The sequence below is a fragment of the Cucurbita pepo genome, chromosome 10 (assembly GCF_057944985.1).
Source record: "Cucurbita pepo subsp. pepo isolate OVF chromosome 10, ASM5794498v1, whole genome shotgun sequence".
In the NCBI taxonomy this organism is placed as follows: domain Eukaryota; kingdom Viridiplantae; phylum Streptophyta; class Magnoliopsida; order Cucurbitales; family Cucurbitaceae; genus Cucurbita; species Cucurbita pepo.
The window spans coordinates 10,954,912-11,027,000 of record NC_141807.1 but is presented as its reverse complement, the minus strand read 5'-3'; the positions used below and the strand labels follow the sequence as shown (position 1 = coordinate 11,027,000).

Genomic DNA, 72,089 nt, shown 5'->3' with positions numbered 1-72,089 from the left:
GTGTTCCAGAATGAGTTGTGGAGAAGCGTTTCCTTCAATTCTAATTTCAATTAAGGATGTCAATGACAAAAAAGTGCAAGAGGCTAGAAGGTTTGTAGTGGAAGAAAATAACAAGAGTCATGGACATCGTTTTGTTTACAAGCTGTATCATGTGTCTTATTCATGGTTACTTAAATCTCGTTGAATTGGTGCGCCTTTCACATCAGAGACATTTGTGCCTTAAACAGAGCTCTTTGCAATAGCAAACTTATTAAAAACTCTTTGCTTGCTACAACATTTGCTTGACATAATTGGACCAAAGGACGTTATGGACGACCATAGCTCACTGTATTGGTCTCCAATCATGAAGTGTGACATCGGATCTTTGTGCATACCATATTCATTAACTATAACATGACAAGAAATTTTTTATGTTTTGACTGGGCATGCCATATTCTGTTGTTCTTATATATATTTAGTTACGTGTGATTAAAGCAAAGAAGTATAGACATGGTTTCCAACCAACCCTTCCTTTATAGTTAGTTCGACGAATGGGTTTTTGTTATCATTTTATCGTTAACCCTTCCGCTCGATTTTGTGTTATGATATCATACAGGGAATGAGAAGCGACCTTACTTGGACAAAATTATATACCGTTTGATAATTATTGTTGATAACAAAGATATATTGAATTATAAGCATTTTAAGTTCAAAAGTAACAAATTACTTGTACATCTTTTACTTATAATCTTCATATTCTTTATATAGCGATAAGGAAGGGAGGGATAGAAAAGATACTCATAATATCATTATGACTATGTCATATTTCATTAATAAAAGAGAGTAATACATCCACAAACACACACATATATATTTCGAGAGAGAGAGGGCTTTATTATAAGTAGAGATAGCATTCTAGTAGTTGTATGCTACTTGGGAACAAGGAACTCGAGAACTTCTTTAAAAGTTCTGCACGTTTGTAATAAAAGACCAAGGAATATCATCGTTATTTATAACTTCTATCACAATAATATAAATTCTGCGAGGACGACGTTCTCTAGTCATACCAACCAGACCGTTCACCACACGCTTGTAAATGAAACGATGTCCACTATTCTCGTTATTCTTTTCAACTACGAACCTTCCTGCATTCTGCACTACTAGGATATTGACATCCTTAATTGGTACTAAAGCATCTAAAGGCAACCCTTCCACACGACTCATTCTAACACCTTTGGTAAATAGTTCCAAGAGACATTGTTAGGCCGATTTTGTTCATGAATACTTAAGAATTTGATATTTATAGTTGTAGTTGAACGCTACTTAAATTGATGAAGTGAAATCTTACAATAGAGTCTAATAAAGCGTTTGTCCATTAGAATAGGTTGGAATTAAATTCTTTATAGTTCGAGATAATAGTTGTATTCTTTAAGTCATTGAGACTAGTGTTACTAGTACTTGTTAGTATCTTTGAGTATAAATATTAAAATGATTAGTTATTAAATATTGTATAAATTAAAGCGTTTATAATTCAAATGATCTTCATAACCTAATTCATAAAAAAAAATAAATAAAATAATTAGGAAGCATTTATGTGCTAGATCAAAATAAGATGCATAAAAAGAACTTGCCGTAATTACTTTATTCATGGACCTTTAATCTTAAAAGTAACTTAAAATATTGCAATATTGTGATTCAATAGGGAAATTAGGCAGGAACTAAAAAAATAATATTTTTAAAAGATGGAAAAATTCATGAGCCAACCAAAATTTGTATTTAAAGATGAAGAATTCACAACAACAATCACAAACAATATTAATTAGCATCTTGTCTTTTGGTTTGTCACATTTTCAAACATGAACAAACCTCAATTTCGAGTCGGTGAGTATTATGGATCATAATCAACAGTACTTTGCAAGTAGCTTTGAGCATTCACAAAAGGTCGAAAGTTGAATTTCTTTAGAATGGTAACCAAATAACCGATGATTATTGTTGAATTTCCAAAAAATACACCACAAATTTCATTTATAGATATAAATGGAATCATTGATATAAAACCCTGATTATATAATTGCATCATCACTAACAAACCCACCTCGGAGTGATCATCTTCACCAGAGGCTACAAATTAAGAAGCCTTCCAGGATTACTCAAAAGTGAACTTTTAAGAGAAATGAAGCTATATTTGAGCAAGAAAAATCATGTTACATGTGTCTGGGATACCACGGAGACACCAATGCAAGCAATCGCTACCACCCGAAGTTTCTTTGATATTGTAGTTGGATCTTTGAGACTCATCCCTCCGATGTGAAAGAGTAGTTATATCCAACATTCTTAATTGTGTGCCTCTTACAGTACTCTCAACAAATGGATCGCTTGATCTATTCTACTCTACTTTACTTCCTCTTGATAACGGTGTGGTATTGACACAACTCATATTGCTGATAATCATCACTTACATCCAAAACAAGAGTATAGCGCTCGACTATCGTCAAGGACCCATTCACCATTTCCATTCCTACCGACGGAAAAGTTTTATTACATTCATTTCTTTCTCCTTTCTAACTTCTTCATTCTCACATTAAACTTTTTTTTATTTAAAAAAGATAAAAATAAACGTAAAAAGGGAGAAAGAAGGAAGAAGAAAAGAGAAAACTCTTCATTTTGAAAGCTTATCAAATACTCTTTGACCGATGTAAAGAAAGCTCGAGAATAATTTATTCTCACGTCCCTCTTAGACACGTGTTGGATATATATCCGTCCTTCACATGTCGTATCATAATCATATCATGTCCTAAAAACATTGTGATTATATCCTTCCCTAATTTATCATAGCCTTAACGTCCTTAGACATATCATAGTTGTGTCGTTACCTGAACGTACCTTAGTCTTAACGTTACAGGAACGTATCCTAACGCTATCATTCTATCAATCTATCATAATCCTATCCCTTTCTACCCATAACCTAATCGTATTGTTTTATGAATCTATCGTGACCATATCATTGTTATCAATCTGTCATACACATACCACTTCGATACGTAACCAAACCATAACGTTTCATGAACATGTCTTACTCCTATCGTTACATTACGTTTAGTGCATCCTTCTCGTATCCTATCTCAAATATACCATTGAACACATGGTACCGTAAGTATTATCATACAATTCACATATTATAACATATCATAAAGCATATCGATTCACAAACATTTCACACATATCAATATATATGACACTTGCAGAACCACGAGCACAGTCAACATCAAATATAACCATATGGATGGTAAGGTCACCTACCTGATTAGCTTAGGCTGGTGTCCCCAATTTATCCTTAACAAAGTTCGATTTGTCTTTTGTATTAAAGTCAACCTATATGAACATGACATAAATTTCAATCATTTCTCTAAATTTTATGATGCTCTAGTGTTAGATTTTATGGGAAAATTGCACGAGTAAGGTCTTGAAATGTCTATATATCAAAACTGTTTAACACTTTCCAAATCTTGATTTTTTGGCTGTATGAGTTTTTTTTTTTTTTTTTTTTTTTTACTTGTGTTCCTAATCTTATTTCTGTGTGTTTGTTACATTTTTTTTTTTTAATTATGTTAGCAATTAGCCAATTTAATCAATTCATCCTTTATGTTTTTTTTTTTTTTTTAATTATGTTAGTGGCTAATTTAATCTATTCTATTTATTTTATTTTTCTTTGCTATGGATGGATCTATCTTTCTAAAACATACTAAATAAAACTAAATAATTGGTTAAGAGAGGATATGAGATATAACTTAAGGTTAAATCTGTTTCCATATGAGAATAACTCATTCTCATGTCCATCTTTGCTACCATGTACTAAATTAAGGATTTTATTTCTCTTGGGTCAAAACCATACTTAAAGCACAAAATTGAAGTTGTAGTTAGTCAATTATAATATTTGACGTGCTAGTTTTCAAACTACTTTAAATGGGTGTAAAGAGAGCATGAGAATAACTTAGTTTCACTAATCTGACACGTGTTGGGCATGTACTGAACACTTGTTAATACAATGGATACATTACAAATTTATAATCCATCGTATCAGACACTTGACTTTGAATATATTTTGAGAGTGAAACATACATTAAGCTTTTTTTTAAGTATACAAATATATAAACTTATTTATATGAATTTATTTCTAATATAAAATTGATAAATTTTTTGAAATAATTCTTTTTAATTAATGTATCATTGTCACATCGGTATCCTAGTTTTTTAAGAATGACATGTTACTGTTAGTAACAGAAAAATAAAACGGTAACATCAGAAGAATTGGGAGAAATCTCTCATCCAATTGAAGAATGACTAAATCAAATCTAATTCAAATAACTAGATCAAATCTAATCCAAATAACTCAATAAAATCTAATCCTAACAATCCCTCCCTTAAACTGAACACGAATAGTAATCAGTTTATATCTACGACCTCAAACCAAACTTCCACCAGGTAACTTCATCAACTCCCATGTGTCATTTCTGTTTATTGCTCCAGATCCCTGGCTTGCCTCCATTTCTCACTCTTCAATATTTCTCTAAAGTTTACAAAGTTTGGAGGTTCAGTAGGGGTAAACATGGCTGAGCTTAATCATCTTCTTTACAAAAAAAAAAAAACTTCTCCTATTGCATAGTCTCTCATCCAGACTGGTGGTCTCTTATTCCTTGCCTTATTCGAGCTAGGAGAGCTTGCTTCAACCAAAGAGCCAGATGAAATATTTTCCTCTGCAGTATTTTCATCTGCCGCTTCTATATCCTTATTTTCATCTGCCGTTTCTATATCATAGAGTCTGTAAGCTTTTGACTCTTCACTAACTCCCAGCAAAACATAACTCAAACTCTTATCATCTAGCTTAGTTCTCTAAGCTGCCTCCTCTTTTTATCTCTGAATCAACTAAAGCTCACAATATTGTTCTTCTTTCTTCTGCTGCAGCTCCAGAACTAATCGTCGCTGTGCTTTTTCTACCCTTCTTCTATTCTCTTCCAGCATTTTATCTAGCTCTTCTCTCTCTTTTCGTGCTTGTTCTTCTTTTTGTCTTGTAGCAGTAAGAGCGGCTTCTTTCTCTTTCTCAAGCTGCACATCAACATCATCAAACAACTTCGTGCGACCTTCCTTTATTCGCCTCTGTATTTCTAATTTAGTCTCTTTAGAGTTTAGCCTTTCTTCAACATTCTTCTGAATTAGTTCTTCCATCCTCCTAGTTGCATCTTCTTCTAACTTCTTCAACTCTGTTTCACGCCTTTTCTTCTCTTCTTCCTCTTTCTTAAGCTTCTCTATGGAATGATTCCGATCAGTGGATGCACGACTAGGACTGGAACTGGACGATTTGGGGAAAGGAGATAACGAGGAAGACCTACTTCTGCGTTGGCGGCTGAGGGAACTTGAACGGCTGCTTCTCCTGGAATTGGTAGTGGAATGATAGGGGGAAGAACTTGGGTCCCTTATGCTTCTCTCACTATGGCGATAGGAATTGGAGCGGTGAGTGTACGATAGAGACCTTGAACCACTTTTCCCCATAAGTTTCAATTGAGTTTGAACAGCTACTACAGGCTGAGATATAGCATGCAATACGAACATTCGATTCAAAGACATCTTTGTCTCCATGATTAAGCCTCTCTCAGGATGAAACACCTTGCATGTTCCATTTTGAAACAAAAAGGTAACCCCTTTGCTTGCAATTTACCAATACTCAACAAATTGTTCCTCAGGTTTGGCACATAGAACACTCCTGTGATTATCATTATGATTCCATTCACTTCTAGCAGTACATTACCCTTTCCAGTTACAACCATGCTTGAGTTGTTGCCCAGCTTCACTGAATCTCTGAAACTTCCATCAAAATCTGAAAAATATTCATTTTTCCCACACTTATGATTGCTACATCCCGAGTCAAGGAACCACATATCTTCTCTATTGGCCTTATTCATATTCACGTAAGCCTCAGCGACATCTCTTCTTGACTCTCTGCATAGTTTGTCTCCTTCTCACTGCTTTGACATTCTCATTGAAAATGTCCTAGCTTGTGACAGTTATAGCACTCCACTGTGGCCTTGTTGAAGGTTTGTCTGCCTCGTCTGGTATTGCTTTGACATTCCCATTGAAAATGTCCTAGCTTGTGATAGTTATAGCACTCCACTATGGCCTTGTTAAAGGTTTGTCTGCCTCGTCCCCTTCCTATGCCTCTAAAGCTTCCACGACCTTGACTCCTTCCTCCAGCAGACTGCACAAGTGAACTCTCCATCGACATACTTTTATTATGACACACGTAGAAGACTGCTGCTTCTAGTTTTAACTAGTTTAGGGCATGACTCTGGTACCAAAATGTTAGGAACAAAAAAAGAAAACTGGAAAGATCAGAAGAATCGGGAGAAATCTCTCATCCAATTGAGGAATGACTAAATCAAATCTAATTCAAATAACTAGATAAAATCTAATCCAAATAACTCTATCAAATCTAATCCTTACAGTTATCATATCTATTTGGTATAATATTTATGTCTCGTATCTATATCTCATTTTTATTTTTGTGACTCTGAGATATTTTGCTTTTATAAATAGATATCTTCACGAAAATAAGTTTATGTTGAGATGGAGAATAAAAATTGACACTTAAGGACGTTGATACTTGGGACTTTGATTCCTCTTGGTGTGAAGCTTGCATCTTGCAATTACTTGTGTAGACAATGTGTTTCACTTAAAATTCACTCAAGAGAAAATAATCAAATAACGAATCATATTTGAGAGAGGATAACTTTTTTTTTTAATCTTCGAGAAATAAGAAAGAATAAAAATTAAAACATGGCAGGAATGACCTCTTCTTGAATCTTTGTTTTGTTCTCCTAAATGTATATAAAAAAAATAAAAAATAAAAATCTTATATATTTTTATATATAATTTAAGTACCTATTTAATAAAACTCCATCCAAACTTCTACTCATAAATTTAATTATTATTTGTATACAATTGTTAATATGTAAGAAAATACACGTACAAAATGTCTATACTATTGGTAATACACTAGTCTCGGTTGTTTGACTAAAACAATGCAACCATTGCCCAAACTAAAGAATTTGATTCGAGGCTATCTCCTAATAGAGTGAGGCTCAATTAGACTTTGTTGTAAGATTCGACCATATCAATTAGAATAGCGTTCTCCAACTATAAATATTGAACTCCAAAGTATTCACGAGCAAAGTAAGTTTGTTGAAACTATCTATAAAAGTGTTCAAAAGTGAGTCGTGGAGAAGATTTGCCTTAAAATCTAGTTCCAATTAAGGATTTCAATGATGAAGAAGTGCAAGCTATTGGAAGGTTTGCCGTGTTATAGGCCTTGACCCCAAATTTTATAGTATTGTGATAGAAGCTATAAATGACAATAATATTCATTGGTCAGATATTGCAATTGTGAAGAAGTTCCGTCATATGCCTCTACCGCCATCCTATAAGCTCTTATCTTTTGAGGAATTCATCAAATTCCCTCTTCACAAGTAGCAGTATAACTACTAGATTGCTTTCTTTACTTACAATAAGTCCTCTCTCTATATGTCCTTGTGGGACATTACTCTCTTTTATCTATAAAAATGGCATAGCCACCTCTCTCTATATGTCCTTGTGGGACATTACTCTGCAGTATAACTACTAGATTGCTTTCTTTACTTACAATAAGTCCTCTCTCTATATGTCCTTGTGGGACATTACTCTCTTTTATCTATAAAAATGGCATAGCCACCTCTCTATATGTCCTTGTGGGACATTACTCTGTATAACTACTAGATTGCTTTCTTTACTTACAATAAGTCCTCTTTCTATATGTCCTTGTGGGACATTACTTACAATAAGTCCTCTCTCTATATGTCCTTGTGGGACATTATTCTCTTTTATCTAAAAAAATGGCTTCCTTGTGACATTACTTACAATAAGTCCTCTCTCTATATGTCCTTGTGGGACATTATTCTCTTTTATCTATAAAAATGGATCTTTTCTTTTTCTCTCGTACCCACGGATACATAACATGTTAAATTAACTCATACTTAAGAAAATAATTTCTCTCTTTTGGAGATGCAGGGTATCGATCCCCGTACCTCTCGCATGCTAAGCGAGCGCTCTACCATCTGAGCTACATCCCCACAATTTTTGCATCACAAAACTCTGAATTTCCCGTCATCAATAATAGTGAAAATGAAGAAATATTGCTACCCAACATGTCATGAATAAGGAAAAATTGAAAAGAAATAATATATTTAATAATAGATAGTCCTATTTTTGGAGGTGCAGGGTATCATCGATCCCCGTACCTCTCGGGTATTAATCGAGCGCTCTACCATCTAAGCTACATCCCCATGATTTTTACATCATAAACTCTAAATGTCACATCATCAATAATAGTGAAAATAAAAAAAATATCAAAATATTAATAACAAATAGTTTGGATTGGTGATGCGGGGGATCGATAATTGTGAAAATGAAAAAATATAATAACAAATTAAATACTTTCTTCTGGAGATGCGGGTTATCAATCCCCGTACGACTCGCATGCAAAGCGAGCACTCTACCATCTAAGCTACATCTCCATAATTTTTACGTCACAAAACCCTAAACGTCTCGTCATGAATAATAGTGAAAATGAAAAATATCGCTACTCATTATGTCATAAATAAGGAAATATTGAATAGAAATAAAATAGTAATAACGAATAGTTTCTTTTGGAGATGCTAGGTATCGATCCCCGTATCTCTCGCATGCTACAATCCCACGATTTTACATTTTACATAAAAAAACTCTAAACTTCCCGTCATCAATGATATTGAAAATGAAAACTATCCCCGCTCATTATGTCATTAATATGGAAAATTTAAATTGAACTAATATATTTAGTAATCGTTTCCTTTGTTGATGCATGGTATCGATCCCAGTAATTCTCACATGGGATGCAAACGCTCTACCATCTAAGCTATATCCTCAAGATTCTTACGTCACAAAATCCTAAACATCTCGTCATCAATAATAGTGAAAATAAAAAAATAACGCTATTCATTATGTCATAAATAAGGAAAAATTGAATAGAAATAAAATAGTAATAACAAATAGTTTCTTTTGGAGATATGGGGTATCGATCCGATCCCCGTACCTCTTGCATGCTAAGCAAGCAATCTACCATCTGAGCTACATTCCCACAATACTTATATCAAAAAACCCTAAATGTCCCGTCATCAATTCCAGTGAAAATGAAAAAATATCTCCGTTAATTATTTCATAAATAAGGAAAGGTTGAATAGAAGTAAAATATTAATAACGTATTTCCCATCATAAGCTACATCCCCACAATTGTTGCATCATAAAACCCTCAAATTCCCATCATCAATAATAGTGAAAATGAAGAAAATCTAGAGATGCAGGGTATCAATCCCCATACCTCTCGCATGCAAAGCGAGTGCTCTACCATCTAAGCTATATCCCCACAATTCTTATGTCACAAAGTCCTAAACATCTCGTCATCAGTAATAGTGAAAATGAAAAATTATCCGAGCTCATTATGTCCTAAATAAGAAAAAATTGAAAAGAAATAATATATTTAGTAATCGATTCAACTGGAGATGCAAGGTATTGATCCCCGTACTTTCCACATGGGAAATGAACGCTTTACCATTTGAACTACATCCCTATGATTCTTACATCAGAAAACCCAAAACGTCCCTTCATCAATAATTGTGAAAATGAAAAAGTATCTCTGCATATTATGTCATAAATAAGGAAATATTGAATAGAAATAAAATATTAATAATAAATAGTTTCTTTTGGAGATGCGAGGTATCGATCCTCGTACCTCTCGTATGCTAAGTCGTACCTCTCTTATGCTAAGCGCAGCTACATCCCCACAATTCTTGCATCACAAAACCTTAAATTTTTCATCATCAATAATAGTGAAAATGAAGAAATATCGCTACTCAACCTGTCATGAATAAGGAAAATTTGAAAAGAAATAATTTTCAATAATATATTTAATAATAGATAGTTTTATTTCGGAGATGCGTGGTATCTATCCCCGTACCTCTCGCATGCAAAGCAAGCGGTCTACCAGAGATGTTGAAAAGAAAAGGCGAGTATGAAAAGACGTATCGCATAACCGTCCCTGTAAGCAGCTTCATTCTTTCTTGATCTATGAACCGACTTTATGAAAAAAATCATTCTTTCGGCTGAAAGTGTGACTGTTGGGTATAGATAAGCAGGACCTCTTGGTTCGAGGGAAACCAGAGATGTTGGTTAAGAAAGCTAAGCAAGCAAGTACAGGACGGACAAAATGCACATACAAATTGATTGACATGATCCCTCTCCCTCTCTCTTTGGCTAGTTGGCTAGTTGCACGATAAGCGGAAAAGCATACCAGGTAGGGAAAGAAAGGCTGCTCGATCTCTTGTAAGGCACACCCTCAACGACGAGCTCACCAGGCAATGCTATAAGTCCGATAGAAGTCCAAGATTTCATCTACTATGGACAAGGAAGCTCTTGGGGGAGCTAACATGAAATGAGAAATACATTCGATTACGGCAACTAATAGATAGCGAACTTTTTGGTAGAAACTGAATGATCCCTTGGCTCGAGCAAGAAAAGGAAAAGGTAGTCGTACTCCTACCTTTTCCGTCGGATGATAGGAAAGTTTGAGCTGAATGATTGAATCACACCTGGTAAGAAAGGCGCGCTTAGTAGGTTTCTCCAAACGTATAAACAAAAAGAGGAAGCAATCGGTCCTAAAGAGGTCAACGCATACGTGCTTTTTCCTTTCGTTTAGCGAGATAGCTTACCAACTCTTTCGGCTCATAGCAGCAGTATGAAAAGCGAAATCCTCATCCTGAGTCGAGTCCGCATTGCCATACGAATCAACATCGGCCAAACCAAGAGCTACTATTTTTTCATTAACGAAAGCGGATCTAACAGTTTCGATAAAACCAACCTCTTTTAAAGAAGGAGTCGCTCTGCCTTGATCACCATGGATAGATGCAGCTCCCACTTTACCTTTGCCTATCGTGAAAAGGAAAGTTCCCTCACGATAGGCCCTCCCAGCTCCCGAACGTCTTTCTATCAATCGAGAGAGGTATAGAATAGTACAACAAACCAACAAGACAAGAATGGACTCATAAGATGGGCGGTCAGGGAAACGATTTCATTTGTGTTATCCGCCAAGGAAATGATCAAGGAATTCTCTATACACGGCTGAGAGATGACCGTATTGTTGCACATCCTGAGTAAAGTACCATAGGCAAGCGAATCTTTTGAAAATGAAAGCGTGTAGAACTCAGATCCACTTTCTCTTCGATTCGTAAACTTCGGATCTGATCATCATTTCGTCTCCGGGTGACTAAGAGAAAATTTAGGCCTGGCGTGCATCCGATTCGGTCAACAATAAGGTACAAAGCGGATTGATAAAATGGGCTTGAAATTCCATTGTCGTTAGGTCGAAGATCTCTACTTGGTTTAGTGCACTTTGGTAGTTGCGAATGTTGCCGTAATCGAATGTCTTTCTCATTCGACATTCTTTGTTACCAAGCACTCATACTCGCCAGGGTTGAAGAGACAGTCCGTGAGCTAATTGGGTTTCGAGATTGCGTATACGCGAAAAGAGCTCGCTTTCGACTTTCTCCTCGGTGTTTTATGCTCGGTTCTGGTTCAGGAAAGGGTCTAATCTCTTTCATTGGAGCACATTGATGCCAAAGGAGTCTTTGGAACTGGTGGAGAGGCTATGATGACTTCAGGCTATTCAAATAGTATGGCTGATACCACAAAGAAAGTGTATCTAAGTCATACTAGTGGAATAGATTTTTCATAATAATTATCTCGATATATGATACCAAAAACCTGCCTGATGACTGATAAGGTAAGGGTTTCAAAAGACAAAAGAATGACAATTCTACGTGTGATAGAAAAGGAGATCTTTTTTTTTTTAGTGTGCGTGGTTCGCCTGCCTTCCTGACCGCGGATAGGCTTTGGGGATTTGCACTTCGGCCCCTTAGAATACCACATCAAGGTGACAGGATTCGAACCTATGGCTCTATGAAACTTCTTTATCAGTTATTTGGGCGCATCTTCCTTAAAAGGATTGTGACAACAGATGATCTATTTGACGACAGCGGACAACATAATGAAAGCGCATCTTCCTTAAAAGGATTGTGACAACAGATGATCTATTTGACGACAGCGGACAACATAGAACAATTTCTGGGATTTGCACTTCGGCCCCTTAGAATACCACATCAAGGTGACAGGATTCGAACCTATGGCTCTATGAAACTTCTTTATCAGTTATTTGGGCGCATCTTCCTTAAAAGGATTGTGACAACAGATGATCTATTTGACGACAGCGGACAACATAATGAAAGCGCATCTTCCTTAAAAGGATTGTGACAACAGATGATCTATTTGACGACAGCGGACAACATAGAACAATTTCTGTAATGCTCTTTTTGAAGTCCGGCCCTTCCAAGAATATGTTTCATTCAGTATTCTCATCTTCTTGATTCAATGTTTAAAAACCACATTTTAAATCATATTATCTTACATAATTCATTTTGATATAATTTTGTTGGGGGCATTTTGAGAATCGAACTTGAGACCTCTCACACCCAAAACGATAATCATACCACTTAGACCAAATGCCTTTATAGTAGATTTATAATTCTTTGTTGCTAGTCTATATATTTTCCGTGCCTCAATATATGAAAACTTTATAGAAGTTTAAGATGCATTGCCACGCATTCGTTTGGGTCAGGCCCCATTGATAAAAGGGGCATTTCAAGAATCGAACTCGAGACCTCTTGCACCCAAAGCAAGAATCATACCACTAGACCAAATGCCCTTATTAATGACTATATATTAAGTTTTTTATGGAATGTATTATCATTATTTCATCTATTTTCTTTGTTAATGAAATCCATGAGCAATTATTATTATATCTTTTAGATCTTTTAGATCTAGACCGCTGTTAAATTATTTACATAGGGTTTGCGATAATTACGGTAGAGAGAAGAAAAAAGAATAGAAGTTAATTACTGTAGAGAAAAGAAAAAATAATAGAATTACTATAGATAGAAGAAAAAATAATAGAATTACTATAGAGAGAAGAAAAAAGAATAGAAGTTATTTTTATTTTCTAGAAGTTAATTACGGCAGGGATAGAAGAAAAAATAATAGAATTACGATAGAGAGAAAAAAAAAATAATAGAATTACTATAGAGAGAAGAAAAAATAATAGAATTACTGTAGAGAGAAGAAAAAATAATAGAATTAGTATAGAGATAAGAAAAAAGAATAGAATTACTATAGAGAGAAGAAAAAAGAATAGAATTACTATAGAGAGAAAAAAAAGAATAGAATTACTATAGAGAGAAGAAAAAATAATAGAATTACTACAGAGATAAGAAAAAAGAATAAAATTACTACAGAGAGAAGAAAAAATAATAGAATTACTATAGAGAGAAGAAAAAATAATAGAATTACTATAGAGAGAAGAAAAAAAAATAGAATTACTATAGAGAGAAAAAAAAAAGAATAGAATTACTATAGAGAGAAGAAAAAAGAATAGAAGTTATTTTTATTTTCTAGAAGTTAATTACGAAGTTATGAATTACTATAGAGAGAAAAAAAAAGAATAGAATTACTATATAGAGAAGAAAAAAGAATAGAATTACTATAGAGAGAAGAAAAATAGAATTACTATAGAGAGAAGAAAAAAGAATAGAATTACTATAGAAAGAAGAAAAAAGAATAGAAGTTATTTTTATTTTCTAGAAGTTAATTACGAAGTTATGAATTACTATAGAGAGAAGAAAAAAGAATAGAATTACATAGAGAATAGAAGTTATTTTGGAGTTATTTTCTAGAAGTTAATTACGAAGTTATTTTTTTATTTTCACAGTTATTTTGGAGTTATTTTCTAGAAGTTAATTACGAAGTTATTTTGGAGTTCTTATTTTTTATTTTCACAAGTAAATGATATTAAGAGCATTATCATTAAATGATAATATTACGAAGTTATTTTTTTATTTTCACAGTTATTTTGGAGTTATTTTCTAGAAGTTAATTACGAAGTTATTTTGGAGTTCTTATTTTTTATTTTCACAAGTAAATGATATTAAGAGCATTATCATTAAATGATAATATACTTGGTTGAGACATATATGGTGGAGTACACAAGTAAATGATATTAAAAGAGTTATTTTCTAGAAGTTAATTACGAAGTTATTTTGGAGTTCTTATTTTTTATTTTCACAAGTAAATGATATTAAGAGCATTATCATTAAATGATTAATGATAATATACTTGGTTGAGACATATATGGTGGAGTAGACAAGTAAATGATATTAAAAGAGTTATTTTCTAGAAGTTAATTACGAAGTTATTTTGGAGTTCTTATTTTTTATTTTCACAAGTAAATGATATTAAGAGCATTATCATTAAATGATTAATGATAATATACTTGGTTGAGACATATATGGTGGAGTACACAAGTAAATGATATTAAAAGAGCATTATCATTAAATGATAATACACTAGGTTGAGACATATACATAGGGGCATTTTGAGAATTGAACTCGGGACCTCTCGCACCCTAAACGAGAATCATACCACTAGACCAAATGCCCTTTCTAAAAAAAAATGCAACATTTTTAGCTCCTACTCAATATATTTTTTTCCCTCAAGTTTGAAATCTATTTTCTTAAGCACTATAAAACAAAAAGTTGATGGTCTAGTATTTTACTTGTAAGTAAGACCCAAGTTCATCTTTAGAAATTTTCTTTACAATAATAAATAGACCCAAGTTCATCTTTGTTGTTGTCTAATTGTGATTTTGCAAAAAGCTTAACTAATATGAAATATCGAGGTAAATCAAGAATATATCCTACACGTCATTCAAGATGACAATAAAATTGAGTTAAATTGAACGCAGTTTCAGTTTCATGTTTAGTAGGTTCAAGATGAAGCATAATTGTATTAATGATATTAAAGAGAAATTCGTGTTTTATTAGAAGAGACCAACTTCATTTAAGGTACTAGAAGTTTAAACTACTTCCATTGTAATTTCAATCACTCCACAATGATTACAAATTTAGGGTTGGCTAATTGGACATCAATTATCAACTTTAGGTTATAATTTAGGTAGTAGCCATTATAATATTGATAACTCTCTAAAAGTAGAGTTCTATCAAGTCATTTTATAGTTAATATTGCACCCTTATTCACAATTTTCTCATTTATTACCCATTTATTCTACTTAGTGAGCATGAAATCGTTTATTGCGGTCTAACATGAAAAAAAATGATTTGGCATAAATCGATCTTAATTGTATATTTAGTTGAGTTATATGGTAAAATTTCAGACATCTATGCTAAACCATGTGGGAGTAGCAAATTTGGAAACAAATGGGGGATGACATGAAAATTTTAAATCCACATCATCAGTCCAAGTGGGTCATTGACTACCCAATGACTACTTATTTCTTTTCAGCCTTAAAGGGGAACCCATGCTCAATATAAAAGGAAAAGGAAGACCAAGAGGAGAGGAGCCACATTTTGGGGGAGAAAATCGAATTACACAGCAGCCTCTGCTGTGAAACCAGAGAAGAAGAAGAAAACACTAATCTAGAAGCTGTTGACAGCAGAAAGAAAAGGAGACCAACAAGGATTGATTAGGGCAAAGAGGTGGACGTGAGAGCTCAAGAGAAGGGAACTTCCATTGACAAACGGCAACAAACCGGGATAACTCTCTATTTCCTTATTCTCTTTGCTTATTCCATCAATTTTACACGATGAAGATGCGGATTCCTCTGTTTAATTCAGTTTGTATGGAGAGTTAAACTTAATAGGGGAGGCGAGAGAGTTTTATATAGTTTAAGTATGTTGACGGTATGATTTTAGTTTATTAAAGAGTTGTTGTTAATAGCCCTAAGCAATGCTCCTAACGTTCTATTAACCACCTTAGTTTGCTCGTTAATCTGAAGATGACTTGTAGTTGAAAACAATAATTTGTTACCCAATTTATGACTTAATATTCCAAAAGTGACTTAAAAATTTAACATCCCTATCTTTTTTTGTGCAGCAAACATTGGCAACATTGACTACAAAACTTATAAACATCGTGCTTCATGGCAAAGGTCATATGGATCGTGATGAGCATTTTCTCCCATATCTTTGTTTCCCTAACTAAAGTTTTCCAATAACTCCCAAACTTCATTACCTTATATAACCTCTTGGGATAAGGATTCATATAACATTTTATAAAATAAGATCTACCGATGAATTTCATAGCATTTGAAGGTCATCTAGATCATGAACCGAAGGTAAATTACCTTAGGGGCACTATGGTCATTTTACACCATTTCTTCGTTTACCTACTTATCCTTATCCAATGACCACCAAATTTGACTTTGACCTCAACATACTATAATATGCTCTGTATTAAAATTTGATAGGCAGCGGAGCTCATATAGTGGGTTATTTTAATGTTACTTAAATCTCGAGTTATTTGATCGGTTCAGGGTCTTAACTCACGGTTCTTTGGATTTTTCTTTCATATATCCTTAATTCATACTTGGTTTAGGGTTCATATGAAAATCCAAGCGATTTCTACAAGTATTTCTTAACAAAAAATCCAAGGTGGCTACTTGCCTCGTCGTCGACGTTTGGGACGTCCATTCTTGAGCTTCCAGTATCTAAATTACTTCAAAATTTCCTTCCACGTACTCCTTATTGTGTCTAGTTTCTAAAACCATAAGATTTTCTATGAGAATCGGTCTGGAATGGGGTTAAAATCGAGAAAACCCGAGAAAAGGTCAAATTTTGAGTTGACTTGGACAGTTCAGTTGAACTGGCCATATCATCGTTTTCTTCCTCTGAATAGGAAGAAGATGCGCATTTTTCGCGTCGCCGCCATCTGAAACTCGGCCTGTACAGCCACATTTACAGCGTTTCTCTCCTCGATTTCTTCGTGAAACTTAAAGATGGGTATTACAAGGAAGGGCTAGTGATTGATTTGATACCTTATCGTGGATCGTAGCCTAAGATATTCGCTTCCAAAGTTCATCCAAAATCTGATTTATCGCCGGAGATAAAACAAAGGATTTCTTATTGGGTAGCCGATTCTAGGGGTTTCAAGGCCCTATTTCTTCATCGAACCTCTTCCATATCCTTTCTTCAGGCTAAAGGAATTGGTTTGGAGGAACGTCTTTGAATGTAAGACTTTAATTTTCAAAAATCGTTCTCGGTATGCAACTCACTCGAAACGCCAGATTTTTCTATCTCTTGGGTAGCTTGTTTTACGATGTTTCCTCTCTCGATTCCTTCATCAAGTGTACTCAACTTCTTCCTCTGAAGCTAGAGGATCCTTAATTTGAAGGAAAAGAGATCGTAGATAGGAATTCGACTCTTATCCCCAATTTAATTTTGAAACATATTTCCTTCAATTTGACACGCTCTCGAGGTTACTTTTCTTTGTGGTCTTCTTTGGAAGCATTCCTTGGAGGTGTAGAAACTGATTGGAATCATTCTTGCTCGACGAATCATCATGTATCCTCGGATTGGATTTTCAAGTTTTTCTTGAAGTTCTTCAATGGTTGATTGAATTGGGGGAATGGTTTCTAGGGTCTTTCAGCACTATATTCCTTCATAGAACTTGTGGGTAATCTTGTTGAGAAACGGTAGGAATAAGTTTGAAGAGAAATGGTGGAGGATTGCTCTCAAATTTCGAAGAAATCTGAAAGTAGGAGACCCATAATCTAAACGCTTATTGCCCTCGATTGGGGGATCGTCCTTTCTCGATTCTTATTCCGTATTGTTTCTCCTACTTCAGATTTATAAGAGGAGCTTAAACCGACATTGAGAACTCCAGATTCTTCGTTATTTAGAAGTTTGAAGAGAAATGGTGGAGGATTACTCTCGAATTTGGAAGAAATCTGAGAGTAGGAGACCTACAATCTAAACATTTATTGCCTTCGATTGGGGGATCGACCTTTCTCGATTCTTATTCCGTATTGTTGCTCCTACTTCAGACTTTATAGGAGGAGCTTAAACCAACATTGAGAGCTCAAGATTATTCGTTATTTAGATATCGAACTTTGTAAATAATTTTTCGGAGATATCAACTCCGATCATAGCCTTACCGACCTTGGCTTTGCATACTAATCATTGGATGTGATGATCCGTGCGTGTTCGTTCTAGATCATATCAAATTTTGGAGGAGATCCAACGGTTGAAATTTGTGTTCGAAGGATTTTGCTCGGATGGTCACGGTAGATGCTCTGATTCTAATTAGAGTGGCATTTCTATAATTATCCATTCTTCTAGGGGTATTTTGGTAATTTGCCACTTTTCGAATATTTTATTATTATTTTTCTCGAAAAATCCATAATTTTTCTACAAATTCCTGATCGCTTTTTTATGATTTTTGGCTTATTTTGAATGTAGAGAAGAACAAAAAATACTAGATTAAAAATAGAGGTTAGTCCATGGCCCACACTCCAAAGTCCACTCTCATCCACGACCAACTCTTAGTTACTTGATAAAAAATGATAAACATGGAGTGAGTAAAACTTAGTAAGTAGCCTACTCGTAGGTTCTTAATGGCGACCTTAAGCTAGGATATTACTTCTTGTTATGTTTTCAGGATCTTAGAACTTAGAGGTCATCGTGTCATGTATCATATACTGATCCTGAAAACCTTCCGCTAAAATAACCTTCAATTTTCTCCCCATGAACACATGAGTGGTGTCATCATAATCATGTAATCCTACTGGTAAATCGTGGTGCAGGACATCTCGTTTAGCTTATGGGAAAGGTAGGCCTATCATAACATCCAGCTCATGATACATATTCCAGGACATCCTACCTAAAGAGGAATAGGGGCCTTTTAGTACACATCGTAATGCAGATAATGGTTACTTATGGGTATGGATCCTAGCAACTTATTTAGCATGTTATTCACATAGTTCTAGGTACTTGGTACATGGATTATTGATGAACCTAGGTTTATACATAATGTCATGGGTTAGGCTTTAGGAGTTGAGGTTTGAGCTTAGGAAAACATTAGAGGGTAACCTAACGTGGACTAATTCGTGTGAAAACCTACTAGCACTTTGAGGACCTCTTTCCTTCACCAAACTTATGGGTAAACTTATATAGAAGGTGCAAGAACAAGTTTGGAAATGAATAGTGGACTATAGTTCTCGAATTCTAGGTAAACCCATGAACACGATGCCCCAAAACAAAAAACTTGTATCTCTCGATTGGGTACTCGATTAAGCTTGCTTCTTGCCCCTAATAGTCTACCCTTATTCATAATTTATAGACGGATTTTCCACTACCATTGAAGCGTCTAGAATTTCTATAATTTCATTCTTGATTTTTCTGAATCTTCTGCCAGAAAAGTCTTCTCCGATCGGAGCCTTCCTTTTTTAAGCAACTTGTAATTCTTATTCTATAAAAAATTTAATGATTCGGGAAGTTTATACAAATTAGAAAAAGTACCATTTTCTCAATGTTTTTTCAATTTTACTTGTTCTTTACTTCTAGATACAACCTAGTAGGGATTATACACTGTCTCTTATTGGAGACCTTGAGTGTTGCAAATTCTCCTCTCTTTTGAAAACTTTCAGTCATCGAAAGTGTTTATTCTAAAATAGGTCAAGGTATAAGGTTCTTATTTTTCTTCTGTTTCCCAAGTGGCTTCTTTTACTCTATGATTCTTCCATAGGACCTTAACAAGAGAGATTTCCTTGTTTCTCAATCATTTGACTTTCTTGTCTATTATTTGAATCGGGTCTTCTTTATACGTTAGGTCATCTCTCAAGAAGAGAGTTTCATGAGCCAGTACGTGCGAACGATCTAGGGTATACTTCCGTAGTTTGGATACATGAAAGATATTATGTACTGCAGACAAGTTTGGGCATTGCCCGATTCTATAGGCCACAGATCCAATCCTTTCTAATATCTCAGTTTAAGAGTAGCTCAGTTGGGAGATTGTTAGACTGAAGATTTGAAGGTCACACGTGTTTTATCCACGTTCAACGCACCTAATACAAGTTTATTACCTGACTATACAATCTAAAAACATAACTTGCTTATTCAATCTAAAATTAGTGATTATTTCTTTTTTAAAAATAATGAATTAGCGGAAATACCTTTACTTATGAATTTTCATTGTGAATATTAGCAGGGATAACTCTGTTGGGAGAGCGTCAGACTGAAGATTTGAAGGTCACGTGTTTGATCTCCACGTTCACCGCACCTGATTCTAGTTGCATAATCCGACTATTCAATCTAAAATTAGTCATTATTCCTTTCTGAAATCTCAATAAATTATCGGAAATACCTAACGTGTTCTAGTTCACCGCACCTTAAACAAGTTGGATAACTTGAATATCTTATTAAAAATTAGTGATTATTTCTATTTAAAATTTCAATGAATTAGCGAACCTTTACTGATGAATTTTCATTTTTAATGTTAGTGTGGATAGCTTAGTTGAGATAGCGTTAGATTGAAGATCTGAACGTCTCGTGTTCGATTCATGTTCACCACACATGGTTCACGGTGCATAATTTGACTATTCAATATAAAATTAGTGATTATTTCTTTCTAACATTTCAATTAATTAGTGGAAATACCTTTACTTAAAACTTAAAAACTTTCATTTTTAATGTTAGCGGGAATAGCGCAGTTTGGAGAGCGTCAGATTTAAGATTTGAAGGTCATGTGTTCGATCTCCACGTTCACCGCACCTGTTTCTTTTTGCATAACCTGACTATTCAATAAAAAATTAGTCATTATTTCTTTTTAAAATCTCAATGAATCAGCGAAAATACCTTTACTGATGAATTTTCATTTCCAATGATTGTGGGGATAGCTCAGTTGGGAGAGCGTCAGATTGAAGATTTGAAGGTCACGTGTTCGATCCACGTTCACTGCACTCACTTTGTTCAGGTTGTATAATTTGAATATTCTTTCTAAAATTAGTGATTATATATGTTTAAAATATAAAATTAGTGATTATACATAACCTGACTATTCAATAAAAAATTAGTCATTATTTCTTTTTAAAATCTCAATGAATCAGCAAAAATACCTTTACTGATGAATTTTCATTTCCAATGATTGTGGGGATAGCTCAGTTGGGAGAGCGTCATATTGAAGATTTAAAGGTAACGTTTGATCCACGTTCACTACATTAGCAGAAGATCTGTCACGTTTTGTATCCAACTGGCATAAGTTGACTAAGTTGCATAACTTTACTATTCAATCTAAAACATGTGATTATTTATATTTTATCTAGGATGGCTTAGTTGGGAGAGCATCAGATTGATTATTGGAAGGTCTTGTGTTCAATCTCAATGAATTAGCAGAAGGTCTTGTGTTCAATCTGCATTCATCGCACCTTGTAGTTTTATGAATTTTTATTTTTAATGTTAGCGGGGATAGCTCAATTGGGAGAGTGTCAAACTAAAGATTTGAAGGTCGCATGTTTAATCTCCACGTTCACCGCACCTGTTTCCATTTGCATAAGCTGACTATTCAATAAAAAATAAACTAGTTATTATTTATTTTTAAAATTTCAAAGAATAATGAATTAGCAGAAATACCTTTACACATAAATTTTGATTTTTAGTGTTAGCGGGGATAGCTTAGTTCGGACTGAATATCTGAAGGTTACATGTTTAATCCACATTCACCGCACTTGGTTTAGGTTGCATAAGTTCATTAAGTTGCATAACTTTATTCAATCTAAAATTAGTGATTATTTCTTTTTAAAATATAATGAATTAGCGGAAATACCTTTACTTATGATTTTTTTTTTCAAATATTAGCGAAGATAACTTAGTTTTGAGAGCGTCAGACTGAAAATGTGAAGGTCACGTGTTCGATCCACGTTCACCGCACCTGATTCAAGTCACATAACTTCACTCGTGACTATTCAATTTAAAATTAGTGATTATTTCCTTTTAAAATATCAATGAATTAACTAAATACTTTACTAATGAGTTTTCATTTTTAATGTTAGCCAGGATAACTTCGTTGGGAGAGCGTCACTAAAGATCTCAAGGTCACGTGTTTGATCCACGTTCACTGCACCTGATTCAAGTTGACTAAGTTGCATAACCTCGCTATTCAATCTAAAATTAGTGATTATTTCTTTTTAAAATCTCAATGAAGTAGTGAAAATATCTTATTAACGGATGAATTTTTATTTTTAATGTTAGCGGGGATAACTCAGTTTGGAGAGCGTTCAAGTTGACTAAGTTGCATAACCTTGCTATTCAATCTAAAATTAGTGATTATTTCTTTTTAAAATCTCAATGAAGTAGTGAAAATATCTTAACCCATGAATTTTTATTTTTAATGTTAGCGGGGATAGCTCAGTTTGGAGAGCGTCACTGAAGATCTGAAAGTCGAGCATCACTGAAGATCTGAAAGTCACATGTTTGATCCACCTTCACCGCACCTAATTCAAGTTGACTAACTTGCATAACCTAAATATTCAATCTAAAATTAGTGATTATTTCTTTTTAAAATTACTTGACTATTTAATCTAAATTTAGTGATTATTTCTTTTTAAAATTTCAGAATTTTCATTTTCAATGTTACAGGGGATAACTTAGTTGGTAGAGCTTAATATTGAAGATTTGAAGGTTAGGTGTTGTTCGACCTTCACCACACCTGAATCAAGTAATATAACTTACTATCTTATCTAAATTTAGAGATGATTTCTTTTTAAAATTTCAATGAGTTAGCGTAAATAATCTTAGTTGGGAGAGCTTAATATTGAAGATTTGAAGGTCAGGTGTTGTTCGACCTTCACCACACCTGATTCAAGTAATATAACTTACTATCTTATCTAAATTTAGAGATGATTTCTTTTTAAAATTTCAATGAGTTAGCGTAAATAATTTTACTCATGAATTTTCATTTTAATGTTAGCGTGGATAGCTCAATTGGGAGTGCATTTGTAGATAGCGTGGATTCCTAATTCTTTATTTGACTATAAATGTTCTATAAGACATTTAGTAAAATGACTCATTTTATTGCATGGAACAATAAAATTGATCTTCCCTTAGAATTGTCAATACATTCTACTTTCAATGTTGCTAAGTTGAGTCCTTCTGATGTAGGTGATGATTTTTCTTATTCGAGGACGAATCCTAAAGAGGGGGATGATGATAAGAATCACAGTGTACATTCTACTTTCAATGTTGATGAGTTTAGTCCTTTTGATGTAGGTGATGATTTTTCTGATTCGAGGACGAATCCTTTTGAAGAGGGGGATGATGATAAGAATCACGGTGTTCCAACTGGACCTATTACACAACCCAAGGCCAAGAAGATTCAACAAGCATTCATACTTCATCTACAAAATTGGATAGGCTAGGTTCAACCATCATTTCATGTGTGACAAGTTGAGTCGTTTGAGTCAAGACCATTTGGAGATTCAAAAGTAAATATTTGCATGGTTGAAGCAGCGGATGAAGTTGCAAGCATCATTTCATGAGTGGTTAGAAAACTTTATTTCTTATTTTAATTTCATAAAGTTTGTAATGCTCAAATTGACTTCGTCTTTTGTGGAGATCTAAAGGGATCGAGATTAAATCACGGCCACTAACTTCTTTTGTGGGGAGACTATAAATACCCACACACTATTATGTAAAAGCATATTTGTGATCAATGAAATTGATCTCTCAAGTTGAGATGATCCCTCGTGTAGAAATTCGAGCATATCTTTGTCATTTCAAAGTTTTATGCAATTCTTGTGGTAGATTGCATCTGAGTCATTCAATCAAGCCTTGATCAAGTTCGATTGTGGAGTGACTCGATTTAGAAAAAGGTTCCATAATCTAATTCTAGCTTTATCTCTTGGTTGATCCAAATTTTGTATAAGAAGGAGCATCGATTGCTTCGATTCCATCAACAGTCCTCCCATGAGTTTATGGTGCATGACCCATTTTTTAAACCATTCACCTTTTAGCGCCACCATAGTTTTGCATCGTCCATGAGATGCATTGCGACCAACGTAACTCTTAGGTCCTATTAGCAAGTTCAAGTAACCTTCAAGTATTGTTCTACGTCAAAAATAAAGCTTTTTAATTCCTTAGCATCCCGGTTTCCATTTAAGGGGTTGTGTTCTTGGATTTTAAGTTTGTTAAGCCCACATGAACGTGGCTTGAGGTGTGGTTCTCTACAGCCCAACTTGTCAAACTCACTCGGGTGCTCATCAACCATGATGTCGTTCAACAAGAGAGACCTTGAAAACAACTGGATTATCGCATTAACCATTTGAATCATCTGCTCATCTCAACCATGACGTCGTTGAACAAGAGAGACCTCAAAAATGACTGGATTATCGCATTAACCATTTTAATTACCTGCTCATCTCAACCATGATGTCGTTCAACAAGAGAGACCTCGAAAACGACTGGATTATCGCATTAACCATTTGAAATTGAACAAAATATTTATAACATAACTCTAACAAAGGTACGAAGTTCATAAAAGTCTTTTTAGTCTAAGACAGAAACTGTAAAATGACTGGATTATCGCATTAACCATTTGAAATTGAACAAAATATTTATAACATAACTCTAACAAAGGTACGAAGTTCATAAAAGTCTTTTTAGTCTAAGATAGAAACTGTAAAATAAAATGAAATAAGAAAATAATATTCCATTGCCGGGAATCAAACCCGGGTCTCCTGGGTGAAAGCCAAATATCCTTACCGCTGGACGACAATGGATTTTTGGTCTAGATGTCCTGAAGTCTTTTGTTAGATCGCTGAAGAGTTTTAGCATGATCTTTTGCTTAATGTCTAACTCTTCGACACGTCCTTCCCTGTGTGTGTTAGAGTTCTCATAGCTACCGCAGCGTTTCAAGCTGTTCGATTGTGTGGTTCTTTCTTCAAAAGAGTCAATATAAAATGTTAGGTCTTTGATTGGCAACCCATCCAGGGGAGTGTCGATTGCATCGATTCCATCAAAGATCATCCCATGAGTTTATGGTTCATGACCCATTTTTTATACCATTCACCTTCGAGAACTACCATAGTTTTGCATCGTCCATGAGATGCATTACGGCTAACGTAACTCTCAGGTCGTATGAGAAAGTTCCTGTAGCCCTCAACTCTCAGGTCGTATGATAGAGTTCTTAGAGCTACTGCAACATTTCGAGGTGTTCGATCGTGAGGCTTTTTCTTCAAAAGAGTCAACATCAAACGTTAGGTCTTTAATTGGCAACCCATCAAGGGGAGCGTCGATTGCATCGATTCCATCAACGGTCTTCCCATGAGTTTATGGTGCATGACCCATTTTTTATATCATCCACCTTCGAGCGCCACCGTCCATGAGATGCATTGTGGCCAACGTAACTCTTAGGTTCTATGAGCAAGTTCCTGTAACCTTCAAGTATTGTTCTATGTCAAAAATAAAGCTTTTTAATTCCTTAGCATCCTGGTTCCCATTTAAGGGTTTGTGTTTTTGGATTTTCAGTTTGTTAAGCCCAACATGAGCTTGGCTTGGGGTGTGGTTCTCTACGACTCTCCTTGTCAAACTCACTCTGGTGCTCATCTCAGTCATCTCAGCCATGATGGCGTTCAACAAAGGAGACCTTGAAAATGACCGGATTATCACATTAACCATTTGAATGACCACAACCTCACTTGTTGAAATTGAACTAAATATCTATGACATAACACTATTAAAGGTTCAAAGTTCATAAAAGTCTTTTTAATCTAAGATACTATTGAACTTGACCATTATAGTGCCTCTCAAACCAAGTTCATAAAAGTTTTTTGAATTTAAGATACTATTGAACTCATCCATTATAGTGCTTCTCAAACCTAGGTAAAGTTTAAATATAATTGGTGACAAAAGATGAAACTATAAAATAAACGAAATAAGAACATAAAATTTCATTTTCGAGAATCAAACTCGGGTCTCCTCGATGAAAGCCAGATCTTCTGTGTAATGTCTAACTCTTCGACACGTTTTTTTTTATGTGTGTGATAGAGTTCTCAGAGATACCGCCACGTTTCTTGTTGTTTGATCATGTGGCTCTTTATTCAAAAGAGTCAACATCAAACATTAGGTCTTTGATTGGAAACCCATACAGGGGAGCATCGATTGCTTCAATTCCATCAATTCCATCAATGGTCTTCCCATGATTTTTTGGTGCATGACCAGTTTTTTATACAATTCACCTTCAAGCGCCACCATAGTTTTCCATTGTCCATGAGATGCATTGTAGGCCAATGTAACTCTCATGTCCTCTAAGCAAGTTCCTATAGTCTTGAAGTATAATATCAAAACATATTAGTGTATTTGATATGTTAAATATTAAAATAATTGATGTGTATCATAAACATTAAATAAAAATATATATTTGAAATTTGAATGAGATTCATATTAATTAAACATATATTATGATATTCTACGACATTTTAATATTATTGAAATAAGATATTATATCTTAATGTATTAGGTATTCAAATATATAATTTGACAAAAATTATCACAAGTTCACTTTAAATAGAACCCTAGGGTTAAGTCAAAAAGCATCGAATACTAAATACTGTGACATTTTAGGTGATATTTTGCAGAGGAAGCTGATAAGGTCTTCAAAGAGCATGTGGTCATGTCTCGCATTTTAGGTTAACAACATGGTGAAAAGAAACGAGAAATTCTGATACTGGTAATTAACTACAAACCTCGGAATAAGGTTTTAGAATAAATAAGATATCCAATCCAAAACAAAAATGATTTGATAAAAAGAATTTAGAGTCAAATGTTTTTATAAAATTCGACATGAAATTGTGATTTCGGAAAATTCTAGTTTCCTAAAAGGACAAATATAAAATAGCATTTAATGTCCAATTTAGAAAATATGAGAGGAACGTCATGCCATTTAGGCTAAATAACGCTCCATCCGAATTTCAGAAGATTATGAATGATATTTTCAATCCTTTCAAAAAAATTCGATAGTTTATATCGATGATGTGTTGATATTTTCTAAAACCATTAAGATCAACGCTTTAAACATCTACATACATTCATTAATGTAATCAAAAGAAATCAGCTAGTTGTGAACATACCCAAAATCAAATAATATCAAACTCAGATACGTTTTCTTGGATTTTAAATTTATTTGAGCCTTATTAAAACCCATCCAATGGTCTTTGTCTCAAACTTTGGTGATGACGTATCCTAGAAAAGCAAACTTCAAAAAAAATTTAGGTTCTCTCAATTACGTGTCTTATATCCTTCAAGATATCAGGCACATTTACAAATGTCTTGATGAGTGTCTTCAAAATAATACAAAGTCTTGATTTGTAAGGGATATCTCTACAACCCAAAAAAATCAATTCATTAGTCAAATAAACTCTCTGCTTACGTCTTATTGACCCAAGGGCAGATCTCATAATGAAACGTGACGCATCAAATGTCGGATATGGAGGTATCTAAAATTGTCAAAGAGGACAGAGAATCAATTATCATATTTCATTCAAAAGTCTCCAATAATACCATACAAATTACAAAATAGTAAATATATATATATATATATATTATTTCCATTGTACTATGTGTACAAAAAATTTAAAGAAAATTTAATTAACAAAACTATTAAAATCTATTCGAGAGTAAAATTTAGTTTTAGAAAAAGAAGGGAATAATCTTGTTTCAAACAAAAAAATAATTTTTCTAGATAGAAGTAAATTTTGTTGTGGTTTGATTTTAAAATTCGACCTATAAAAGAAGTTGAAAACACTTTGGGGGATTACTTATGGGAGAATTTCTAACAAAGTCTCTCTTCTCTCCTCTGTCTTCTTAAACTGATACTAATCCAACCAATCATTTACATGGACTTAAAAGTTCAATTACCTATAAAAGAAGTTGAAAACACCTTGTGAAAGTATCTAAGATACTACGACCTCTAGCTTTGCAAAATCCAGCGTTGTTGGCGCTTATCAAAATCGCTGCCAAAATAAAGTTTAACAAGTGGTTCTATGGTGTAGTGGTTAACACTTTCGACTTTGAATCTAATGACCTGTGTTTAATTCCCGATAGGTAATCCACCAATTTATACAAAATTGGTCCATAGCTGATTCGGTAGGGTCACTTTTGGACCGATAATCTGTAGAAGGGGTCACTAAGGTTGAGATCATACAAAATGGGACCATAGCTCAATGTTAGAGTATTTGATTGCAGATCAAGAGGTCACCAATTCAAATCTAGTTGGGCCCTGTTAGGTTATGGAGCCTGCTGCTTATTTATAGCTTGGTCAACGGTTATATCCGGTAAAGCTATATTTGGTAAAGCTATATCCGGTAAAACTATATTTTGTAAAGATATATGTTATATATTAAATAGCTATATATAGTAGATGATTAAATCGGGTAAAGCTATATATAGTAAATGGCTATATATAGTAGATGGTTAAATCTGGTAAATGGTTAAATCTGGTAAACCTATATATAGTAAACTGAACAATATATATATACCCTCCACTAAAGCTTTGAAAAGTACTTTCTATTCTCTGTAATTCTCTATTACTGTACATACGTGAAGTCATCAATAGAAAAATTCTTTTAGCCAGAGTTCTCCTTGCACTTTTCTCTATCATGTTCTTTGTGTTCATCTAGATCGAGCGTGTGGGTTGTTGTGCGGTCCCAACAACTGGTATTAGAGCTAAGGCGAAATTCACCACGATCTGTGAAGATGGAAAGTTCAAAGATTGGAATTGAGAAGTTCGATGGATTCGATTTCGGTTTCTTGATGATGCAGATTGAAGATGATCTGTACCAGAAAGATCTTCACGAATCTCTATTGGGAGTGAAGTCGGAATCCATGACCATGGAACAGTTGAAGCTCAAGGATCGACAAGCCTTGGGGCTGATTCGGTTGACGCTATCCAGAAACGTGGCGTTCAACATTATCAAGTAGAAGACAACGTCGGATCTATTGAAGGCGCTGTCAAATATGTATGAAAAACCATCGGCTATGAACAAGGTGTATTTGATGTGGAGATTGTTCAATCTACAGATGTCTGAAGGTGGACCTGTTGCTGATCATATAAATGAATTCAATATGATCATAAGTCAACTGAGTTCGGTGGAAATTAATTTCGAAGATGAAATGAAAGCGTTGATTTTGATGTCATCCTTACCCGAGTCATGGGATACTGTTGTTGCTGCAATCAGCAGTTCCCGAGGATCTGATAAACTGAAGTTTTGTGAAAGTATTCGCAAACGGGAAACTGGAGATTCACCAGGCAATGCTCTCAGTGTTGATCGAAGGGGAAGGAGTAAACCGAAGGGCCCAAACAAAGGGCGTTCAAAATTAAAGAACCGAGAAAAATCTCCAAATAGACCAAACGTAACGTGTTGGAATTGTGGAGAAAAAGGTCACTTTCGGACAGGTTGTACAAGACCAAAGAGAAAGCAGAATCACAAATCTGGAGATGTGATGATTCTATAAATTCAGCAGAAGACATTGGGGATGCTCTAATCCCCAGCGTGGACAGTTCGATTGAATCCTGGATTTTGGATTCAGGTGCATCTTTTCATTCGTCTCCAAATAAAGAGTTGTTCTGGAATTTCAAGTCTGGAAATTTCGAGAAGGTGTATCTTGCCGACAACAAAGATTTGGAGATTAAAGAAAAAGGAGATGTCCGCATAAAAACTCCAGCAGAAAATCAGTGGACATTAAAAGATGTCAGATATATTTCTGGTCTCTGAAGGAACCTGATCTCTATTGGTCAGTTGGACAGCACAGGTTATGCAACAAAGTTAGAGAAGAGTTGTGGAAAATTATGAAGGGTGCTACGGTGGTAGCACGTGGCTCAAAATCTGGAACCTTATACACCACTGCAGGGTGTATGAACATAGCTGCTGTTGCTGAGAGTGCTTCAAATTCAAGTCTACAGCACAATAGACTTGAACCTATGAGCGCGAAAGGAATGAAGAGGCTGGCTGCGAAAGGAGTTTTAGAAGGTCTGAAATCTGTTGATGTGGGTCGTTGTGAGAACTACGTTATGAGCAAGCAGAAACGAGTTAGCTTCACAAGGACCGCCAGAGAATTGAAGAAAGTGTGATTGGAAATGGAACCAGATGTGGAGCACGGTTCCAAGACCACGAAGACAGTGGGAGTTGAGCTTGAGTTGCAGGGAAACTCACCTAGTGATGTTGTAGCAGATACTCAAGAAACTCCTGAGACTACTGCTGAGGAACCAGATGTGGAGCAAGGTTCCAAGACAACAAAGCAAGTGGGAGTTGAGGTTGAGTTGCGGAGAAAATCACCAAGTGATCTTGTAGAAGATACTCAACAAACTCCTGAGGTTGTTGCGGAGGAATCAGCAGTGGAGCAACTGACACTTGAACTGGTGTTGAGAAGATCATCCTGTACTATCAGAGTACGAGATATGTATGTACCTTCATTACACTATCTGTTGCTGATGAAAGGGAACCACAACCCTTTGATGAGACCCTACAGTTGGAGGATACAACCAAGTAGGAGCAAGCCATGGATGATGGGACGTCTAGGCTTCAAAAATGCGTTGTACTGACATTGAGTACGCGGCAATAGTTAAAGCTGGAAAGAAGACGATATGAATGACTGACTATCTGGAAGAATGGGCAAGAAGCAGCACGAAGATTCTTAACAGAAATAGTCATAGTGTCATACAGTTGGCGAAGAAACCCGGTCTATCATTTAGTGAAAGATGGTGATGTGTTTGGAGAAGATAGAGGGTGCAAAGAATCCAGCAAATATGTTGACAAAATGTGTTGATGTTGGAATATTGAGGTTGTGCAAAGCCTCCATTGATATGGTGCCATGAAGACCATGAAGATGCTCATGGTCGTTTGAGAATGAAATTCTTGGTTGACTAGATCAATCTCCAAGTGGGAGAATTGTTAGGTTATGGAGCCTGCGGCTTATTTATAGCTTGGTCAACGGTTATATCTGGTAAAGCTATATTTGGTAAAGCTATATTTGGTAAACCTATATTTGGTAAAGCTATATTTGGTAAAGCTATATCCTGTACAGCTATATTTGGTAAAACTTTATCCAGTAAACCTATATATGGTAAATAGATATATATAGTAGATGATTAAATCGGGTAAAGCTATATATAGTAAATTGCTATATATAGTACATGATTAAATCTGGTAAACCTATATATAGTAAACTGAACTATATATATATCCCGTCCGCTAGAGCTTTGAAAAGTACTTTCTATTCTCTGTAATTTTCTCTTACTGTACATACGTGAAGTCATTAGTAGAAAAATCCTTTTAGCCAGAGTTCTCCTTGCACTTTTCTCTATCCTGTTCTTTGTGTTCATCTAGATCGAGCGTGTGCGTTGTTGTGCGATCCTAACAGGCCCTTCTATCTTGGATAGAAATTTGTTACACTTTTTGGACCGACACTATGTCTAAGGGGTCACTAAGGTTAAAATCCTACAAAATGGATCTATGGCTCATTGGTAGAGAATTTGACCGGTCACCCGTTTGAACTTGGTTGGGCCCTTTTATTTTGGAGAGACACTTTTTACACTTTTAGACTGACACTCTGTAGAAGGGGTCATTAAGGTTGAAATCATGCAAAATGGGTCCATAGCTCAGTGGTAAAGCATTTGACGGCAGATCAAGAGGTCACCCATTCGAATTTGGTTGGTTTCTTTTATCATTTTACTTTGTTTTCAAACTCTTTTAACTTGCAATCCGTGCTTGGAGAACCCACTGAAATGTGAGTTTATAACCCATCCGTTAGGGTTCTTGGAATGATTCTCTAGATTATCCCTTCCATGTTGGGAGTCGGGCCATGGGTCTTGGGTGAAGGAACCGTTGGTTTACCGCCCCTAAGAGTTAAGGAAGCATCTTGAGGCTAGTTTCACATAGTATCATTGTCTTTGAGATAACAATTCTTTTCTATTTTATATAAATTTTTTTAAATATGGGTTCATTTCCAAATGCATGCTAACACCCTTATTGTTGAATAAATGACATGAAACTAGTTTCACATAGTAACGTTGCCTTTTTCTCCTATTGGTGGAAGGATAATAGGTTGATTATACCTATAGGGTAGTTTCAAGCGTGACAACGAGACTAATTTTTTTTTTAGTTAAAAATTAGAATTATAACAATCTGCCTAAAACCCTCAGACTAATTTTGCTTCATTTCTAAATGCAAGCAGACAAAGTAGAAAAATGAAAACATGTAAATTGTAAACTCAAACATTTCAAAGAAATAAACAAGTTTTGATGGTACCAATGCTAACCGGAAAACAATCAACCAAATTGATTTCGAACATAGAAAACTTCATGTCTCCATCTTGTAAAGCCAATAAACCAAAGGGCCTAATATAGTAGAGAAATGAAAAAATGTTACCCTCATATGTGTTGTGTTGTGCCATAAGTGATCAATGGATGTTGACTTTGACCAATTCCTACTATTTTTTTTCTATATTTTGAAACTATGTTTAACCCTTTTTTTCTTGTACTCCTAATAATTTTACCTTTTAAGGTTGTAAATATTTGTGCACGGGTGACTATTATGATTATTAGTCAACTGAGTTAAGTGGAAATAAATTTTGAAGATGAAATTAAAGTATTAATTTTGATGTAATCTTTACCTGAGTTTTGGGATATTGTTATTAATGAGATTCAATCTAATGCCATTAGTAATTCACAATGATAATATTCAAAATACTTGACAAAAAAGAATGGTCAACGTAAGATATTTGAAACAAATAAATATTTTGTCCTCTATGATATATCAAATAACTCATTTGAAATTCCTTAATAATAAACTGAAGTCTTACATCTTTTATAGTGAAAAGTTCCTTAAATAGAAGTCTTATTAGATACTTCTAAGCATTTAGTGATCAACTAGACACAAAGCTAAACATTCTAAAAAAAATTAGGGGTTAAACTTTTAAGTTAACTTAATTTAAGAAACTTATGATTTTTATATTATCAAGAGTTTAATTGAGCTACGTCAATTCAATCTAGTGGACCCAAGAATTGAACCAAACCAAACCAAACCAACTAGTTAGTAACATGATTTAGTGGAAGCATTTTCACGCAAAGTAGAAGCAATAATGGAGGGTTTGAAATAATATAGTTTTCACCCCTTGTTTCTCGAGTGAATATTGAAATAATATAGTTTTCATGTTAAGTTTTGCACGAAAGAAAGAAAGACGGGGATGTAAAGTATTATTTCAATTTGTTTGTAATATACAACATTAGATAAATTAACTATAAGAAATATATAAAATTACATGTTCTCCAAAAGCTTCAATCAACACCGGAGGGTTACTTCTGCAACCACTCTAAAGATGCTCAAGATCACAACGAGTTAGATAAAACAGGTCTAGAACTTTGAATCCAATAACTTGAGTTTGACTCATGATAGGATCTCCCTTCTTGTGGAATCTGCATAAAATAGGAAACCCACTCCAAAATAAAATTTTTACAAGGGGTTCTATGGTGTAGTGGTTAGCACTTTGGACTTTGAATCCAACGACTTGGGTTCTACTCCCGGTAGGACCTTTGACAACACAAGACATTTTAAAACAAATCGTGGTGCAGGCTCCTCATGGGTACATAGGAGGTAAAGTCATATGGATCATAGTTTTCCAATAACTCCCAAACTTCATTACCTTATATAACCTCTCGGGAAAAGGATTCATAGGATTCATACAACATTTCATAAAATAAGATCTACTAAGAAAACCCGAGAAAAGGTCAAATTTTGAGTTGACTTCGACAGTTCAGTTGAACTGGCCGTATCATCGTTTTCTTCCTCTGAAAAGAAATAAGATGCACATTTTTTGCATCACCGCCATCTGAAACTCGGCCTGTACAGCCACATTGACAGTGTTTCTCTCCTCGATTTCTTCGTGAAACTTAAAGATGGATGTTACAAGAAAGGGCTTGGGATTTATTTGATAACTTCTCGTGGATCGTAGCTTAAGATATTCGCTACCAAAGTTCATCCAAAATCTGATTTATAGCTAGAGATAAAACAAAGGATTTCTTATTGGGTAGCCGATTCTAGGGGTTTCAAGGCTCTATTTCTTCATTAAACCTCTTCCATATCCTATCTTCAGGCTAAAGGAATTGGTTTGGAGGAACGTCTTTGAGTGTAGGACCTTAATTTCCAGAAATCGTTCTCGGTATGCAACTCACTCGAAACGCCAGATTTTTAATCTCGTGGGTAGCTTATTCTACGACGTTTTAGCTCTGGATTCCTTCATCAAGTTTACTCAACTTCTTCCTCTGAAGCTAGAGGAATCCTTAATCTGAAGGAAAAGAGATCGGATATAGGAATTTTGACTCTTATCCCCAATTTAATTTTGAAACCTATTTCCTTCAATTTGGCACGCTCTCGAGGTTATTTTTCTTCGTGGTCTTTTATGGAAGCATTCCTTGGAGGTACAGAAACTAATTGGAATCATTCTTTCTCGACGAGTCATCATGTATCCTCGGGTTGAATTTTCAAGTTTTTCTTGAAGTTCTTCAATGGCGGATTGAATTGGGGGAATGGTTTCTAGGCACTTTCAGCACTCTATTTCTTCATAGAACTTGTGGGTAATCTTGTTGAGAAAGGGTAGGAATAAGTCTGAAGAGAAATGGTGGAGGATTGCTCTCGAATTTGGAAGAAATCTGAAAGTAGGAGAAACACAATCTAAACGTTTATTGCCTTCAATTGGGGGATCGACCTTTCTCGATTTTTATTCCGTATTGTTGCTCCTACTTCCGACTTTATAGGAGGAGCTTGAACCGACATTGAGAGCTCCAGAATCTTCGTTATTTAGAGATCGATCTTTCTAGATAATTTTTTGGTGATATCAACTCCGATCATGGCCTTTCGACCTTGGCTTTGCATACTAGTCGTTGGATGTGATGATCCGTGCGTGTTCGTTCTAGATCATATCAATTTTTGGAGGACATCCGACGGTTGAGATTTGAGTTCGAAAGATTTTGCTCGGATGGTCACGGTAGATGCTCTGATTCTAATTAGAGTGGCATTTCTGTAATTATCCATTCTTCTAGGGGTTTTTTGGTAATTTACCACTTTCCGAATATTTTATTATTTTTTTTCTTGAAAAATCCAAAAATTTTCTACAAATTTCTCATCGCTTTTTTATCATTTTTCCCTTTTTTTTAATCTTGAGATTCCTTCTAGATAAGGAATTACAAATCGGGAAAGATTTTTGATAATTGATAAAATGACTTTTTTGCCCTTTTGATTTACTTTTTCGTTTCCAATCCTTTTCAAAAGGCCTTTAACTCGGTGAAATCACTCGTTAGGGTACACCAGTGACTTGACTAAGTCCTTTGTTCTTGCTTAATCCTTTAATTTTTTTCCTTTCTATCCATTGGGTCTTTCATGAGTGGCTTATTCTTATGGGAGATAATTTCCTTCATTTTTTGGGTGTTACATATACATACTCGTTACAAACACAAAATAAGAAGCAGACTTAAAAGAAGAACAAAAAATACTAGATTAAAAACAGAGGTTAGTCCATGGCCCACACTCCAAAGTCCACTCTCATCCACGACCAACTCTTAGTTACTTGACAAAAAATGATAAACATGGAGTGAGTAAAACTTAGTAAGTAGCCTACTAGTAGGTTCTTAATGGCGACCTTAAGCTAGGATATTACATCTTGTTATGTTTTCAGGATCTTATACTGATCTTGAAAACCTTCTCCTAAAATAACCTTCAATTTTCTCTCCATGAACACAATTTTCTCCCCATCAATCTTTTTTTAAACACTTTTGAAAGTTAACGAGTAGTTTTGAAGCTTTTTTTTTTTTTTTTTTGAAAATTCAACTGTATTTTTTAAAAAAAACAAATTAATAGTTTCTATAGATTTTTTTCTTTTTTTTAAAGATTAAGTGTATTATTGAAACTTCTAAAAAAAATTATGAGTATTTTTTTTAGATAAAGTGCAAAGTTCAATGGTATTTTTATTAATTTAGCTTATAATTTTTAAAAAAATATAAATTTTTGTTGATTAAGTTAATATTAATTTTATTAAAATACATAACACCACATCAAAATTAATTTATTAGGAATAAAATTAAAACTAAAAAATCAATTTATTTTAAACTAAAAAATTAATTTATTTTAAAACTAAAAAGTATAACAAGAGTCATGGACATCGTTTGTAGTGGAAGAAAATAACAAGAGTCATGGACATCGTTTTGTTTACAAGCTGTATCCTGTGTCTTATTCATGGTTACTTAAATCTCGTTGAATTGGTGCGCCTTTCACATCAGAGACATTTGTGCCTTAAACCGAGCTCTTTGCAATAGAAAACTTATTAAAAACTCTTTGCTTGCTACAACATTTGCTTGACATAATTGGACCAAAGGACGTTATGGACGACCATAGCTCACTGTATTGGTCTCCAATCATGAAGTGTGACATCGGATCTTTGTGCATACCATATTCATTAACTATAACATGGCAAGAAATTTTTTATGTTTTGACTGGGCATGCCATATTCTGTTGTTCTTATATATATTTAGTTACGTGTGATTAAAGCAAAGAAGCATAGACATGGTTTCCAACCAACCCTTCCTTTATAGTTAGTTCGACGAATGGGTTTTTGTTATCATTTTATCTTTAACCCTTCCGCTCGATTTTGTGTTATGATATCATAGAGAATGAGAAGCGACCTTACTTGGACAAAATTATATACCATTTGATAATTATTGTTGATAACAAAGATATATTGAATTATAAGCATTTTAAGTTCAAAAGTAACAAATTACTTGTACATCTTTTACTTATAATCTTCATATTCTTTATATAGCGATAAGGAAGGGAGGGATAGAAAAGATACTCATAATATCATTATGACTGTGCCATATTTCATTAATAAAAGAGAGTAATACATCCACAAACACATACATATATATTTCGAGAGAGAGAGAGGGATTTATTATAAGTAGAGATAGCATTCTAGTAGTTGTATGCTACTTGGGGACAAGGAACTCGAGAACTTCTTTAAAAGTTCTGCACTTTGTAATAAAAGACCAAGGAATATCATCGTTATTTATAACTTCTATCACAATAATATAAATTCTGCGAGGACGACGTTCTCTAGTCATACCAACCAGACCGTTCACCACACGCTTGTAAATGAAACGATGTCCACTATTCTCGTTATTCTTTTCAACTCCGAACCTTCCTGCATTCTGCACTACTAGGATATTGACATCCTTAATTGGTACTAAAGCATCTAAATGCAACCCTTCCACACGGCTCATTCTAACACCTTTGGTAAATAGTTGAGACATTGTTAGGCCGATTTTATTCATGAATACTTAAGAATTTGATATTTATAGTTGTAGTTGAACGCTACTTAAATTGATGAAGTGAAATCTTACAATAGAGTCTAATAAAGCGTTTGTCCATTAGAATAGGTTGGAATTAATTTTTTTATAGTTCGAGATAATAGTTGTATTCTTTAAGTCATTGAGACTAGTGTTACTAGTACTTGTTAGTATATTTGAGTATAAATATTAAAATGATTAGTTATTAAATATTGTTTGAATTAAAGCGTTTATAATTCAAATGATCTTCATAACCTAATTCATAAAAAAAAAAATAATTAGGAAGCATTTAAGAAAACGGTAAGAATGACATGTTACTGTTAGTAACAGAAAAAGAAAACGGTAAGATCAGAAGAATTGGGAGAAATCTCTCTTCCAATTGAAGAATGACTAAATCAAATCTAATTCAAATGACTAGATCAAATCTAATCCAAATAACTCAATCAAATCTAATCCTAACAATCCCTCCCTTAAACTGAACACGAATAGTAATCAGTTTATATCAAGGACCTCATACCAAACTTCCACCAGGTAACTTCATCAATTCCCATGTGTCATTTCTGTTTATTGCTCCAGATCCGTGGCTTGCCTCCATTTCTCACTCTTCAATACTTCTCTAAAGTTTACAAAGTTTGCAGGTTCAGTAGGGGTAAACATGGCTGAGCTTCATCATCTTCTTTACAAAAAAAAAAAAACTTATCCTATTGCATAGTCTCTCATCCAGACTGGTGGTCTCTTATTCCTTGCCTTATTCAAGCTAGGAGAGCTTGCTTCAGCCAAAGAGCCAGATGAAATATATTCCTCTGCAGTATTTTCATCTGCCGCTTCTATATCCTTATTTTCATTTGCCGTTTCTATATCATAGAGTCTGTAAGCTTTTGACTCTTCACTAACTCCCAGCAAAACATAACTCAAACTCTTATCATCTAGCTTAGTTCTCTGAGCTGCCTCCTCTTTTTATCTCTGAATCAACTAAAGCTCACAATATTCTTCTTCTTCCTTCCGCTGCAGCTCCAGAACTAATCGTCGCTGTGCTTTTTCTACCCTTCTTCTATTCTCTTCCAGCATTTTATCTAGCTCTTCTCTCTCTTTTCGTGCTTGTTCTTCTTTTTGTCTTGTAGCAGTAAGAGCGGCTTCTTTCTCTTTCTCAAGCTGCACATCAACATCATCAAACAACTTCGTGCAACCTTCCTCTATTCGCCTCTATATTTCTAATTTAGTCTCTTTAGAGTTTAGCCTTTCTTCAACATTCTTCTGAATTAGTTCTTCCATCCTCCTAGTTGCATCTTCTTCTAACCTCTGTTTCACGCCTTTTCTTCTCTTCTTCCTCTTTCTTAAGCTTCTCTATGGAATGATTCCGATCAGTGGATGCACGACTAGGATTGGAACTGGACGATTTGGGGAAGGGAGATAACGAGAAAGACCTACTTCTGCGTTGGTGGCTGAGGGAACTTGTACGGTTGCTTCTCCTGGAATTGGTAGTGGAATGATAGGGGGAAGAACTTGGGTCCCTTCTGCTTCTCTGACTATGGCGATAGGAATTGGAGCGGTGAGTGTACGACAGAGACCTTGAACCACTTTTCCCCATAAGTTTCAATTGAGTTTGAACGGCTGCTACAGGCTGAGATATAGCATGCAATACGAACATTCGATTCAAAGACATCTTTGTCTCCATGATTAAGCCTCTCTCAGGATGAAACACCTTGCATGTTCCATTTTGAAACAAAAAGGTAACCCCTTTGCTTGCAATTTACCAATACTCAACAAATTGTTCCTCAGGTCTGGCACATAGAACACTCCTGTGATTATCATTATGATTCCATTCACTTCCAGCAGTACATTACCCTTTCCAGTTACAACCATGCTTGAATTGTTGCCCAGCTTCACTGAATCTCTGAACTTCCATCAAAATCTGAAAAATATTCCTCTTCCCACACTTATGATTGCTACATCCCGAGTCAAGGAACCACATATCTTCTCTATTGGCCTTATTCATATTCACGTAAGCCCCAGCGACATCTCTTCTTGACTCTCTGCATAGTTTGTCTCCTTCTCCTTGCTTTGACATTCCCATTGAAAATGTCCTAGCTTGTGACAGTTATAGCACTCCACTGTGGCCTTGTTGAAGGTTTGTCTGCCTCGTCTGGTATTGCTTTGACATTCCCATTGAAAATGTCCTAGCTTGTGACAGTTATAGCACTCCACTGTGGCCTTGTTGAAGGTTTGTCTGCCTCGTCTGGTATTGCTTTGACATTCCCATTGAAAATGTCCTAGCTTGTGACAGTTATAGCACTCCACTATGGTCTTGTTGAAGGTTTGTCTGCCTCGTCCCCTTCCTATGCCTCTAAAGCTTCCACGACCTTGACTCCTTCCTCCAGCAGACGGCACAAGTGGACTCTCCATCGACATACTTTTATTATGACACACGTAGAAGACTGCTGCTTCTAGTTTTAACTAGTTTAGGGCATGACTCTGATACCAAAATGTTAGGAACAAAAAAAGAAAACTGTTAAGATCAGAAGAATCGGGAGAAATCTCTCATCCAATTGAAGAATGACTAAATCAAATCTAATTCAAATAACTAGATAAAATCTAATCCAAATAACTCGATCAAATCTAATCCTTACAGTTATCATATCTATTTGGTATAATATTTATGTCTCGTATCTATATCTCATTTTTATTTTTGTGACTCTGAGATATTTTGCTTTTATAAATAGATATCTTCACGAAAATAAGTTTAATTTATGTTGAGATGGAGAATAAAAATTGACACTTAAGTACGTTGATAGTTGGGACTTTGATTCCTCTTGGTGTGAAGCTTGCATCTTGCAATTACTTGTGTAGAGAATGTGTTTCACTTAAAATTCACTCAAGAGAAAATAATCAAATAACGAACCATATTTGAGAGAGGATAACTTTTTTTTTTAATCTTCGAGAAATAAAAGAATAAAAATTAAAACATGGCAGGAATGACCTCTTCTCGAAACTTTGTTTTGTTCTCCTAAATGTATATAAAAAAAATAAAAAATAAAAATCTCATATATTTTTATATATAATTTAAGTACCTATTTAATAAAACTCCATCCAAACTTCTACTCATAAATTTAATTATTATTTGTATACAATTGTTAATATGTAAGAAAATACACGTACAAAATGTCTATACTATTGGTAATACACTAGTCTCGGTTGTTTGACTAAAACAATGCAACCATTGCCCAAACTAAAGAAATTGATTCGAGGCTATCTCCTAATAGAGTGAGGCTCAATAAGACTTTGTTGTAAGATTCGACCATATCAATTTGAATAGTGTTCTCCAACTATAAATATTGAACTCCAAAGTATTCACGAGCAAAGTAAGTTTGTTGAAACTATCTATAAAAGTGTTCAAAAGTGAGTCGTGGAGAAGATTTGCCTTAAAATCTAGTTCCAATTAAGGATTTCAATGATGAAGAAGTGCAAGCTATTGGAAGGTTTGCCGTGGAAAATTTCAGAGGTGATAGATATAATTTAATTTACAAGCGTGTGGTGAATGGTCTTTTCAGTCCCATATAGGCCTTGACCCCAAATTTTATAGTATTGTGATAGAAGCTATAAATGACAATAATGTTCATTGGTCAGATATTGCAATTGTGAAGAAGTTCCGTCATATGCATGGGACGCTACCGCCATCCTATAAGCTCTTATCTTTTGAGGAATTCATCAAATTCCCTCTTCACAGTATAACTACTAGATTGCTTTCTTTACTTACAATAAGTCCTTTCTCTATATGTCCTTGGGGGACATTACTCTCTTTTATCTATAAAAATGGCATAGCCATAATGATATAATAATCCTTATATAAGTATCTTTACTTTTATATCTTTACTTTTATACAAGTATCTTTCCTTTCTCTATATGTGCTTGTGGGACATTACTCTCTTTTATCTATAAAAATGGCAGAGCCATAATGATATAATAATCCTTATATAAGTATCTTTTCTTTTTCTCTCGTACCCACGGATACATAACATGTTAAATTAACTCATACTTAAAAAAATAATTTCTATCTTTTGGAGATGCGGGGTATCAATCCCCGTACCTCTCGCATGCTAAGCGAGCGCTCTACCATCTGAGCTACATCCCCACAATTTTTGCATCACAAAACCCTGAATTTCCCGTCATCAATAATAGTGAAAATGAAGAAATATTGCTACTCAACATGTCATGAATAAGGAAAAATTGAAAAGAAATAATATATTTAATAATAGATAGTCCTATTTTTGGAGGTGCGGGGTATTGATCCCCGTACCTCTCGCATCCCCATGATTTTTACATCATAAACCCTAAATGTCCCATCATCAATAATAGTGAAAATAAAAAAAATATCAAAATATTAATAACAAATAGTTTGGATTGGTGATGCGGGGATCGATAATTGTGAAAATGAAAAAATATAATAACAAATTAAATACTTTCTTTTGGAGATGCGGGTTATCAATCCCCGTACAACTCGCATGCAAAGCGAGCACTCTACCATCTAAGCTACATCTCCACAATTTTTACGTCACAAAACCCTAAACGTCTCGTCATGAATAATAGTGAAAATGAAAAATATCGCTACTCATTATGTCATAAATAAGGAAATATTGAATAGAAATAAAATAGTAATAACGAATAGTTTCTTTTGGAGATGCGAGGTATCGATCCCCGTATCTCTCGCATGCTACAATCCCACGATTTTACATTTTACATAAAAAAACTCTAAACTTCCCGTCATCAATGATATTGAAAATGAAAAACTATCCCCGCTCATTATGTCATTAATAAGGAAAAATTTAAAAGAACTAATATATTTAGTAATCGTTTCCTTTGTTGATGCATGGTATCGATCCCAGTAATTCTCACATGGGATGCAAACGCTCTACCATCTAAGCTATATCCTCAAGATTCTTACGTCACAAAATCCTAAACATCTCGTCATCAATAATAGTGAAAATAAAAAAATAACGCTATTCATTATGTCATAAATAAGGAAAAATTGAATAGAAATAAAATAGTAATAACGAATAGTTTCTTTTGGAGATATGGGGTATCGATCCGATCCCCGTACCTCTTGCATGCTAAGAAAGCAATCTACCATCTAAGCTACATTCCCACAATACTTATTTCAAAAAACCCTAAATGTCCCGTCATCAATTCTAGTGAAAATGAAAAAATATCTCCGCTAATTATGTCATAAATAAGGAAAGGTTGAATAGAAGTAAAATATTAATAACGTATTTCCCATCATAAGCTACATCCCCACAGTTGTTGCATCATAAAACCCTCAAATTCCCATCATCAATAATAGTGAAAATGAAGAAAATCTAGAGATGCAGGGTATCAATCCCCATACCTCTCGCATGCAAAGCGAGTGCTCTACCATCTAAGCTATATCCCCACAATTCTTATGTCACAAAGTCCTAAACATCTCGTCATCAATAATAGTGAAAATGAAAAATTATCGGAGCTCATTATGTCCTAAATAAGAAAAAATTGAAAAGAAATAATATATTTAGTAATCGATTCAACTGGAGATGCAAGGTATTGATCCCGTACTTTCCACATGGGAAATGAACGCTCTACCATTTGGACTACATCCCTACGATTCTTACATCAGAAAACCCTAAACGTCCCTTCATCAATAATTGTGAAAATGAAAAAGTATCTCTGCATATTATGTCATAAATAAGGAAATATTGAATAGAAATAAAATATTAATAATAAATAGTTTCTTTTGGAGATGCGAGGTATCGATCCTCGTACCTCTCGTATGCTAAGTCATACCTCTCATATGCTAAGCGAAGCTACATCCCCACAATTCTTGCATCACAAAACCCTAAATTTTTCATCATCAATAATAGTGAAAATGAAGAAATATTGCTACTCAACCTGTCATGAATAAGGAAAATTTGAAAAGAAATAATTTTCAATAATATATTTAATAATAGATAGTTTTATTTTGGAGATGCGTGGTATCTATCCCCGTACCTCTCGCATGCAAAGCAAGCGGTCTACCATTTAAGCTACATCCCCACGATTCTCACGTCCCAAAATCCTAAACGTCTCGTCATCAATAATAGTGACATGAAAAACTATCCCTGCTCATTATGTCGTAAATAAGAAAAAATTGAAAAGAAATAATATATTAGTGATCGATTCATTTGGAGATGCAAGGTATCGATCTCCGTACTTTCCACATCGGAAGCGAGCGCTCTACCATCTGAGCTACATCCCCACGATTCTTACATTAAAAAATCCTAAACCTCCCGTCTAATTGTGAAAATGAAAAATATCTCCGATCATTATTTCATAAATAAGGAAAGATGTAATAGAAATAAAATATTAATAACATAGTTTACATGTGTGTTATTTTAATGTATTTATTTACTTGGTAAATGTCTTTCATACTACAATCTCTTGAAGGGGCATTTTGAGAATCGAACTTTCATAGCACTAGACCAAATGCCCTTGTTATACCACTTGAAATGTATGCATGAAGCCTAATGCCCTTGTTATACCACTTGAAACGTATGCATGAAGCCTAATGCCCTTGTTATACCACTTGAAACGTATGTATGAAACCTTAGGCCTAGGTATTATACCACTTGAAACGTATGCATGAAGCCTAATGCCCTTGTTATACCACTTGAAACGTATGTATGAAACCTTAGGCCTAGGTATTATACCACTTGAAACGTATGTATGAAGCCTTAGGCCAAGGTATTAAGGTCGTATTGCAGGAAACACGTGAAGTCCTTGGATGTAGAATTTGTCTTCGAGAATACCTTGGATGTAGAATTTGTCTTGGAGAATAAAGCCTTGGGATGAGATGTTAAGACTATGAGTATTAAGAGCATGATGGTAAGTGTAAAATGTCGAATATGAAGTTAGGTTGATTTCGAATATGATGTCCTTAGATAAGAAAAGATTTAAACATAGGGGCATTTCAAGAATTGAACTCAAAACCTCTTGCACCCCAAGTGAGAATCATACCACTAAACCAAATGCCTTTTCTTGAACACCAAATATTTTTAGCTTCTACTTAAATATATTTTTCTCTTTGAATCGTTATAATATACAAGGGTTATCAAATAAACCAACAACCCAACAAAAGAAACAAACTAATCAATTTTGGTTGGATTGATTCGGTTCAGTTCATTAGTTTGTTTGATTTAATTTTTCTATTTTGCCTCGTATGACAAGAAAATAAAGTTGTATTGAATGCACCTTAGTTTCATTTATGACAAACTCATATGAAACATGATTGCATTAATAGTACTCACAGTTGGAGTCTATAAGCATTTCATGAACTTCAGTGCAATTCATGCTTCATTAACTTTAGTTAAGTAACAGTATTATGGTACTAGTTAAGTAACAGTAAGATTTAAAAGTTTTGAATTCTAGACCAAATTTGTACCTAATTATTTCTTTTTATGACTAATTTTAAATTAAGAGAAAAATATTTTTGTAAAGATAGATTTATCTCTAAAGCTTTCGTGACGAAACCATGTTCAGACTAGCAGTTTAAAGTCAGGAGATGCAGTCACAGGTGTGATTATTTTGGATGGATTCGTAATAGAACTTACCGTTGAGATGAGGGAGCCTTCAAAGGTTGTGCACTCACAGATGGTGTAGTTATGTAGCGTTAGTTTGTCTTTGTGTTTGAGTTTTTTTGTATTTTTTTTTTTTTTTTGTAATTGTATCCCAAACACTTTTTTTTTTTTTTGTTTGGATAAACTTGATCAACAGCGTCTTATAATTTAATTTAATTTTATATTTAATGTTTAAATCAAAATACTTAATAGCATGGCGATACATTTATACAAAACTTCTACCCCGAGCACACGCAATGGAGCCGTAGACAGTCAAGTAAAATCCAATCCACGAAATAATTTGATCTATGGACAGCATCGTTGTGGTAAAGGTCGTAATGCCAGAGGAATCATTACCGCAGGGCATAGAGGGGGAGGTCATAAGCGTCTATACCGTAAAATCGATTTTCGTGTTGTTTTCTCAATCTCATTTTAATTTTACAACATTTTCTTATTTTATATTAATTTACTTTTATTTTTATTTGTTTTCATTCTCAATTTTAGTTTCTATTTGAGTTTTGAACCCTTAAAAGTTGGGTTGTGACAGATTGGTATCAGCCAGATTTTAAATTATATAGATTTTTTCTTAGGATAAAGAGTCGTATATCTCTATGACTCAGCTCGATGACACGTCTCTCCACGACCAAGTAAGCAGTATATGATATGTTGTAAAACTTGTATGAATTTATTGTATGTTTTGATTTTAGTGGTAGTTATAAAATGTCCTCGGACGTTAAAGAGTGAACGTTAACTATATAAGACAATATTGGATCAACGTTATAGTGTCTAGATATGGTGAGGAGGAAAAGAGTGGTCATGAGATATCTGACTAGCCTAACGAAAACAGAGAGTTGTCGTTGCAAGGGCGAGACCTCTAATCCATGAAATTTTGGTACTAGAAATGAAGAAACTGGAGATGGTCCCCAAACGTCTGTATGGACCATTTCCAATCGCACTTTCTTTGGTTCCCTGGCAGCGTCAACCAGATTAACCCTACGGCGTGACAATCCTTGAGCTTCCACTCCTCCGTGGTCATGGTATCCAGCTTCACCCCAAAAATGGGTTCCTGAATATCTTTCTCGTACAGATAATCTTCAATCTGCATCTTCTAGAAACTGATATCGAAACCATCAAACTTTTCAATTCCAGTCTTTGAACTTTCCATCTTCACAGATCGTGGTGAATCTCTCCTCGCTCTGATACAAGTTATTAGAATCACACAACAATGCACACACTTGATCTAAATGAACACAAAGAACGTGATAGAGAAAATATAAGAAGAAATATTGACTAATGGTTTTGTATTAATGACTTCTGGTATGCAAAGAGAGGATATGGAGAATGAGAAATGTACATTTAGGAAGCACTGACTAATGGGTATACATATGATTTCAGTTTATTATATATAGCTTCACTACATGTAACCGCCTACTATATATAATTATTTAGTATATATATCTCTATAAGATTTTTACTATAAATAGTCAGCCTTCATATCCAACCTTCTAGAGCCCAAATAGTCAGTGATTGACATCCTGCTAGAACACAAAGTCATGTACATGCCCCTAGAAAAATGCCTAGTAGTAACGGAGTCTAACCCAACGATCATTCAGACAAACATCCATCAACCAAGAGGGGTGAAAATGATGACGATAGTACAGTTGAGAAAGAATCTTAGCCATGATGAATCTACACTTGCTGCCATTGTTGTATTTGAAAAGGGGAGCTCAAGTGTGCCAACCTCAACAAAAACTTTATTGCCACTACATGAACACCACGACCCAAAACAAGAAGGTCAGATATTGGGTTTTAACCTCACCAAGAGAGATAAATCACAAGATTAGTTTTATGTCGCCGACCACAAATAGATGTCATGTGGCTCAGCCTGAGCTAGTTGAATTCTACAAATAGCAAAATGTCATGTTCACAGTCGGGTTTATTTGACCTGCAAAGGCTCTTGTCAGTGATCACTCAAATGCTTGGCAAAGCCACCAAGCCAACACCTCTACTGAAGAAGGGAGACAAAAACAAACCACTAAAGCAACACATGTTCACGCAAAAATACCATCCAGACGGATGTAGAGAAGGGTCGACCACGATAATTTCAAAGCAAATAGAGAGTTATGATAAGTTAAGGTCAGATCAACTTTGAGTTCAAAGCAACAAGAACCAAAGACTGGTGCGAAAATTCTATGGACTAGTCGAAGTTATCCACAAGATTAGGAAGACATCATATAGGATTCAATTGCTTCTATCGATACAGACTAACCCTGTTGTCCACGTCAGTAACTTGAAACGTTATTATTCCGACCAAGAAAACATCAAGTAAAAGAAGGTGGTATGACATCATGCAAAGAAGAAATTGTTTCAAGCGAAAAAAGTAGGATAAACACCAACAGAGAAGACTTGATGAGTTAACAAACCGAGAAGTGATTTTCAATAGCTTCTAGTAGGTTGGAAAAGACTCCTCAATACTGAGATCAGCTAGAAGTGCGTCGGGAGACCTAAAGTCAGCCTCATCCTACAACGTTGAGTTTATGAAGAGCCGGTTGATAGAGATATTGACAAATTGTGTAAGGGCAGATGTCGCGGTCATGATTGGCCGAGGCATGTTGCCTGTGGCTGCATGTTAGATGTCTCATCTATTCTTGTAAACGATTTGTGATTCATGGTGGCATGCTCATTCCAAACACCTTTTACTTGCTTTCATCTTAGATAGGCTTTTACTATTATTGTTGTGCCAATACGGGGTGTATGATTAGCCCTCAAAATCATATCTACACCCATCAGGACTAAAATGTCTCAAAATGTACTATAGGAGAACTTGACCAGTTGTTGTTTCTTCACTTTTAGCTTATAACATTACTTTATTTGAAATTGTTTTTAACGTATTTCCTCGCTCACGTTTTCTAAAATATTTCTTCAAAATGTGATTCGAGCATATACTACTATTGTTCGTTCAGTCTAAATTTTGCATGGTTGACTTGTTCATTGGATTAGAACAAATGTCATATAATCATTTTCTCACTACTGCAAGAGTGCGATTGTGACACTTGTCTTCCGTTCAGTTGTGGGCTGCATCTTCTAACTAGTTACGTGAGTTTGGCCTGGAGCATACGTGTAGGTTGAAAAAGAAATGGTTGGATGCTGATTGCAAATAAGGGTTGGGCCACGGAAGGTTTTTTATTTTACCACATATGGACTATGGGCTAGTGAGTCTTGAATTTGGGTTCGTTTGAAAAAATTTGGTTCGTTTTTTAGTTCAAATGAACCCAAATTAAACCTACTAGTTCCTTCTTCCTTGCACGACTCACTCCTATTCTCTGTTCTATCTCTTCTTGCTCTCTGAAACTTCTTTAAAGTCTATTGTTCACCGATTATTTGGGAGCATCTTTCTTAAAATGATTGTGACCATAGATGACCTATGTAGAAAATTTGTACCCCCTGTCCTAAAACATTTAGCGGATAACATACCCAAAACAGATGCGCTGACCAGACTGCGCTACACCTCGTCTCACCACCCCCCTCCCCCCCGGAGCAAATGGATCCACCCAATCGATGAACACTCAAACCAAACTCGCCCATCCTTTTTGGCACAGGGACGCGAGAACCAATCTGAGTAATCTATAGTGGGGAGACCCCTTAAAGCAACAAGCGAGAATGGCTAGGTTGATAGCAGGGTTAAAGAAAAGGCGAGTATGAAAAGACGTATCGCATAACCGTCCCTATAAGCAGCTTCATTCTTTCTTGATCTATGAACCGACTTTATGAAAAAAATAAGTCTCTAGGCTGAAAGTGTGACTGTTGGGTATAGATAAGCAGGACCTCTTGGTTCGAGGGAAACCGGAGATGTTGGTTATGAAACCTAAGCAAGCAAGTACAGGACGTTCAAAATGCACATACAAATTGATTGACATGATCCCTCTCCCTCTCTCTTTGGCTAGTTGGCTAGTTGCACGATAAGCGGAAAAGCATACCAGGTAGGGAAAGAAAGGCTGCTCGATCTCCTGTAAGGCACATCCTCAACGGCGAGCTCACCAGGCAATGCTATAAGTCCGATAGAAGTCCAAGATTTCATCTACTACGGACAAGGAAGCTCTTGGGGGAGCTAACATGAAATGAGAAATACATTCGATTACGGCAACTAATAGATAGCGAACTTTTTGGTAGAAACTGAATGATCCCTTGGCTCGGGCAAGAAAAGGAAATGGTAGTCGTACTCCTACCTTTTCCGTCGGACGATAGAAAAGTTTGAGCTGAAAGATTGAATCACACCTGGTAAGAAAGGCGCGCTTAGCAGGTTTCTTCAAACGTATAAACAAAAAGAGGAAGCAACCGGTCCTAAAGAGGTCAACGCATACGTGCTTTTTCCTTTCGTTTAGCGAGATAGCTTACCAGCTCTTTCGGCTCATAGCTGCAGTATGAAAAGCGAAATCCTCATCCTGAGTCGAGTCCGCATTGCCATACAAATCAATATCGGCCATACCAAGAGCTACTATTTTTTCTTTAATGAAAGCAGATCTAACAGTTTCGATAAAACCAACCTCTTTTAAAGAAGGAGTCGCTCTGCCTTGATCACCGTGGATATATGCAGCTCCCGCTTTACCTTTGCCTATCATGAAAAGGAAAGTTCCTTCACGATAGGCCCTCCCAGCTCCCGAACGTCTTTCTATCAATCGAGAGAGGTATAGAATAGTACAACAAACCAACAAGACAAGAATGGACTCATAAGATGGGCGGTCAGGGAAACGATTTCATTTCTGTTATCCGCCAAGGAAATGATCAAGGAATTCTCTATACACGGCTGAGAGATGACCGTATTGTTGCACATCCTGAATAAAGTACCGTAGGCAAGCGAAGCTTTTGAAAATGAAAGCGTGTAGAACTCAGATCCACTTTCTCTTCGATTCGTAAACTTCGGATCTGATCATCATTTCGTCTCCGGGTGACTGAGAGAGAATTTAGGCCTAGCGTGCATCCGATTTGGTCAACAATAAGGTACAAAGCGGATTGATAAAATGGGCTTGAAGTTCCATTGTCGTTAGGTCGAAGATCTCTACTAGGTTTAGTGCACTTTGGTAGTTGCGAATGTTGCCGTAATCGAATGTCTTTCTCATTCGACATTCTCTCTTACCAAGCACTCATACTCGCCAGGCTTGAGGAGACAGTCCGTGAGCTAATTGGGTTTCGAGATTGCGTATACGCGAAAAGAGCTCGCTTTCGACTTTCTCCTCGGTGTTTTATGCTCGGTTTTGGTTTAGGAAAGGGTCTCATCTCTTTCATTGGAGCACATTGATGCCAAAGGAGTCTTCGGAACCGGTGGAGAGGCTATGATGACTTCAGGCTATTCAAATAGCATGGCTGATACCACAAAGAAAGGGTATCTAAGTCATACTAGTGGAATAGATTTTTTATAATAATTATCTCGATATATGATACCAAAAACCTGCCTGATGACTGATAAGGTAAGGGGTTTCAAAAGACAAAAGAATGACAATTCCACGTGTGATAGAAAAGGAGATATTTTTTTTTTAGTGTGCGTGGTTCGCCTGCCTTCCTGACCACGGATAGGCTTTGGGGATTTGCACTTCGGCCCCTTAGAATACAACATCAAGGTGACAGGATTCGAACCTATGGCTCTCTGAAACTTTTTCATCGGTTATTTGGGCGCATCTTTCTTAAAATGATTGTGACGACAGATGACCTATGTGACGACAGCGGACAACATGCCTGCCTTCCTGACCACGGATAGACTACGGGGCTTTGCACTTCGGCCCCTGAGAATACAACATCAAGGTGATAGGATTCGAACCTATGGCTTTCTGAAACTTCTTTATCGGTTATGTGGGCGCATCTTCCTTAAAAGGATTGTGACAACAGATGATCTATTTGACGACAGCGGACAACATAATGAAAAGTTCCTAGAAAGGGCGCATCTTCCTGAAAAGGATTGTGACAACAGATGATCTATTTGACGACAGCGGACAACATAATGAAAAGTTCCTAGAAAGAATACAATAGAACAATTTCTGTAATGTTCTTTTTGAAGTCCGGCCCTTCCAAGAATATGTTTCATTGTGTATTCTCATCTTCTTGGTTCAATGTTTAAAAACCACATTTATCATATTATCTTGCATAATTCATTTTGATATAATTTTGTTGGGGGCATTTTGAGAATCGAACTTGAGACCTCTCACACCCAAAACGATAATCATACCACTTAGACCAAATGCCTTTATAGTAGATTTATAATTCTTAGTTGCTAGTCTATATATTTTCCGTGCCTCAATATATGAAAAATTTATAGAAGTTGAAGATGCATTGCCACGCATTCCTTTGGGTCAGGCCCCATTGATAACTATTTTGTTTTTTTGTTTTTTTTTTCTTTCAAAATTGTGCTTTTTTTCTTTTGAAGGGGCATTTCGAGAATCGAACCTCAAGACCTCTTGCACCCAAAGCAAGAATCATACCACTAGACCAAATGCCCTTATTAATAACAATATATTAAGTTGTTTATGGAATGTATCATCATTATTTCATTTATTTTCTTTGTTAATGAAATCCATGAGCAATTATTATTATATCTTTTAGATCTTTTAGATCTAGACCGCTGTTAAATTATTTACATAGGGTTTGCGATAATTACTGTAGAGAGAAGAAAAAAGAATAGAAGTTATTTAAAGAATAGAAGTTAATTACTGTAGAGAAGTTAATTAAAGAATAGAAATTAATTACGGTAGAGAAGTTAATTAAAGAATAGAAGTTAATTACTGTAGAGAGAAGAAAAAATAATAGAATTACTATAGAGAGAAGAAAAAATAATAGAATTACTGTAGAGAGAAGAAAAAATAATAGAATTACTATAGAGACAAGAAAAAAGAATAGAAGTTATTTTTATTTTGTATAAGTTAAAGTTATTTTGGAGTTCTTATTTTTTATTTTCTCGTGTAAGTTTTAGTTTGATAGTTACATTTGAGACATATATTACACAAGTAAATGATATTAAGAGCATTATCTTTAAATGATAATATACTCGATGAAAGCTAGATCTTCTGTGTAATGTCTAACTCTTCGACACGTTTTTTTTATGTGTGTGATAGAGTTCTCAAAGATACCGCCGCGTTTTTTGTTGTTTGATCATGTGGCTCTTTGTTCAAAAGAGTCAACATCAAACATTAGGTCTTTGATTGGAAACCCATACAGGGGAGCGTCGATTGCTTCAATTCCATCAATGGTCTTCCCATGATTTTTTGGTGCATGACCAGTTTTTTATACAATTTACCTTCAAGCGCCACCATAGTTTTGCATCGTCCATGAGATGCATTGTAGGCCAACGTAACTCTCAGGTCCTCTGAGCAAGTTCCTATAGTCTTGAAGTATAATATCAAAACATATTAACATATTTGATATGTTAAATATTAAAATAATTGATGTGTATCATAAACATTAAATAAAAATATATATTTGAAATTTGAATAGATTCATATTAATTAAACATATATTATGATATTCTACGACATTTTAATATTATTGAAATAAGATATTATATCTTAATGTATTAGGTATTTGACAAAAATTATCACAAGATCACTTTCAATAGAACCCTAGGGTTAAGTCAAAAAGCATCGAACACTAAGTACTGTGACATTTTAGGTGATATTTTGCAGAGGAAGCTGATAAGGTCTTCAAAGAGCATGTGGTCATGTCTGGCATTTTAGGTTAACAACATGGTGAAAAGAAACGAGAAATTCTGATACTGGTAATTAACTACAAACCTTTGAATAGGGTTTTAGAATAAATAAGATATCCAATCCAAAACAAAAATGATTTGATAAAAATAATTTAGAGTCAAATGTTTTTATAAAATTCGACATGAAATTGTGATTTCGGAAAATTCTAGTTTCCTAAAAGGACAACTATAAAATAGCATTTAATGTCCAATTTAGAAAATATGAGAGGAACGTCATGCCATTTAGGCTAAATAACGCTCCATCCGAATTTCAGAAGATTATGAATGATATGTTCAATCCTTTCAAAAAAATTCGATAGTTTATATCGATTATGTGTTGATATTTTCTAAAACCATTAAGATCAACACTTTAAACATCTACATACATTCATTAATGTAATCAAAAGAAATCAGCTAGTTGTGTCCATACCCAAAATCAAATAATATCAAACTCAGATACGTTTTGCTAGATAGAAGTAAATTTTGTTGTGGTTTAATTTTAAAATTCGACCTATAAAAGAAGTTGAAAACACTTTGTTACCGGGGAGAATTTCTAACAAAGTCTCTCTTCTCTCCTCTGTCTTCTTAAACTGATACTAATCCAACCAATCATTTACATGGACTCAAAAGTTCAATTACCTATAAAAGAAGTTGAAAACACCTTGTGAAAGTATCTAAGGATACTACGACCTCTAGCTTTGCAAAATCCAGCGTTGTTGGCGCTTATCAAAATCGCTGCCAAAATAAAGTTTAACAAGTGGTTCTATGGTGTAGTGGTTAGCACTTTCGACTTTGAATCTAATGACCTGTGTTTAATTCCCGATAGGTAATCCACCAATTTATACAAAATTGGTCCATAGCCGATTCGGTAGGGTCACTTTTGGACCGATAATCTATAGAAGGGGTCACTAAGGTTGAGATCATACAAAATGGGACCATAGCTCAATGTTAGAGCATTTGATTGCAGATCAAGAGGTCACCAATTCAAACCTAGTTGAGCCCTGTTAGGTTATGGAGCCTGCTGCTTATTTATAGCTTGGTCAACGGTTATATACGGTAAAGCTATATTTGGTAAAGCTATATCCGGTAAAACTATATTTGGTAAAGATATATATTAAATAGCTATATATAGTAGATGGTTAAATCGGGTAAAGCTATATATAGTAAATGGCTATATATAGTAGATGGTTAAATCTGGTAAACCTATATATAGTAAACTGAACTATATATATATATACCCTCCACTAAAGCTCCTTTTAGCCAGAGTTCTCCTGGCACTTTTCTCTATCCTGTTCTTTGTGTTCATCTAGATCGAGCGTTTGCGTTGTTGTGCGATCCCAACAACTGGTATCAGAGCTAGGCGAAATTCACCACGATCTGTGAAGATGGAAAGTTCAAAGGTTGGAATTGAGAAGTTCGATGGATCCGATTTTGATTTCTGGATGATGCAGATTGAAGACTATCTGTACCAGAAAGATCTTCACGAACCTCTGTTGGGAGTGAAGCCGGAATCCATGACCATGGAACAGTGGAAGCTCAAGGATCGACAAGCCTTGGGGCTGATTCGGTTTACGCTATCCAGAAACGTGACGTTCAACATTATCAAGTAGAAGACAACGTCAGATCTATTGAAGGCGCTGTCAAATATGTATGAAAAACCATCGGCTATGAACAAGGTGTATTTGATGTGGAGATTGTTCAATCTACAGATGTCTGAATGTGGACCTGTTGCTGATCATATAAATGAATTCAATATGATCATGAGTCAACTGAGTTCGGTGGAAATTAATTTCGAAGATGAAATTAAAGCGTTGATTTTGATGTCATCCTTACCCGAGTCATGGGATACTGTTGTTGCCGCAATCAGCAGTTCCCGAGGATCTGATAAACTTAAGTTTTGTGAAATTTGAGATGTAGTTCTCAGCGAAAGTATTTGCAAACGGGAAACTGGAGATTCATCAGGCAATGCTCTCAGTGTTGATCGAAGGGGAAGAAGTAAACCGAAGGGCTCAAACAAAGGGCGATCAAAATCAAAGAACCGAGAAAAATCTCCAAATAGACCAAACGTAACGTGTTGGAATTGTGGAGAAAAAGGTCACTTTCGGACAGGTTGTACAAGACCAAAGAGAAAGCAGAATCACAAATCTAAAGATGTGATGATTCTATAAATTCAGCAGAAGACATTGGGGATGCTCTAATCCTCAGCGTGGACAGTTCGATTGAATCCTGGATTTTGGATTCAGGTGCATCTTTTCATTCGTCTCCAAATAAAGAGTTGTTCTGGAATTTCAAGTCTGAAAATTTCGAGAAGGTGTATCTTGCCGACAACAAAGATTTGGAGATTAAAGAAAAAGGAGATGTCTGCATAAAAACTCCAGAAGGAAATCAGTGGACATTAAAGGATGTCAGATATATTCCTGGTCTCTAAAGGAACCTGATCTCTATTGGTCAGTAGGACAGCACATGTTATGCAACAAAGTTAGGGAAGAGTTCGTGGAAAATTATGAAGGGTGCTACGGTGGTAGCACGTGGCTCAAAATCTGGAACCTTATACACCACTGCAGGGTGTATGAACATAGCTGCTGCTGCTGAGAGTGCTTCAAATTCAAGTCTACAGCACAATAGACTTGAACCTATGAGCGCGAAAGGAATGAAGAGGCTGGCTGCGAAAGGAGTTTTAGAAGGTCTGAAATCTGTTGATGTGGGTTGTTGTGAGAACTACGTTATGAGCAAGCAGAAACGAGTTAGCTTCACAAGGACCGCCAGAGAATTGAAGAAAGTGCGATTGGAAATGGAACCAGATGTGGAGCAAGGTTCCAAGACCACGAAGACAGTGGGAGTTGAGCTTGAGTTGCAGGGAAACTCACCTAGTGATGTTGTAGCAGATACTCAAGAAACTCCTGAGACTACTGCTGAGGAACCAGATGTGGAGCAAGGTTCCAAGACAACAAAGCAAGTGGGAGTTGAGGTTGAGTTGCGGAGAAGATCACCAAGTGATCTTATAGCAGATACTCAACAAACTCCTGAGGTTGTTGCGGAGGAATCAGTAGTGGAGTAACTGACACCTGAACTGGTGTTGAGAAGATCATCATGTACTATCAGAGTACCAGATATGTATGTACCTTCATTACACTATCTGTTGCTAATGAAAGGGAACCACAACCCTTTGATGAGACCCTACAGTTGGAGGATACAACCAAGTAGGAGCAAGCCATGGATGATGGGACGTCTAGGCTTAAAAAATGCGTTGTACTGAGATTGAGTACGTGGCCATAGTTGAAGCTGGAAAGAAGACGATATGGATGACTGACTATCTGGAAGAATGGGCAAGAAGCAGCACGAAGATTCTTAACAGAAATAGTCAGAGTGTCATACAGTTGGCGAAGGAACCCGGTCTAATATTTAAAGAGAAAACACATAAGACGATACCATTTCACTTGTAGGTTAATGAAAGATGGTGATGTGTTTGGAGAAGATAGAGGGTGCAAAGAATCCAGCAAACATGTTGACAAAATGTGTTGATGTTGGAATATTGAGGTTGTGCAAAGCCTCAATTGATATGGTGCCATGAAGACCATGAAGATGCTCATGGTCGTTTGAGAATTAAATTCTTGGTTGACTAGATCAGTCTCCAAGTGGGAGAATTGTTAGGTTATGAAGCCTGTAGCTTATTTATAGCTTGGTCAACGGTTATATCCGGTAAAGCTATATTTGGTAAAGCTATATCCGGTACAGCTATATTTGGTAAAACTATATCCTGTAAACCTATATATGGTAAATAGCTATATATAGTAGATGGTTAAATCGGGTAAAGCTATATATAGTAAATGGTTATATATAGTAGATGGTTAAATCTAGTAAACCTATATATTGTAAACTGAACTATATATATATCCCGTCCACTAGAGCTTTGAAAAGTACTTTCTATTCTCTGTAATTCTCTCTTACTGTACATACGTGAAGTCATCAATAAAAAAATCCTTTTAGCCAGAGTTCTCCTTGCACTTTTCTCTATCCTGTTCTTTGTGTTCATCTAGATCGAGCGTGTGCGTTGTTGTGCGATCCTAATAGGGCCTTCTATCTTGGATAGAAATTTGTTACACTTTTTGGACCGACACTATGTCTAAGGGGTCACTAAGGTTAAAATCCTACAAAATGGATCCATGGCTTAGTGGTAGAGAATTTGACCGGTCACCCGTTTGACCTTGGTTGGTCCCTTTTATTTTGGAGAGACACTTTTTACACTTTTAGACTGACACTCTGTAGAAGGGGTCACTCAGGTTGAAATCATGCAAAATGGGTCTATAGCTCAGTGGTAAAGCATTTGATTGTAGATCAAGAGGTCACCCGTTCGAATTTGGTTGGGCCCTTTTATCATTTTACTTTGTTTTCAACCTCTTTTAACGTGCAATCCGTGCTTGCAGAACCCACCGAAATGTGAGTTTGTAACCCATCCGATAGGGTTCTTGGAATGATTCTCTAGATTATCCCTTCCATGTTGGGAGTCGGGCCATAGGTCTTGGGTGAAGGAACCGTTGGTTTTCTCATTGTCTTTGAGATAACAATTCTTTTCTATTTTTATATAAATTTTTAAAATATGGGTTCATTTCCAAATGCATGCTAACACCCTTATTGTTTAATAAATGACATGAAACTAGTTTCACATAGTAACGTTGCCTTTTGCTCCTATTGGTGAAAGGATAATAGGTCGATTATACCTATAGGGTAGTTTTAAGCGTGACAACGAGACTAATTTTTTTTTTTAGTTAAAAATTAGAATTATAACAATCTGCCTAAAACCCTCAGACTAATTTTGCTTCATTTCTAAATGCAAGCAGACAAAGTAGAAAAATGAAAACATGTAAATTGTAAACTCAAACATTTCAAAGAAATAAATAAGTTTGGATGGTACCAACGCTAACCAGAAAACAATCAACCAAATTTATTTCCAACAGAGAAAACTTCATGTCTCCATCTTGTAAAGCCAATAAACCAAAGGGCCTAATATAGTAGAGAAATAAAAAAATGTTACCCTCATCTGTGTTGTGTTGTTTTATAAGTGATCAATGGATGTTGACTTTGACCAATTCCTACTATTTTTTTTCTATATTTTGAAACTATTTTAAACACTTTTTTCTTGTACTCCTTATAATTTTACCTTTTAAGTTGTAAATATTTGTGAACCGGTGACTATTATGATTATTAGTCAACTGAGTTAAGTGGAAATAAATTTTGAAGATGAAATTAAAGTATTAATTTTGATGTAATCTTTACCTGAGTTTTGAGATATTGTTATTAATGAGATTCAATCTAATGCCATTAGTAATTCACAATGATAATATTCAAAATACTTGACAAAATGAATGGTCAACGTAAGATATTTGAGACAAATAAATATTTTGTCCTCTATGATATATCAAATAACTCATTTGAAATTCCTTAATAATAAACCTGAAGTCTTACATCTTTTATAGTGAAAAGTTCCTTAAATAGAAGTCTTATTAGATACTTCTAAGCATTTATAAATCAACTAGACACAAAGCTAAACATTCTAAAAAAGATTAGGGGTTAAACTTTTAAGTTAAGTTAATTTAAGAAACTTATGATTTTTATATTATCAAGAGTTTAATTGAGCTACGTCAATTCAATCTAGTGGACCCAAGAATTGAACCAAACCAAACCAACTAGTTAGTAACATGATTTAGTGGAAGCATTTTCACGCAAAGTAGAAGCAATAATGGAGGGTTTGAAATAATATAGTTTTCACCCCTTGTTTCTCGAGTGAATATTGAAATAATATAGTTTTCATGTTAAGTTTTGCACGGAAGAAAGAAAGACGGGGATGTAAAGTAATATTTCAATTTGTTTGTAATATACAACAATATATAAATTAACTATAAGAAATATATAAAATTACATGTTCTCCAAGAGCTTCAATCAACACCAGAGGGTTACTTCTACAACCACTCTAAAGGTGCTCAAGATCACAACGAGTTGGATAAAACAACTCTAGAACTTTGAATCCAATAACTTGAGTTTGACTCATGATAGGATCTCCCTTCTTGGGGAATCGGCATAAAATAGGAAAACCATTCCAAAATAAATTTGTACAAGGGGTTCTATGGTGTAGTGGTTAGCACTTTGGACTTTGAATCCAACGACCTGGGTTCAACTCCCAGTAGGACCTTTATGAAATGACCTTGATGTGATAACACAGAATAAGGAACGACAACACAAAGGATTCATACAACATTTCATAAAATAAGATCTACTCAGAAAACCCAAGAAAATGTAAACTTTTTAGTTCAACATTTCATAAAATAAGATCTACTCAAAAAACCCAAGAAAATGTAAACTATAAGATCTACTCAGAAAACCCAAGAAAATGTAAACTATAAGATCTACTCAGAAAACCCAAGAAAATGTAAACTTTTTAGTTCAACATTTCATAAAATAAGATCTACTCAGAAAACCCAAGAAAATGTAAACTTTTTAGTTGACTTGGACAGGGTACATTCGTAGGAAATAAGCCCGGCATGATATTGGTGCAATAGTGTACATCTGGGGAATCTATTATTTCGGGAAAAGGATTCATACAACATTTCATAAAATAAGATCTACCAAGAAAATGTAAACTTTTTAGTTGACTTGGACAGTTCAGCTGAACTGGCCGTATCATCGTTTTCATCCTCTGAACAGGAAGAAGATGCACATTCCGCCATCTGAAACTCGGCCGGTACAGCCACATTCACAGTGTCATCTGGGGAATCTATTATTTCGGGAAAAGGATTCATACAACATTTCATAAAATAAGATCTACTAAGAAAACCCAAGAAAATGTAAACTTTTTAGTTGACTTGGACAGTTCAGCTGAACTGGCCGTATCATCGTTTTCTTCCTCTGAACAGGAAGAAGATGCACATTCCGCCATCTGAAACTCGGCCGGTACAGCCACATTCACAGTGTTTCTCTCCTCGATTTCTTCGTGAAACTTAAAGATGGATGTTACAAGAAAGGGCTTGGGATTTATTTGATAACTTCTCGTGGATCGTAGCCTAAGATATTCGCTACAAAAGTTCATCCAAAATCTGATTTATGGCTGGAGATAAAACAAAGGATTTCTTATTGGGTAGCCGATTCTAGGGGTTTCAAGGCCCTATTTCTTCATTGAACCTCTTCCATATCCTATCTTCAGGCTCAAGGAATTGGTTTGGAGGAACGTATTTGAGTGTAGGACCTTAATTTCCAGAAATCGTTCTTGGTATGCAACTCACTCGAAACGTCAGATTTTCAATCTCGTGGGTAGCTTGTTCTACGACGTTTCAGCACTGGATTCCTTCTTCCTCTAAACAGGAAGAAGATGCACATTCCGCCATCTGAAACTCGGCCGGTACAGCCACATTCACAGTGTTTCTCTCCTCGATTTCTTCGTGAAACTTAAAGATGGATGTTACAAGAAAGGGCTTGGGATTTATTTGATAACTTCTCGTTGATCATAGCCTAAGATATTCGCTACAAAAGTTCATCCAAAATCTGATTTATCGCTGGAGATAAAACAAAGGATTTCTTATTGGGTAGCCGATTCTAGGGGTTTCAAGGCCCTATTTCTTCATTGAACCTCTTCCATATCCTATCTTCAGGCTCAAGGAATTGGTTTGGAGGAACGTATTTGAGTGTAGGACCTTAATTTCCAGAAATCGTTCTTGGTATGCAACTCACTCGAAACGTCAGATTTTCAATCTCGTGGGTAGCTTGTTCTACGACGTTTCAGCACTGGATTCCTTCATCAAGTTTACTCAACTTCTTCCTCTCAAGCTAGAGGAATCCTTAATTTGAAGGAAAAGAGGTCGTAGATAGGAATTTTGACTCTTACCCCCAATTTAATTTTGAAACCTAATTCCTTCAATTTGGCATGCTCTCGAGGTTATTTTTCTTCGTGGTCTTCTATGGAAGCATTCCTTGGAGGTACAGAAACTGATTGGAATCATTCTTGCTCGATGAGTCATCATGTATCCTCGGGTTGGATTTTCAAGTTTTTCTTGAAGTTCTTCAATGGCGGATTGAATTGGGGGAATGGTTTCTAGGCACTTTCAGCACTCTATTCCTTCATAGAACTTGTGGGTAATCTTGTTGAGAAACGGTAGGAATAAGTTTGAAGAGAAATGGTGGAGGATTGCTCTCGAATTTGGAAGAAATCTGAGAGTAGGGGACCCATAATCTAAACGCTTATTGCCTTCGATTGGGGGATCGACCTTTCTCGATTCTTATTCCATATTGTAGCTCCTACTTTAGACTTTATAGGAGGAGCTTAAACCGACATTGAGAGCTCCAGATTCTTCGTTATTTAGATGTTTGAAGAGAAATGGTGGAGGATTGCTCTCGAATTTGGAAGAAATCTGAGAGTAGGAGAAACACAATCTAAACGTTTATTGCCTTCAATTGGGGGATCGACCTTTCTCGATTCTTATTCCGTATTGTTGCTCCTACTTTCAACTTTATAGGAGGAGCTTAAACCGACATTGAGAGCTCCAGAATCTTCGTTATTTAGAGATTGATCTTTCTAGATAATTTTTTGGTGATATCAACTTCGATCATGGCCTTATCGACCTTGGCTTTGCATACTAGTCGTTGGATGTGATGATTCGTGCGTGTTCGTTCTAGATCATATCAAATTTTTGAGGACATCCGACGGTTGAGATTTGAGTTCGAAAGATTTTGTTCGGATGGTCACGATAGATGCTCTGATTCTAATTGGAGTGACATTTCTGTAATTATCCATTCTTCTAGGGGTATTTTGGTAATTTACCACTTTCCGAATATTTTATTATTATTTTTCTACAAATTTCTCATCGCTTTTTTATCATTTTTCCCTTTTTTTTTAATCTTGAGATTCCTTTTAGATAAGGAATTACAAATCCGGAAAGATTTTTTATAATTGATAAAATGACTTTTTTGCCCTTTTGATTTACTTTTTTGTTTCCAATCTTTTTCAAAAGGCCTTTAGCTCCTTGAAATCACTTGTTAGGGTACACGAGTGACTTGACTAAGTCCTTTGTTCTTGCTTTATCCTTTAATTTTTTTCCTTTCTATCCATTGGGTCTTTCATGAGTGGCTTATAGAGGTTAGTCCATGGCCCACACTCCAAAGTCCGCTCTCATCCACGACCAACTCTTAGTTACTTGAAAAAAAATGATAAACATGGAGTGCGTAAAACTTAGTAAGTAGCCTACAGTAGGTTCTTAATGGCGACCTTAAGCTAGGATATTACTTCTTGTTATGTTTTCAGGATCTTATACTTATCTTGAAAACCATCCCCTAAAATAACCTTCAATTTTCTCCCCATGAACACAATTTTCTCCTCATGAACACACTTTTGAAGTTTTTTTTTTTTTTTTTTGAAAATTCAACCGTATTTTTTTAAAAAACAAATTAATAGTTTCTATAGTTTTTTTTTTAAAGATTAAGTGTATTATTGAAACTTCTAAAAAAATTATGAGTATTTTTTTAGATAAAGTGAAAAGTTCAATGGTATTTTTATTAATTTAGCTTATAATTAAAAAAAAATACAAATTTTTGTTGATTAAGTTAATATTAATTTTATTAAAATACATAACACCACATCAAAATTAATTTATTAGGAATAAAACTAAAACTAAAAAATCAATTTATTTTAAAACTAAAAAGTATACTTAATTTGACTAAAACATCCTTTATCCCAACTATAAAGAATTTAATACCAAGCTCTCTTCTAATAGACAAACGGTTTATTAACATCTGTTGTAAAATTTCACTTCATCAATTTAAGTAGCGTTCAACTATAAATATCGAATTTTAAAGTATTCCTCGGCAAAGTAAATCTGTTGAAACTATCTATCAAAGGTGTTCCATAATGAGTTGTGGAGAAGTGTTTCCTTCAATTCTATTTTCAATTAAGGATGTCAATGACAAAAAAGTGCAAGAGGCTAGAAGGTTTGTAGGGCAAGAAAATAACAAGAGTCCTGGACATCGTTTTGTTTACAAGCTGTATCATGTGTCTTATTCATGGTTACTTAAATCTCGTTGAATTGGTGCGCCTTTCACATCAGAGACATTTGTGCCTTAAACCGAGCTCTTTGCAATAGCAAACTTATTAAAAACTCTTTGCTTGCTACAACATTTTCTTGACATAATTGGACCAAAGGACGTTATGGACGACCATAGCTCACTGTATTGGTCTCCAATCATGAAGTGTGACATCGGATCTTTGTGCATACCATATTCATTAACTATAACATGGCAAGAAATTTTTTATGTTTTGACTGGGAATGCCATATTCTGTTGTTCTTATATATCTTTAGTTACCTGTGATTAAAGCAAAGAAGTATAGACATGGTTTCCAACCAACCCTTCCTTTATAGTTAGTTCGACGAATGGGTTTTTGTTATCATTTTATCGTTAACCCTTCCACTCGATTTTGTGTTATGATATCATACAGGGAATGAGAAGCGACCTTACTTCGACAAAATTATATACCATTTGATAATTATTGTTGATAATAAAGATATATTGAATTATAATCATTTTAAGTTCAAAAATAACAAATTACTTGTACATCTTTTACTTATAATCTTCATATTCTTTATATAGCGATGAGGAAGGGAGGGATAGAAAAGATATTCATAATATCATTATGACTATGCCATATTTCATTAATAAAAGAGAGTAATACATCCACAAACACACATATATATTTCGAGAGAGAGAGGGCTTTATTATAAGTAGAGATAGCATTCTAGTAGTTGTATTGCTACTTGGGGACAAGGAACTCGAGAACTTCTTTAAAAGTTCTGCACCCTTGTAATAAAAGACCAAGGAATATCATTATTATTTATAACTTCTATCACAATAATATAAATTCTACGAGGACGACGTTCTCTAGTCATACCAACCAGACCGTTCACCACACGCTTGTAGATAAAACGATGTCCACTATTCTCGTTATTCTTTTCAACTACGAACCTTCCTGCATTCTGCACTACTAGGATATTGACATCCTTAATTGGTACTAAAGCATCTAAAGGCAACCCTTCCACACGGCTCATTCTAACACCTTTGGTAAATAGTTCCAAGAGACATTGTTAGGCCGATTTTGTTCATGAATACTTAAGAATTTGATATTTATAGTTGTAGTTGAACGCTACTTAAATTGATGAAGTGAAATCTTACAATAGAGTCTAATAAAGCGTTTGTCCATTAGAATAGGTTGGAATTAAATTATTTATAGTTCGAGATAATAGTTGTGTTCTTTAAGTCATTGAGACTAGTGTTACTAGTACTTGTTAGTATATTTGAGTATAAATATTAAAATGATTAGTTATTAAATATTGTTTGAATTAATGATCTTCATAACCTAATTCATAAAAAAATAAATAAAATAATTAGGAAACATTTATGTGCTAGATTAAAATAAGATGCATAAAAAGAACTTGCCGTAATTACTTTATTCATGGACCTTTAATCTTAAAAGGAACTTAAAATATTGCAATATTGTGATTCAATAGCCTATTATGAAATTAGGCCCGAACTAAAAAAATAATATTTTTAAAAGATGGAAAAATTCATGAGCCAACCAAAATATGTATTCAAAGATGAAGAATTCACAACAACAATCACAAACAATATTAATTAGCATCTTGTCTTTTGGTTTGTCACATTTTCAAACATGAACAAACCTCAATTTCGGGTGAGTATTATGGATCATAATCAACAGTACTTTGCAAGTAGCTTTGAGCATTCACAAAAGGTCAAAAGTTGAATTTCTTTAGAACGGTAACCAAATAACCGATGATTATTGTTGAATTTCTAAAAAATACACCACAAATTTCATTTATAGATATAAATGGAACCATTGATATAAAACCGTGATTATATAATTGCATCATCACTAACAAACCCACCTCAGAGCGATCATCTTCACCGGAGGCTGCAAATTAAGAAGTCTTCCAGGATTACTCAAAAGTGAACTTTTAAGACAAATGAAGCTATAATTGAGCAAGAAAAATCATGTTACATGTGTCTGGGATACCACGGAGACACCAATGCAAGCAATCGCTACCACCCGAAGTTTCTTTGATATTGTAGTTGGATCTTTGAGACTCATCCCTCAGATGTGAAAGAGTAGTTATATCCAACATTCTTAATTGTGTGCCTCTTACAGTACTCTCAACAAATGGATCGCTTGATCTATTCTACTCTACTTTACTTCCTCTTGATAACGGTGTGGTATTGACACAACTCATATTGCTGATAATCATCACTTACATCCAAAACAAGAGTATAGCGGTCGACTATCGTCAAGGATCCATTCACCATTTCCATTCCTACCGACGGAAAAGTTTTATTACATTCATTTCTTTCTCCTTTCTAACTTTTCATTCTCACATTAAACTTTTTTTTATTTAAAAAATAAATAAATAAACGTGAAAAGGGAGAAAGAAGGAAGAAGAAAAGAGAAAACCCTTCATTTTGAAAGCTTATCAAATACTCTTTGACCGATGTAAAGAAAGCTCGAGAATAATTTATTCTCATGTCCCTCTTAGACACTTGTTGGATATATATCCGTCCTTCACATATCGTATCATAATCATATCATGTCGTAAAAACTTCGTGATTATATCCTTCCCTAATTTATCATAGCCTTAACGTCCTTAGACATATCATAGTTGTGTCGTTACCTGAACGTACCTTAGTCTTAACGTTACAGGAACGTATCCTAACGCTATCATTCTATCACTCTATCATAATCCTATCCCTTTCTACCCATAACCTAATCGTATTGTTTTATGAATCCATCGTGCCCATATCGTTGTTATCGATCTGTCATACCCATAACACTTCGATATGTAACCAAACCATAACGTTTCATGAACATGTCTTACTCCTATCGTTACATTACATTTAGTGCATCCTTCTCGTATCCTATCTCAAATATACCATTGAACACATGGTACCGTAAGTATTATCATACAATTAACATATTATAACATATCATAAGCATATCGATTCACAAACATTTCACACATATCAATATATATGACACTTGCAGAACCAATCTGTCACGACCCGATTTTCGAGGCTTCGAAGAATCGAACTCGTGACTAAAAGGACGAAATCGAAAACAAACAAAAATAAAATAAAAGAAAAGAAAAACAAAGTAAAAGGATAAACATACCATTCAATTAAAACAAAAGAGAAAGAAAATTTGTTTCGAAAATATTACAAACGAAATTGCAAATGTAAAAATGAAATACAAAATTAAAATCAAATATTTCAAATGGAAAATACAATTATGAAGAAAAATACAAAAGACTCTAAATATGAAAACAGACAAAGGACTCTAAAAGACCGACCAGGGACTGACGCTCCGGAACGACACCCCTTTGTGACCGCACAGCTCTTGAACACCTCCCCGTATCGACTGGTACCTGAAAAAAAAAAAGGGGAGAAAGGGGTGAGTATAAAAATATACTCAGTAAGCAGGCTACTTGTAGGCTCTTTTCGCATCCTTATCTTGGTAGGTAACCACGGTCCTTCTCGGGTTTCTAAGGAGAGTGATCTAAGCTGCAACTCTCTTTTCTGTATCATAAAAGGCTTGCCCATCTTATGCACTGAAATGATCAGTGTTCTGAGGTGAGGCGCGACCTCATAAGCAAATCTGAGGGGATCATATGGCTGGATCTGAATACGTGACTCTCTCTCTCTGAACATCATCCGTGGAGGTTAACTGACAACCCTCACACGGGACCATACATCCACAAAACGGGGTGCGACCCCCTATGTGCCGGTGAGCTCATACTCTTTCATTTGTCTAGAGGCGTAGACTATCACTTTGCCCTTTTTGCATGAGTACACGCCCTAACCCTTTTTCCTAAGGCGTCGCTGTAAACCACAAGTCCACCTGACCCATCAAGCACTTAAAATTACAGGTGTAGTGGCCAACCTCGTTCTCAGTTTCAGAAAACTTTTTTCACACTCTAGTGTTCAAACATAGAGTTTCCCTTCTTGGTCAACTGTGTCACACTGCTGAGGTCTTAGGAAATCTTGTTCAAGCCTTTTATAAAAGTCTGCTAGACCTAGAGCACTCCTTACTTTAGTGACAGTGGTTGGTCTAGACCATTTCAAAATTACTTCAATCTTAGTGGGGTCCACCGTTATCCCCTGCTTGGATACTAAGTGGCCAAGAAAGGCCACCTCCTACAGCTAGAATTCGCACTTCGTGAATTTAGCGCACAACTGGTGGGCTCTCAATAGAGTTAAAACATTCCTCAGGTGTTCCTCACACTCTACCTCAGACTTAAAACACACCAGAATGTCATCAACGAACAAATCACGAAGATGTCTAGGAATTCCTTAAACGCTCTGTTCGTCAGTTCCATAAAACTGCAGAAACGTTAAATTAAGCCAAAAGACATGACTATGAACTCATAATGTCCATAGCGGCTTCTAAAGGCTGTTTTAAGTATGTCTTCCCCTTTGGTTCTCATTTGGCGATATCCCGACCTTGTCGAGGCAGTCTTTACTACTTCTCCAAAATGGCTTAGTAATTTCATCTCATTTAGCCAACTTTTTGCTCAGCGAGACGCCCTGTAACGTGACTCGCTTAAGTACTAATACCCATCTGGGCTAAGTACGGGTTCTTTTGGAAGTAAAGATCCTTACATAAGTTCTCTACGTTCACCTAGGTTAACCCCTGTCCTATCTTTTATGACTGAGCTAGACACATTTTCTCATAGTGATATCTCATCACTGGCTCTTTTTCGAGCACGTGAACCTTTCAAGTTCTTGTACAGAATCCTAGGGAACTCTCTGAAAACTCTGGTTTGGTAGCTAGCCTCCCTCGAACTTCGAGGGTGCTACATCTAGGGTTTTCTCTAATACATATCATGTCTCTGCTAGCCTTACCTGTTTACAAGTCACCATCTCACTATCCTTCAGGTAATTTCCAAAATCACGTTATTTGGAAGTTCTTCCTCTACCTAAGAATGCTTCACAAGTTTGGCATTACACTCGTGTATGAAACTAGAGTTCTACTCTTTGTAGTCCGGATCACCTACACAAGGGTTGGTTCTATTTAAAGCCCATCTGGTCTTTCTTCCTTCAGACGATAAAGGCATGACCATAGCTTGACCTCTTCTCTTTCTGTTCTCAACCCTGAGGTTCGTTGGACTACCTTGACAGTTCCACGTCCTTCACCTTGTGAGTATACATGCCCTGACTAAAGGATAGGTTAGAACACAATGTTATAGTTCTGATAACCACGTGCTGCCTTTGGACTTGGTCCTCTCCACCAAGGTCCAAAGCAACTTGTCATCCATTGGGTGATCCTTTAGTAGGAATATCCTACACCCCATGACTCATTAGTGGCGTAAAAGCGCACATCTCACTTATGGAAGTCCATAAACCTGAACTTATATCACGAAGACTCCAACCAACCTTGAATCCATGGCCCCCATAGTTTCGCTCTCTCTCTTGGTGAATCTTATCTCTCGACTTCCAACTTAACCAAACTCACTGTGAAAATGGTTTGCTTGAGGGGTGCTTAATTCCTACAGTGACTGCCCTTACTTGTAAGAACGATGTTGTCTGGGTCTACTATGTGGTTAAGACAACTCTATGTTGTCTAGGCCTACTACGTGATCTCCACGGAGGCATGCTTGACATCTAGAATTATGGTCATGGGAGGCTGGTTCATAGGTATATCATCTCGTACTGGGCCTTAAAAAGAAAATCTCATGTACATTTCTAAGGGTTGGACGTCACGCGCTCTGCGGAGTCACCTTTTTGTCTTCCTAAGGCCAATAAACTAAAACATGACCCCTCTCAGCCTCCTCACAATAACTCGAATCTAGCATCAACATACAGAGGGAATGTTTACTTTTAACACCCTAAAGCGTTAACCCAAAACATACATCAAGTTCTTACTGGCATTACATCATATCATAACCTACTAAACAAAGTTAGACAGCGTACCTGGTCGCGGCGAGGTATGTCGTCAAGCCGAGTCACAGAGGTGTTCGACTCTCTATCCTAGAGAAAAGTCTACAGAATCAAAACCTGACTGCTCTGATACCAATCTGTCACGACCCGATTTTCGAGGCTTCGAAGAATCGAACTCGTGACTAAAAGGACGAAATCGAAAACAAACAAAAAGAAAATAAAAGAAAAGAAAAACAAAGTAAAAGGATAAAAATACCATTCAATTAAAACAAAAGAGAAAGAAAATTTGTTTCGAAAATATTACAAAGGGAATTGCAAATGTAAAAATGAAATACAAAATTAAAATCAAATATTTCAAATGGAAAATACAATTATGAAGAAAAATACAAAAGACTCTAAATATGAAAACGGACAAAGGACTCTAAAAGACCGACCATGGACTGACGCTTCGGAACGACACCCCTCTGTGACCGCACAGCTCTCGAACACCTCCCCGTATCGACTGGTACCTGAAAAAAAAAAAGGGAGAAAGGGGTGAGTATAAAAATATACTCAGTAAGCAGCCTACTTGTAGGCTCTTTTCGCATCCTTATCTTGGTAGGTAACCACGGTTCTTCTGGGTTTCTAAGGAGAGTGATCTAAGCTGCAACTCTCTTTTCTGTATCATAAAAGGCTTGCTCATCTTATGCAGTGAAATGATCAGTGTCCTGAGGTGAGGCGCGACCTCATAAGCAAATCTGAGGGGATCGTATGGCTGGATCTGAATACGTGACTCTCTCTCTAAACATCATCCGTGGAGGTTAACTGACGACCCTCACACGGGACCATACATCCACAAAACGGGGTGCGACCCCCTATGTGCCGGTCAGCTACTGAGTCATCCTAAGTGGCTCCACGTCCCCCGCTTAGGGACGGGTTTCTACGGCCCAGGAGTCCTGTTCAGAAGACCCATTAGCTATCACCACTAAGTCTGGGCACCTGTCACACTTCCCTATCCGGATCTACAAAGATCAACGATCACCGTATCGGAGCTCTGTCTCGACGGTATGGTATCGGAGGAGAGAGGGAAGTGGAGGTTCTGATGACACTATCTTCACTGCTCAACTCTAGCGGGCTACCTACAGTTACCGTGGTGACCTATTATTCTTTCTAGGGTGGAACTTGGTGCCTTAGACTTAGATTCGTGTTTCTCTAGGATTCTCGTGCCTGGTGTCACAAACCTATTGGGTTTGGAATTCAGGGTTCTGGTTCCGCCGGTAATCATTTCGCGGGTCTAATTGCACGGTATTCTAGAGGTTCCCCAATCTAGGGTCTTGTCTAGCTTATTTAGCCATAAGCATCCTAATCTAAGCTCATAATTTCTTCCTACTCATCAAGAAAGATAATACAAGCAATCATCATACAACAGAGTTTACACGCAGCAGTTCATGCAAAATTATCAAACATGCTCAACGGGAAGATAACGTCCATCTTTACCCGGAGCGCAGATTTCACAAGTTTTCCAACCTCCTCATGCATACATACATTTTCAGAGTTCCAATCAAAACAGATTTAATACACATCTTGTATCTAGCTTTCCATAATCATCTCATATTCGCAGTTTCTATAATAATATGCTAAGACCGGCTAGCTAATTTCATAGGTGTTAGCATGCATGCTTGTTCCTAGCGGTTCCTACAAGTACTGCTCGTGGAAATCCAAATGGCTACTTACATGGTCGACGCGTGCCTTCCCGAGTTCGAGTTTTCTTGACGGAATGGATTCCAACAATTCTGGAATTTTCTTCATAGGTCCTAATTCACATAATAATAGGGTCAGCATCAAAATCGGGTCGGGAAACAAGCAAACAGAGACCGAACGGAAAGAAATATGGTGCCTCACGCGCCCCCACGCGCGACGCACGCGCCCTGGAAGGTTACTACGCGCACGTGCCCTACGCGCTTCTCCCCCGCGCAGGCGCGGGTCAGAGGCACCGGGTCGGGCGCTTCGCGTGCGGCGCGGGTCGAGCCAGCCGGGTCCGTGCGCCTAACGCATGCCCGCTGCCGGGTGAGGACGCGCCTCACCAGCCAGTGATCGACACGTGTTGATCACCGGTTCCCCCGCTCTCCTCTGCACGCCGACCAACGCGTGGCGGTCTCCACCCTCTCTCCTGTCTTCATTTTCCAGGTCTCTTTCCCGTTTTGATCTATTTTCTTCTGATTTTTTTATCTTCCAATTCGTAATCCGATTCGTTAAATTTTCTTCACGAAACTTGTAGACCTCATATTCTACTCCTTGGAAAGAATTTTCTTAAATTTTTCTGATGATCACAGATCTTATTATTTGAGTTCAAATTTGGAGAAAAATACGAGTTCTTACCGAAAATCACGTTATCTTTAAACTCCGATTCGAACGCCGATCTTGGCCGCCTTCACTCCAGAACTTAACCAGATAGCGCTGTTGAGGGTAAGAGTCCAAGGATCAACACAAAACGTTGCTAGCACAAGAAAATCTTGATGACTTCTCAATGTAGATACTCGTGGACTAACCTGAAGTTCTTGAACGTTTTGTCGAAGTAGGAAGGTGCGATTCGTGAGAGCACCTTGCCTCAAGCTATTCGACGGTTTAGATAGAGACTCGGTTCTCCGGCGTCGGTTCTGATCCGGTCTCCTCCCCTTCCTCAAAACCCTAATCTTCTCTCCCTCTTCTTTCTCTTTTCCCCCATTCTCTCTCACTTTTCTTTTCTTTTCTCTCCCTCAAAACCCTAATCTTCTCTCCCTCTTCTTTCTCTTTTCCCCCATTCTCTCTCACTTTTTCTTTTCTTTTCTCTCTCTTTCTTCTTGTAGCCCAAACAACTAGACCCCTTGGATAAGAGTAGGGGCAAAATGACCCTTTTTCCCTTTGTTGTTATTTTTTTATTTTTTTATTTATTTATCTAAAAATTTGGGTATTACACACGAGCACAATCAACATCAAATATAACTATACGGACGGTAAGGCCACCTACCTGATTAGCTTAGGCTGGTGTCCCCAATTTATCTTTAAGAAAATTCGAATTGTCTTTTGTATTAAAGTCAACCTATATGAACATGACATCAATTTCAATCATTTCTCTAAATTTTATGATGCTCTAGTGTTAGATTTCATGGGAAAATTGCATGAGTCAGGTCTTGAAATGTCTATATATCAAAACAGTTTAACTCTTTCCAAATCTTGATTTTTTGGCTGTTTGTGTTTTTTTTTTTTTTTTTGTTTTACTTGTGTTCCTAATCTTACTTCGATGTGTTTTGTTACATTTTTTTTTTAATTATGTTAGCAATTAGCCAATTTAATCAATTCATCCTTTATGTTTCTTTTTTTTTTTTTTTAATTGTGTTAGTCATTACTTTTGGCTAATTTAATCTATTCTA

The 72,089-nt window shown here is 35.7% G+C and overlaps 1 long non-coding RNA gene and 7 other non-coding genes across 8 annotated transcripts; 3 read left to right on the top strand and 5 right to left on the bottom strand.

Annotated features, from left to right (window-relative positions):
- Positions 1-8,062: 8,062 nt before the first annotated feature.
- TRNAA-AGC (transfer RNA alanine (anticodon AGC)) lies at positions 8,063-8,135 on the bottom strand. The gene has a single exon. It is a non-coding gene; the product is annotated as a tRNA-Ala (tRNA).
- A 4,649-nt stretch (positions 8,136-12,784) lies between these two features.
- On the bottom strand, positions 12,785-12,856 carry TRNAP-UGG (transfer RNA proline (anticodon UGG)). Its single transcript has one exon. It is a non-coding gene; the product is annotated as a tRNA-Pro (tRNA).
- An 8,027-nt stretch (positions 12,857-20,883) lies between these two features.
- TRNAF-GAA (transfer RNA phenylalanine (anticodon GAA)) lies at positions 20,884-20,956 on the top strand. Its single transcript has one exon. It is a non-coding gene; the product is annotated as a tRNA-Phe (tRNA).
- A 3,741-nt stretch (positions 20,957-24,697) lies between these two features.
- Positions 24,698-24,769, bottom strand: TRNAE-UUC (transfer RNA glutamic acid (anticodon UUC)). The gene has a single exon. It is a non-coding gene; the product is annotated as a tRNA-Glu (tRNA).
- Positions 24,770-33,504: 8,735 nt separating this feature from the next.
- TRNAQ-UUG (transfer RNA glutamine (anticodon UUG)) lies at positions 33,505-33,576 on the top strand. Its single transcript has one exon. It is a non-coding gene; the product is annotated as a tRNA-Gln (tRNA).
- A 7,857-nt stretch (positions 33,577-41,433) lies between these two features.
- TRNAA-AGC (transfer RNA alanine (anticodon AGC)) lies at positions 41,434-41,506 on the bottom strand. Its single transcript has one exon. It is a non-coding gene; the product is annotated as a tRNA-Ala (tRNA).
- A 17,334-nt stretch (positions 41,507-58,840) lies between these two features.
- TRNAQ-UUG (transfer RNA glutamine (anticodon UUG)) lies at positions 58,841-58,912 on the top strand. The gene has a single exon. It is a non-coding gene; the product is annotated as a tRNA-Gln (tRNA).
- Positions 58,913-69,012: 10,100 nt separating this feature from the next.
- On the bottom strand, positions 69,013-70,480 carry LOC147790699 (uncharacterized). The gene is made up of 2 exons (XR_015422775.1): positions 70,414-70,480; positions 69,013-69,209 (listed from the first exon to the last, which is right to left on the bottom strand). It is a non-coding gene; the product is annotated as an uncharacterized LOC147790699 (long non-coding RNA).
- Between the last annotated feature and the right edge of the window lie 1,609 nt (positions 70,481-72,089).